The sequence below is a fragment of the Amblyomma maculatum genome, chromosome 5 (assembly GCF_055883805.1).
Source record: "Amblyomma maculatum isolate TAMU_Amacu chromosome 5, ASM5588380v1, whole genome shotgun sequence".
Lineage (NCBI taxonomy): Eukaryota > Metazoa > Arthropoda > Arachnida > Ixodida > Ixodidae > Amblyomma > Amblyomma maculatum.
Window position 1 is genome coordinate 5,976,637 of NC_139348.1, and position 72,089 is coordinate 6,048,725.

At 43.1% G+C, this 72,089-nt stretch overlaps 3 protein-coding genes and 1 long non-coding RNA gene across 14 annotated transcripts; 3 read left to right on the forward strand and 1 right to left on the reverse strand.

The window, feature by feature from the left end:
- Window positions 1-4,284: 4,284 nt before the first annotated feature.
- Window positions 4,285-42,173, reverse strand: LOC146187688 (uncharacterized). Of its 11 annotated transcripts, XM_084603488.1 has the most exons (6): window positions 41,878-42,169; window positions 36,286-36,417; window positions 35,707-35,726; window positions 7,398-7,502; window positions 5,493-5,563; window positions 4,289-5,078 (listed from the first exon to the last, which is right to left on the reverse strand). In XM_084603488.1, coding segments are annotated over exons 1-6 (366 nt in total). In that variant the 5' UTR covers window positions 41,914-42,169; the 3' UTR covers window positions 4,289-5,076. The 11 variants fall into 11 exon arrangements, 3 of the variants coding, with proteins under 3 accessions (XP_084459614.1, XP_084459615.1, XP_084459616.1); XR_014707385.1 differs by lacking the exon at window positions 35,707-35,726 and having other exon boundaries at window positions 4,285-5,078; window positions 41,878-42,173; XM_084603489.1 differs by lacking the exon at window positions 5,493-5,563 and having other exon boundaries at window positions 4,292-5,078; window positions 41,878-42,163.
- Window positions 29,234-36,417, forward strand: LOC146187689 (uncharacterized). The gene is made up of 2 exons (XM_084603487.1): window positions 29,234-34,528; window positions 36,316-36,417. The coding sequence occupies exon 1, from the start codon at window positions 29,234-29,236 to the stop codon at window positions 34,235-34,237; it is 5,004 nt and encodes a 1,667-aa protein (XP_084459613.1). The 3' UTR covers window positions 34,238-34,528; window positions 36,316-36,417.
- Window positions 42,174-53,708: 11,535 nt separating the features above from the next.
- Window positions 53,709-59,601, forward strand: LOC146187690 (uncharacterized). The gene is made up of 2 exons (XM_084603491.1): window positions 53,709-54,938; window positions 55,514-59,601. Exons 1-2 carry the CDS (start codon window positions 54,818-54,820, stop codon window positions 55,720-55,722), a joined length of 330 nt encoding a protein of 109 aa, XP_084459617.1. The 5' UTR covers window positions 53,709-54,817; the 3' UTR covers window positions 55,723-59,601.
- A 3,037-nt stretch (window positions 59,602-62,638) lies between these two features.
- LOC146187691 (uncharacterized) lies at window positions 62,639-63,988 on the forward strand. Its single transcript, XR_014707142.1, has 2 exons — window positions 62,639-62,887; window positions 63,900-63,988. It is a non-coding gene; the product is annotated as an uncharacterized LOC146187691 (long non-coding RNA).
- The last annotated feature ends 8,101 nt before the right edge of the window (window positions 63,989-72,089 follow it).

Genomic DNA, 72,089 nt, shown 5'->3' on the forward strand with positions numbered 1-72,089 from the left:
AGAGGTGCTCCGTTCAGTGCACCTACTGGAGGAATAGTCGAGCCTCCTCATTCTGGACTGGAGCTGACCAGCGAGGCCATTTATTAGGACGACTTTCCACCAACAGGGTTATCTGCTTTTACTTCAGGTTTCCATGAAACATAATTAAATAGTGCTCCTTTGTTAAGGCGTGACACTGATCTGCTCCCTTTTTAACAGTGATCGGATGTTCCAAGAGCCTAAATGGAGAAGGTTGCATACACATGCAATTAAATTACTTAGCATTTACTAAACATATTTATTCAGTCATATTTTTTGACCTACTATGTCTAAATATTAAAACATCCTCGCAGCCAGTGGAACTAAATTTTTTAATCAAGAGTTTTATGGGTTGAATTCATGATCAAACCGGACAAAAAGCACAACAGCTGTATACATTCTAGACCAACTTTGGCTATGAGGGACACTGTAGGGGAGGGTTCTGGATCATTTCGATCACCTTTAACTTCAAAAGGCATTGACTGCACAGTACATGGGTGCTATGCTTTCTGCATCAATCCAAACATGGCTGCCACGCCTACGGTCAAACCACGGTACCCTGGTTCAGTGGTTGAGCATCTTAACCACCGAGCCACTGCGGTAGGGTATAAGTAAAAAAATAGGTGAATAAAACTTGACTTTTTTCTTGGCACACACCATAGTTTATTTCATCCATGTCTCTGCTGTAACACCCTAAGTACATGTACTTAACTTAACAATAATGAATCAAAAGCCCAGACATTTGTGTTTGGTGCATGATAGCCACAGCTGCTTATGCGCCATAAAACCCCATATAATTAGACATTGAAACTCTGTGTATGGGCCCGCAACTTTAAACCCAAGCTCTAAGGCCATCTCTAGCCCATGCAGTGCTCAGGGCACTGCTGCCACCCAATCACGTGATCTTGCAACTTTGGGGCCAGGTTGCAAAGCTTAAACAGTTACTGCACACTCCTAAAGCACTGTATGCAATGACTATGGCAAAGGAAGGCGACAGACGGTGGCATGCGGGCACCATCTACAAAGCTATTCGATAGCCCCTTTCGGGCCCTAACAGGAAGAACACTTTCATATAATGCCTCCTTCCTGGTAAGCATGTGAAGCTCTCATTGTTACAATTGTTCTTTTTTTTTTTTTTTTTTTTTTTTTAATTATGGTTATGAGGAGCAGTACCCTCCCCTATTTTTTTTTTTGTGCCACCCCACCGAGAGTGCCATGGCATCCCTGATTTTCTGCAAGAGTAGAGTTGCCTGGAACTTTCTATGATTCTGTTACAAAAATGCTTGCTTTTGCGGCAATGCCCAGTCTACTCCCTTGGCTTTGGTATCTGTGACAGCACCTTTTGCATGACATTGTGGCCCATAAGGCTTGACAGCAGTAGTCAGTAAGTCAGGCGGAGAAGGAAACAACTTTATTCAACGCATTACTAAGTGTCAAGAATGTCCTGGGCCAGGGTCACCAAGGCCAACTGATCATTCATTAAGCCAAGCACAGATTCCTCATGAACTTTTACTAAAGCTTTCGTAGCACACTTGTTGCATGCAGGTTATTTGCATGGTTGGTCAAAAGACCCCATGCCTTGGGGTGTGCAGTCAAGCTGCACAATGGGGAACTTGTGAAGCTGAAAAATTTTCTCAGGGAAGCAGACAAGACCCATTCTCACCTTACATACATTTTGAGCTTTGGGCTCTTTGTGCCTCATAAAAGAGCCAGAAGATTGTGACCTATTATACACATTCTGCTTCATAAAGTGCTTTTAAATGGCACCTTCATTTTTTAACAATGACTTTTCAATAACCAAGAAAAAGCAAAAAAATATGCCAAATTCAAATTTACTGCAAAAGCTATACAGCATGGGGTAAATAAAAAAGACGTGAGGTATGTCTGATGCCGTGGCCTTTGTCTTCAACCATCTGAGGATGTCTCTTGCAGTTGGCAGGTGACATGAACAGGTGACTCCTGTGATGTCACAAGACCGCGTGTCATTGTTGAAGTGGCAAGTGCTGCTAAATTTAGCTTCGCCATTGAGATGGGAGGGTGAGATCAGAATCCAGCCTTCTAGGACTCTTGGGTCCCAGGCTAGACATGCTACCCTAGGTCACACAAGCACATTCATTCAGCTTGGTTAAAGCTGGTCTTTATATTTATGTCACTCCTGGCAGCTTGAACAACATACATCACGGTCCACTTCACACCGTGTCTCTGGCAGGTGGCATGGCTGGCCACTTTTCGGCTGTTTCAGTGACATCATCTGTCTTAAATTTACCTGCCTTTGTGTTTGCTCGCATTAAATGTGCGTGTGACGTCAGCAGCGACATATGTTCTCATGTGGTTTAACCATGTAAACTGTCCTGATCTTCAATTTGCTTCAAGATAGCAGGCCTGGTCCTTTGTGGCAGTTGTCAAATGCCGAGAAGCATGCGCTAAGTGATGCAAGGAACAGCAGGCAAAAAGATACAGGCGTCATCTACATATAACGTCTATCAAGATAAACTATGCCAAACCAGTGTTTTTCATTGCTCTATTAGATTTAGGCACATTAAACTTATAATTTTTTTCAAACATATTTAACAGCAAAAGGTCAGCATTTCTTTTTTTAGAGTACAGATCTAAGTATGATTGTTTTTGCATTAACTAGCCTTACATTGAATACTTGTTCCTGCAAAAAGGCTAAGGTAAACCCCAAGTACCAGGCCACAGCGACCTCTTTTCGATGGGTAAACCAGGGCACCTTTGTGTTGAGCGATGTCAGTGCATGTTATAAAACGCCGGGTGGTTGAAATTTCCGGAGGACTCCACTATGAAGTCTCATAGCCTGAGTTGCTTTGGGATGTTAAACCCATAAGTTAAACTAAACTAGTAAACCCCAAGTGATCTTTCTTTACCAACACAGGAGTAGCATGTTATACTGCTGATAAGAAAGTTAACTATCATTGAAAATAATATGTTCCAAAAAAGAAAAACTGAAATCCAAAATCAAGTCTGTCTAATTAAACTGCCATCCAAGAAAATTCTGCCCCAAGTACAAAATTCAGAAATGTGTACCCTATCAAAATGCAATATGTGAGTGCATACAGCTGCAGGTATAGTAATCTACTGGCAGTAAATTTACTGCCAATGGGTTCTTAAAGAGACATGCATGTGAGCACATACTGCTAGCCGACAGAAAAGCATACTTCTGAGCTGTATATTATTTTCTTAGTCACTGCATAAAGTTTCGACTAAACATGTGCTTGCCTTTTGACCTTGTGGCCAGCAGGCACCATTACAACACTTTGAACTTGCACAGATTACAGCAACATGTTTTTGTTGGCATCAAGGAATTTTTCAAATTCGCGTGACTTTTAGAATAAAAACAACCAAAGTAATGTATATATGTCTTTGTGTGCATTCTTGCGACAAGGTACCCTAGTCACTTAACTATATGTCAGAGTTTTTACTATATCAAAGTTTACTATAGCAGGATTCTACTTATATGGACTCTTGTGAAATTGCTGCATCTACTGTCCAGCAACCAAACATTTATACACACAGCACAGCCATCCTGCTTTAAGTAGACCCCTTTACAGTAAAGTCACTGGGACCAGCAAAAATCTTTACTATATCAGTTGTTGGTGATGACATGGTTCTGAAGATGCTGCCTGGTAGTTAAATGGGCACTTACTAAACACGTCTTGTTGCTTAATAAAAAAAAACACTGAAATACCTTCCATCTCTCCCTTATCTCTTCATGCAACTTTTTTCAGTTATAAAAATTTTTTACATCTTGTGGAAGTACTTTTTAAGCATGAGGACAGTGTAGCTACAAATACAACCAAGTATGGCTTAATGTGAAAACCAAAGCTTTACATGAACACGGTGTCACTTTTTGCTGTTCCTGTCCTTTAAAAGGCAATAAATGATAAATGCGCGTGGCAGTCAAGTGCTGCAAGAACGCACATGCTGCACCTCTTCTTCTTACCTCCGCTGCCTCATGCTTTGTGCTGCACTGTGCTGTGAATGTTCGCCCAATTCCTCCCCTTCCCTTTTTCTTGCCGCACTTTTACTATCCTTTGCTTTCTGAACGGACCGCACCGCCTCTTTTTCATGTTTGTAGACAGCTTTACTTTTTTTTTTCTACGCCCTGCGTGCTTTCCCTCATGGCTTCAAAGCTTCCGTAAAGTAGGCTTCTCCTGAATCTGCTTAGCCTGGTGGTAAAGCCACTTAAAAAAAAAGACATTTTTTTTTTTTGTTTTCAAATAAAAAATATATATTTGCCACGCGATTCTAGGTAGTGCGCGGGAGCGAGAGTCGTCGCCGCGACCAGGTGCACGTTACTATAACGGATGTCTGCCAAAAATGTCTTTACTATAAAGGGGGAGAAATGTACAGTCGTGAGCAAAAGTGGTATACAACACTCAGCCAGTGGCGAAGCGCGCGAAAACTGCATGCCAATTACTTTATCTAGCAACAGCTATCTGTGATCGGAACAATAGTGGCAGTGCCCCATTTTATCCACATGCATGTGTCACTGTCGCTGTCTCTTGCGCTGTCGTATAGGTGGCATTTTTACGCAGTTTTCCCGAGCTCTGTCACTGGCTGAGTATTGTATACCACTTTCGCTCACGACTGTACAGTTGTCTATGGAAGATAAACAGGGACTTCGGTTTCACTTTACTATATCAGAGTTTACTATGCGGGGTTCTACTTATATGGACTCTTGTGAAAATATCTACTGTCCAGTAACCAAACACACAGCACAGTCATCCTGAAAATAACAGCTTGAGGGGCTAGTTAATTGGTGCTGCATAATACCCAGAAATGTGGCGCAACAAACACAAACACATGCATGTTTTTGTGTTTATTGCGCCACATTTCTGGGTATTATACAGTCGTCCTGCTTTATTTTTCACGTTTTCGAGCGATAGCACAAGTGCACTGGTCCACGGTCAATGGATGCGTAAGAATACTCTTGCCAGTTGAATTCGGGGCCTTTTTTAGCTACAGAGTTGGCACCTGTGAATCAAGTCCCAACATCAATATATGCTGGTGTCATCCTGACATCCCAACAACGTTCCATTCTGGAAAGTGTGAAAGAGTATTTACAGCTCTGTGAGAAAACTTGACCTCGGTTTTTATTTTTATATTTTTACAATTAACAGATTACGTGAGCGTAAGCATGTGCCAGAAGGCAGAACATGAAGTCCCGGCGGCCCATGACATGAACTAAAATGAACATCTGCTCTGGTGGCTTCTCTGCAGTACATAGGTGTCAAGGGGCGCAGCGCACGCGCGCGCGCGCACACACACACACACACACACACACACACACACACACACACACACACACACACACACACACACACACACACACACACACACACACACACACACACACACACACACACACACACACACACACACAAGCCTACAAGCAGGCTGCGCCTAAGGGCAAAATAAGGCAAATCAGCTGAGAGCAACATTGATACACTTACATATGAAGGCCGGTTCTCGGGTAAGCAACATAAAAAAAATGCTGTAACATTCAGACACGACGGCGGCTTTTCTGCAGTGCAAAGAGCAAAGCAAACTCATCACGACCTAATTGCCGATATAGATCAGTATTCAGGTAATAAATATGTCAAATCCTTAATTCTGAACGGGTCAACCTTCTTTTTTATATTTTTATTCTGTAGAGAAGTTCAGCAACTGCCTTGAAAGTGCAGCTGGTAATGTGAAAGGCTTTTGAATGGACTGTTCAAAATTCACAAGTAATTTACCGAACTGCCTGCTATATCAGCGAAACCACAATGTTAAACTACATTTTTCCACAGTATTGAAAATAAACACGCGCCTAATATTTCTTTGGTCATAAATATGACCATTCATTGGCTTCCTTAACTCAAACGTATTTAATTGTGACGAACAGCGCGGGCTCGTTTCACTATCTTTGTTTGGTACGTGTCATATATCGTACGTACTAACATGTTATTTTGTAGATAGCCTGTAAGATATTGTTTATCTGCTCACTAAACACGTTTGTAGGTACCGGCTTTCCTGGCTCTAAATAAACAGACTAAAATGAAAAACGTTTAATTTCAGTCGGAATAGTTTTTCCAATTTGGCACTCCAAATTGGTTAGAATGAACTGTCAATTTTGAAAGAGGCTGAAATTGTATACATGCAGTAGGTATATCAAATTATCTGGGTGATGCATCTATCGTATATATAGGACTATATATAGGAAAGATGCATCACCCAGATAATATAAATTTATTTATATATCATTTATAGTTATAATAAATTATATGTGTGTGTGTGTGTGTGTGTGTGTGTGTGTGTGTGTGTGTGTGTGTGTGTGTGTGTGTGTGTGTGTGTGTGTGTGTGTGTGTGTGTGTGTGTGTGTGTGTGTGTGTGTGTGTGTGTGTGTGTGTGTGTGTGTGTGTGTGTGTGTGTGTGTGTGTGTGTGTGTGTGTGTGTGTGTGTGTGTGTGTGAATTGGACCTCACAACCTACAAGGATTTCTTGGTATATAAGCTACAAAATCCTCAAGATCAACAAATATACAAAAGGATATTCCAGGGTCAGCCACCATAGTGGCTTTTGCAGATGTCTTTGCGATAAGACTGTTTCGTACAATGTCAACCTTGGCTCTAACTTTGCTATGTAAATTCCACGGCAATTAAAAAAGCAACCACTATTTTTAAAATAACAATTAATATGGGAAGAGAAGACGTGAATTAATTATTCAGATAATCATTGACCATATTAATACATGCAGTGCAATTAATTTCCCTTAATTCATACCAATATTGTATACATTACAGAAAATAAACAACTGATTGCAATTATACACTATATCTGAAATTATTACGCACAGTGATCAATTACGACACATGGAAAGTAACCAAACAACACCAAGAAAATTACTTTTAAGCTCCTTCCAATTATTGTCATAACACAAATATGCTTGAACTGCAATGAATCAGTGCGATTTTCTTTATATTTTGTTTAATACCACTTCAAGACATATTTGTTGTTCGAAGTTGACAGTTTGCGCACGTTTATTCTCAAGAAGTCAACAGCTACTAAACGCATACTCCATGTATTCACAGGAGGGAAGAGCAGTACTTTTAAATCCTCGATGTAACAAGCGTCGATATATCGAAATCCTCGGTGTAATGAAGCATTTTTAATTTGCTTGTCACAAATTAACTTCGTGTTCATAGAAGTTGCACCATATACATTTAGTTTCACTATAAGGAAGCAAATATTGCCGCACTTTCTATGAAGCGAAATTGCGTTGCTAGCTCAAGAAGAACGCGAGAAATTGTGCCGCGAGTTGGAAGGGTTAAGCGGTGCGCGTACAGATGCGCATACCGGCGAGCGTACATCACCTACTGGTTAAAGCGCCTGCGCCACCTGGGGTAGTACGGGCGAGGTTTGCGAACGTAGTGTTGGCCGAATCCACTAGGCGACGCGACCAACTCCGCAGTTGTAAAGCCCCTGGAATTACGCAGTGGGACTATCAGCAAGACCAGACGGGACAAGGAGCAACTTTCGCAGCATGTCTCCCCCGCCCCTGCACACACAGACACACACAAAAAGAACCCAAAAAAAAAAGCGTGCAAAAAACGTCTTTCTCCTATTTGACAACGGCAACAGGCAATGAATGCGGCGCGCCTTTAGCGCTGAAAGGGAGCCGAGCTGCAATTATCGCAGTTATTTACTCCGAAGGGTGGTAAAATTTTGGAAGGGTCGGCATATAAATGATCACAGCCGCATGACAGCTTCATTTCCCAAATATAACTGAACTGAAAGATCTGATGGAGACGTAGGCGCCGGCTCATCGCCGATTGTTCACGAGCGTGCACTTTAATGTCGTATATAGGTATATCACCCAGGGTCAGTGGCATAGCCAGAAAGTTTTTTCGAGGGAGGCTGACGTTGCTGCTCAGCCTCCTCCGTATCGAGATGCCTTTCACAAATTTGTCACCTCTCAACTGAGCCATAAATTCTGCATGCCGGGATGCAAAATTGCACGGAAGAATGGTGGTACCCTCCGGGGCTTCCATTCCATCGAGTATGCTGAGCATTTATTGTTTCAGACGAAGATTATTCAATTTATCGAATGCAGAACTGAAAATTCATCGTAGCCAGTTTTCCAGCCATACAATTAAGGTTAGTTCTAATACGTAGTGTTCCTAACGGACCCGCAGATGAAATGGTTGTCTGCACTCTCTCCAGTGTGCTTATATAACTTTGATTATAATGCAGTATCTGCATACTATACTGTTACGAACAGACGAGGACTCCCAGCAGACCACTTCGACAGAAGCCTCATAAGCCCTCCTCTTGGCTACGCCCCTGATATCACTAGTGGCGTAAATCGCGGCTGCAGCCGCGGTCCGTGACCGTCCTTTCGATTTGTTCGGGTAGTGGGACACAGCGTATATGCGAATGGCTCAGCAGAATTAGATGTCAGAAAGCATATATATGTGTTGCAATCGCAATCTTCCTAGAATAGCCATGCAACGATCTACGTGTGTTAGTGTTTGAATTAAAGCCTATATGTTATTTGCAGTCAGTATATAGGGACTAGCATTATAATTTAAGGTATAGTCTTGCGCGGACGCCTCAAAGCTATTTTTTGGTGCCCTTTTCAATTGTGCAGAGATTTGGCGAATGCGCGAGACAGGCATTGACAGTGTGGCTGGCATAGGTATATTATAGGCATGCGCACAGGGAAAAAAAAAAGAAAAAGAAAAATAAGGGGGGGGGGGGGGGGGGTAATCTCAGCGGGGCGCCAAGTCAATTAGTTTATGGTCATGCAGGTTTTCTTTTTTTTGTTTATGATACTGGCGGCTGAGTACCCGTGATGCAATTGCATTACAAGAACTTCTCACTTGCCACGTTTGCATAAGCCGAGGACTCAAAGAACTCGTTGTGAGAACGCGTCGTCGGTAGGCGCGAAGCTTGTTAAATTTTTAAGCCCACACTATTCCTTTTTACGCTTCAATGGCATCACGTCAAACAAATGTTTGGTAAACAAATCCTCATCATAATTTGCACTGCTATTTGGCCGTAGGTACTTTGGTGAGAGGGGGAGGCGCTGCGCGATGATCGTCGCACACTATAATGAACCCCGAGCACGCCTACGGCTCCGGATGTACACGAACAAAGACAACGCCTCGTGAGCACAAAATGTCCTGTGGACACCTTGAGATCTTAATTGATCACCAGAAAAGACATCGATAATATCTTCAACAAATATGTTAAGTCGTCTGGAAGCTGTCACGGCAAAAAAAAAAAAATCATTGTGAGGACGCGTGTGTGATTGATATGTTCGATTATCGGAGGTTTTCCTAGTGGACATAGAATCGCGCATGCAGTGAGTGCTTCGCTGCGGTAGTTTATGTGCAGGGCTTAATGTCAGGGGGGTCTCGGGGGGGGGGGGGGGGGGGGGGGTCTGACACTCCTAGTAAAATTTAAGAGGGGTCCGAGACCCCCCGAGCTTGAATGTATAAGGACCTTATGAATGAATACAAAGCAGGCAATTATTTTTATCCTTGTCAGTGGTATAATCGGAAGATTTCTTCTCTGGCGTTTCGACAGTTCCACAGTGAGTATTATGAGCCTCTAACACGTTTTCGAGAACGAGAAATGGAGAAAAATAATAATGCTTTCTCCCCTTCGAATAAAACGATTTGCAAGCAGGCAAACAGCCGCTTTCTCTCTTTCCCTCTTGATTTCCCTTTCCACCAGTGCTCGGATCGCCCTTCGATGGAGCCAAACTTTAAGCAGTGTCTATGTGTTGAGCACTATATATAGGGGCGGTGTATCTTGGCGAGGTATGTCTTAATTATAGCCTTCGAGTAGACAGGTTATCAATGGAAAAGGTTTTCGTATGCGCATACAATCCTTCTATATCTCCACAAGTCGTCTTGTAACTGTGTGCGCATTATAGTAAGCTAGATGGCTGCGAGATGTACAGAAACGTCTAGTAGACGGGTGGGTGCCATGTAGCCGCTTTCGATTCCCCGAAACTTTGAAAAAATGGGCGGGAATGTATGGGTTCGTACACGAGCGAAATCTCTGTTAAGCATGGTTTAGCAAGATGTACACGGTTTGAACTGAACCTCCCAAGCTTCATGTTAAGAGCATCGTGATAGCGCCTGTAACAACGCAAATCCATTGCGCGAATTTTCAGAGCTTTAGCTCTAATTCTGCCACTCGTGAAGGTCATCTGACGCCGGGATTTGCCTCAGTGTGGCGCATGGAGCCAGCGGCGCCTAGTGTTCCTACAGGAACACTAGCGGCGCTCGCAATCTTTTATTTCTCACATCTGCTGCTGCTTCCTCACACACCTGCCAAACTTTATTCGTACCGGATATCTCCAGAAATATACGTTGCCTGACAGAATGACCGCAGCCTCCATCTACCCTTTCCGGCCACCGCTGCCAATTGGGCTCGCCTCCTAGGACCTCCCCCTTCAAAATGCTCTGTGGTATCCTTGATCGAGGTTCGCAGACAGCCATGAATGTGATAAACCGCAGCAAACCGTGTCAGGTTATGCTTAATCGAGCTTCCATTCTGTAAACTATGTTTGCTCTGGTTAATTATCCCAGCCATTTTAAAATCTTTTTTTTTTTTTGCTCGTTTAAGCAGATTTTGGGGGATAAGGCGCCAATCTATATCACTTTTCGATGGACACCTACACAAAGTGCTACGCGACTATTAATTCATTCCGCGATTTTCAAAATATTGTTTGGGGCTCAAGAATTCGTTTGCAGCATCTAATATGCAATGACATCGCCGTTATTATTTATGTATTTGATACCTCGACAAATTATAAACAGAGGACGCACAGCACGTCAGCCCCCTTCGAACAAAATTTCTCGCTGCGCCACTGGCGCGGACGGTCTCCTTCCCGCAAAGAGTGAGCGTGGATTCTCTTCTGGGCGCTCTTCCTTGATGCCGACGAAAAACAGTTATTTCCGATATCCGTCCAGGAAGCGCAAGCGTAGGCATGGTGTTGCACGGGCGTATCTTAGCTGGATCAGTTCTGCTTCCTTGTCATCACTGTTAAGCGTGGCCTCCACGGGGCGCACGAGGGGCTTTAGCACAAGCGAGGCGCCTACGCGCCGAGTGCCGCGCCCTGACAACACTGGAAAAAGTACGCATCTCCATGGAGCGTCTCTGGCTACAGTGGCTAGCTGGCGTACTCGCTCCTGTGTTGTTGCAAGACTTCGTAGGCTGAAAATGACCGAAACAGTTCGACTGCTACTTTAAGTTTGTCCCGGAGCGACTTCCATCGCCTCGATGCTGTTTGTGTGATAGCAACACGAGGATTTTTAAGCACATTTCACTTATTCAATGCTTGCCGTAAACAATGCGCTGACCTGCGCGCGGTGCTCCAGGAAGCAATAGAGGCAGCACCTCAGACGCCACCTCTCCGCACATAGCTTCTCTAACTTATTTATTTTTATGCTGTTTGTGGCTGGCGAGCCACAGCTGAAGCCCTTCAGCCACAGCGAGTGCCGTCGCTACACTCCGGCGATGAACCTTTCGTTGTCGATCGACTGACTGTATGCATAACTCTACGCAGCGCAGCACCAATGTAAAAAAAAAAAAAAAAAAAAAAAAAGACAGAGTTAGATCACAGAGACAGCGCGAAAGGCATCCTCTGATTGGTGCACGTCAACTAATGACCGGCGAGCCACCTCTGCGCCAGCGCGAGCGCGCAGCAAGCGCCGCGGAAATATCTGACATGGGACATATATCTATCTAATCGGCGCGTCACGCATGCGCAGACAGACTCAAGCGAACGTTCGTGCGGGGCCTTTATGTCCGCCGTTGACTTAAAACAAGGCGTTTGCGGGCAGAAGAGAACTATTTATAGCGTCAAGACGGGAAATATTTGCTACCGCTTGTCGGCCCAATCCAAAGGCGTCTTCCATTTCAACGGGGGTCGGACACGCCGAAGTGTCCACGCGGAGAATTTCCCGCGTGGCTTCGGTGGACAATCGAAAAAAAAAAAAAAAAAAGGAACCTACCGCACAAGACACGCAGACGCGTATGCCGTGCGCGCGCTTCGAAGATATATGAATTGTCAAGTGACTCCATCAGCCAGTAGGCGGGAAGCGAACGGGAAACGAATGTTATACTCTGAAAATTTGCAGTGAACCTACTCTGGTCAGTGCTTAAAGTCAGGGAGGCCTCGGGGGGTAGAGACCCCCTTACCAGCATTTTAGCACTAGAACCTTACCAGCACTAGGACCAGCTGAGACCCCACTTTCCGTGCTCGATTGTATAAGGGCTGCACGAAAACAAAGCAGGCTGCAATTTTTTACTTTTGTCAGTGGTTTTCACATTCCTTCGCTAATTGTTAACCCAAGAAGAGGAAGAGCGAAGCAGGCTACCAGCTGCTTTCTTTCTCACTCTCTTTATTTCCCTTTCCATCTGTGCTCGAATCGCTTCGTGACCTCTTTACGGTGATAAGACTGCTGGAATGGCCTGCAACGACATGCATGAGGGCGGTGCAAGCCATTTGAAGGGCGAGAACTTCAAAGCCTACCGGTGCAGAAGTAGATTACCTGCACAGCGCGGTGCGTCATGTCACCAGTTTTACTTCTGAAAACACTACACGCAAAAGGGTAGAGTACCGCTCTTCGTGGCGTGCCTCTCGTGCACATGAGGATTGGGTTTGATCTCGTATCGCCCACTCTGATATGTACTTGGCGATTTTGCAAGAATTCTTTGGAGTAGTTAAAGTTGCGGACTCCGCAGTGCGTGCTATGAAGGTTGTCCAAGATTTCTGAGTGCTGACATGCGGTGCCAACACTTTTTCTTTCTTCAAGTCGACAGTCGAAAGAACAGGTAATTGGTGCGTGGCAGATGCTACTGGTTTTCCAAGGCTCTTGTTGAAGTAAACGCATATTGAAATTCCTAATAAAACTAAATAATTACTTTTACGCACGGAACACAAACGCGTACTTCGAAAGATCGCCTCACATTAATTGCACCCATAACTGTCGTATCCTACCTCTAGGTCTCAGCTTTTATTCCCAGACCTTTCGTTTTTCGGCAAAAGGAGAGGCTTTGTCCTGATTTGACTGGAAAAGAGACCGACGACTTTCCTGCAGTATAGGCAGACGAAGAAGGGCAGCCGTCAGAAGTAGCAAGCTTGAACCCTTCTTTTGCACCTTTGCAGCAGTTTAAAGAATACGTGCGAGCTCCCAAGAGACAAAAAAAAAAAAAAAAAAACACCTCGCTGTCCTTGTTTTCGTATTTTGTAAATAATGTACAAAGCTCCCCCTGTCCTTTTTTTATATTGCTCCCCTCTGTACTTCCCCTCGCTGTACTGTCAATGTCCCCTTTTCTTTCCTTCCGGGCACAGCTCGGGTGCTTCAGATTTTAGATAGCAGTTGCCGCGGCCGGCAGCACACTTCCATCCTTTTTGATCATTCAATAAACCACTACCACCACCACCACCACCACCACTAAAAATGAAAGTTAAAAATATGAAGTTCCCGCAAACCCACCGGGTTGCAGTTTACAGTGGTTCGCCAGTGGTCATCACTATTTAAGAGTACGCTGTACTGTACGAGTTGTAAGAACACATCTCCCCCACCAGCGAAAAACAATTAGGACCAACGAGTGAGAAAGGGCACCCCGTTCGTCTTTTCTTTCGTTGATAATTTGTCTGTTTTGCCTGGTCCTCTAGAGAGAGAGCGGACGAGAACCGGCGTATTCAGTATATTGTGGCCGATGGCAGGTCCTCTAGATGATCATCACACTTGACATATGATTTCTCTTCAAGAAAATCCCACCGTATTACTAGACCCATTCCCTTTCGAGCAGGCATATCTAAAATGTGCTTAAAACAAAATATGCATACAACATAATAAAAAATATATAAAAGCGGATGCTACTGTTATTGTTGTTCGTTCTGGTTGTTATTTACGCCCTTTCTGCTATGAAGGTTACATTAAAGGAACAAGGAAATTATAAAACCAAACTTAGTAATATAAAATAGATTATTCTACAAATATATGCGCTGTCCAATTTACTAAGCAGAGGGTAAAATCTCGCACAATATATTCAACTACACTAATGACCACTGAATGAAATTTGGGCATGGAAATTAAACGTTTAAAATGCCTTTTTAATGGATATGAAATATAGAACAAAGAATAAGTCTAAAAAAGCAGTTCCACGCGAACGATGTACACTTAGGTTAAGAAAGTTCGAGTAAGGCGTATTTCAATCGCACTGATCGTGCTCATGAACTATGGTCAGTCAGAGACTTTTTATTTTTTTTTTTTTATTCATACGGTTAACCCTCTATATGAGGGTCATTACAGGGAGGGAAACACATACAATTCTCTTCGCTAAAATACACTCTATAGAACAGAATTACAAATTTGCACTGTAATGCTCCAAGAACGACTTAACACCTATCTCAAATTTTTCTACTTCTGTTTGGTATAGAACTTCGCTTGGCAGTTCCAGATTTCTACTGCATAGGGAAAAAAGGAGTAGCGATATACATCACTACGTGTAATAATAGGATGCTATACCTTACTGTTATTTTTTTCGTGGGCAACGCCTCAGAGGACGTGTAACATAGTGTTGTTTATTAACTTTTACTTTATCATTCATTATCAGAAAAAAAAAAAGTTTCAATTTCTGCTTTGTTCTTCTCATTTCTAGTGATTCTAACTGACACTGGTTTAACATTTCTGTGACTGAGTCAGTGCGCCGGTATTCAGAACATATAAAACGTGCTGAAATCCTTTGCAATCTTTCCAGTTTTCATTTTAAACCCTTTTGAAGTGGACGTCACACTGCACTTGCGCACTCTATGATTGGCCGCACGAATGTCTTGTACGTAATCAATTTAATTTCTCTAGTCGCATTCGGCAACTTCCTCCGCTGGAAACAAAGCTTCTGATAGGCTTTTAAATAGATATTTTCAATATGGGTGCGCCAACACAGATTATGTGTTAGTGTCACTCCCAAGTATCTAAAACGCTTTACCTCATCTAAAGAATTTTCACCGATATTATATTGAAACGGCATAACATTCTGCTTCCTTGTTACATGCATTTGAGTAGACTTTTGGTAATTTATTTATGCCCCATTTCAGGCAGCACGAGTTTGACTGAAGGCACCTATTTAAATTCATCTGATCTTCCGGGGAAGCCACAGGAGAGTAAATTAAACAGTCATCAGCAAAAAGTTTCATTTTGACAGGTGATTGAATGATAGGAGAAATATGATTTATATATAACAAAAACAAAAGCGGACCTAAAACGGAGCCCTGTGGCACCCCCGACAGAACTTCACGCTTATCTAATAGTGTGCTTTCTACCTTGACAACTTGACAGTGGTTACCTAGATACGCCTGAATCCATAGTACTATATTTTCACTGATTCCTTATCTGCGCAGTTTAAAAAGAAGTTTATGATGCGGAACTTTATCGAAAGCCTTCGCGAAATCCACACAGACCACATCTACCTGCTGACTTTCGTCTATAACCTTGCAAAAATCGTTCACTGCTTCAATCAACTGCATCGAAAGGCCAGTCCGAAAACCATGCTGGAACGGACACAAAAGGTCGTTCATTTACAAAAAATGAAGGATGCGTTCAAAAACCTTGCAACATACGGAAGTGAGTGAAACCGGTCTAAAGTTCTTTACAAGAAGTCGATTACCGTAGCCTTTAAAAACCGGAGCTACTATAGCGCTGCGCCAGTCATTAGGTAAAGAATGATCACTTTTCAAATAAAATTTGCAAGTAATAGGACAATCACTCATCACACCGTTTAAGGAATTTCATCGGTATTTCATTAGGGCCGCACGATTTCTGGGAGCGTTACTTTAGTTTATGCAATGAAAAAGGTCTACTACAAAAGTGGCTGCGATCACAACTGGCTCATTTACAGCATGCTACATATCGTCAAATTCAGACTTTAATGCGAATAGTAGGAAAGGGTGAAAGTGTATGTGTGTGTGTGTGGGGGGGGGGGGGGCGTTGGCCCCTCAGTATGTACACAATTTGTTTAGAGAGCGCCCCCCCCCCCCCCCACACACACACACACACACACTTCCCCGATCCAGTTCTGGAGTTATTGCGTGACCGCTGAGTGATGCTCCACGCGGCATGTCTGCAAGGTGAGGTCTAAACGGCGTATGACGCCGTTTTTTACTGCAATGAAAGCAGTTTTAACTGTGCCAAATGGGCCACTTACGCAAACTTCACCTTCCTTCTTTGTACAGAACGCCTCGGCCAAGTCACGTACCACCTGGTTACGGCTCCTCTTCAAAACAATATCTGCCAATAAATGCAGGCATGCGTTATCGCGTGTAGCGTCTGGGCATGCGCCATAGTGGAGGGGTAAATCTGACCCAGTACCCGATTTCATCCAAAGCTGGTTTTCTTTTCGGCGATCATTAAAACAAAGGCCTGTCTGTCCGATGTAAACCCTGTCACAGGTGAGATGGACCTCACAGACAACACCCATCAGGCATCTGACGAAACGAATGGCATGATATGCTTGATGCAGTCCGCCTTACTCCTCCCTTCGGACATAATCTTAAGGCACAATGAGGCCAACTTGCCTACGGTGTGCCGGCGTTTCAGTCCCGTGCAAGTTGGCCTCATTGTGCCCTCTGCGTTCTGTATAAAGAAGAAAAATAAGTTTGCGTAAGTGACCCATCAATCAGATATTGTATCAGAATGAAGGCAATATTTTTACACTGCGCTTAGTGTGCGACTTGACAGGTTGAAGTTATATAAAGTTTTTTTTTTTTTTTTTCCAAATAAGATCAGTCGCGAGTCTGCGCTTGTGGGGTAACTTCTTGTCCTTGCATATTTGTCCGCAGTACCCCCCCCCCCCCCCCCCACCCCCACACACACATTTTTTTTTTTAATTTATCATGATTGACCGACTCGCCCAACGACGCTCCCTCTCTTAATAATAAACCACTACCACCACCAACTGATTCTTTAAATCCACACTATACTTACTAGAGGTGCATACCTTTCTCAAGAAAGAATTTCGTTAATTTCTGATGCCATCGTTCGGAAGCTATATAATGAGAATTATCCTTAGTAAATACCTGGTGCCATCCAACTCTAAAAAAGCTGAGAAGTCGATGTAAGACTGATTACAGAGACAGAGCAAGCAGATTACGTGCTTCCAGGTCCCCCATATTCGCGGAAACAGTTAATTCAAGAAGATCAAGTAGAATTCAAATACCGCACACTCTCTTATGTTACCGGTCGGTTTTATAAGCTTATAAAATTGTGAGAAATTTAGGCAATGATTTTTTTTTTTTTTTCAGCGGGAAATCATTCTAGCAGTCCTTGCAAGCGTAATTCCTATGAATAAAGTTCACTCGACTTACGGCTAAACTGTAAAACCTAATAGTAAAAAATAAATAAATAAATAAATAAATAAATAAATAAATAAACGATGGATGTACAAATGAAATGTCTCGACAGCACGCAGAAAAAAGAAAAAGAAAAAGGAGTATCAATTTCAGACATAACCGCGAAGTAGTTTGGCGCAACAAAAGTTTTGCCACCCCCCTCCCTTAGCTGGCTGCAGCTTTTTCTTTTTTTACGCTGTACGCGCTTTAATTGTAGCTCTGCGTTAGTCCCAGTTCTTTTCTCAACCAGCAGGCCATCCTCTCTCTAGCTTTTTTTTTTTTTTTTTTGTATTTTATCTCCTTATTCTCATCTGTGTACCCTTTAGTTCACGTTTGCGGCACTTTTTCTAAAGGTCGACAGCTCTCGACCCCCCCCCCCCCCGCTCCCCCCATTTCTTGTTCCCTTGTTTCCTTTCTACATGGCGACAAGTTTCTTTTCCGGTCCCCTTCCACTTGTTCAGCCTCCCTGTTTTCAAGAACCGTGAACGTTTGGGCGAGTTGGTCAGACGTACTTGACATCAAGGGCGCGGCAGACAGAGACGAGGACAGTGCCTCGCCTCTGTCTGCCGCGCCTTTGATGTCAAGTATCCCTGTTTTCGCCGCCACATAAATGCGCCGCGGCCGTTTTAGCCATATACATCCCTTCTGCTTCACGCCGCGTCGTTCGCTGTTCGCGTACGTCGTCAAGTGTGGTTTTAATTTCCCAAAGCATCTATTTATCGTTCAGAGCAGACAACGCGCTGCAGTCGGCGCTGTTTGTACGTGAACGAACAAGAGTTTTTTTTTTTTTTTTTTTTTTTTTTTCTGTTAGGCTGGCTTTGGAAAGGGCATTCGCAGTTTAAAAGAATTATAGTAAGTATGGTTGAAAGCTTTCCCGTCACGGCAAGAAAAAGAAAACACACAATAAACCGGCGACGACGACAAATCGCAGGATTTCAAGGAGGAACGCGACGATGGGGAGCCGACCGCGCTTGCTCCGACTCTGGGCTGTGCCGAGCGGGGAGGCGGCAGACAACCTAGAAAGTATTTCCAGGGACCGCAGTTGGGGCAAGGGCAGTACCAAGCCGAAACAGCACAAGAAGTCAGTCGCCTGGGGAGCTCGTTTCCCCGACTGAACTTCCCGGAATTCAAGGTCACACACCTGCCTTGACTTTAGCTCTGGGGAACTTCTGCCCCTATGCACACCATTAAGACAACTCGGCGGCGCGCCTTTGCCTTCCGCCAAAAAGGGAAGGATATTCCTTGTCACCGCTGCTGGCGCCAGGCAGGAAGACATGAATGGGTCGCTACCTTCCATTCCGGCGAGGTGGCTGACCGCAGTGAATGGAACCCTCGCCTTCGCTGCCGCCGCCGCGGCGCCTCCGATGACCGCCGATCGCCGGCAGCCCCTTGGCGGGAACCACGGTGTTCATTGTAGGCTTGCGTTAGCCACATTTTAAGATATACCTTGTCGTAAGTCAGTCGGTAAACGAGATGCCCTAGAAATGCGCTGTAGTTTTCTTGCCGAGAAATCGTCAAGGCATTCCACACGTCCATATTGACTCGACCGCACCGGGGAAGACAAGAGGCGCCGGCGTGGTGGCGGCTTCCGATGACGGTGCCTGCAAATGCAGATATTCCCTTACTTCTGTGATGTCGAATGAGACAATCATGCCCCGGGAATGGTTCCAGTGAGTCACCCGAGCGGCGGCGGTGATGGCTGGCAAGCGAAGACGCCGGCCGCTTGCGCCTGGACGAAGCCGGGGAACATATCTCCTTTCTGAGAAGAGAGTCAGACCCTTTGTTTCCCACAGCAGTGTTAGCCGCGATGTGCACAAACCTTCGGCCTGGACACTCAGTGGTTTGACCAAATTGGAAATTTTCCAACTAAAACAATCGATCGAAATTCAGCTGTGTTTTCACCACCCATTAAGCTACACCATTCAACCTCAATTGGTGCTTACAATTGGAAATAAATGGCCGTCCATCAAAACCAAAAGACCTCAAATGATACACCAACTAGGACCAAATGGTTTGAACTGCGTAGACGGAAGGAAAGAAGAAGACCATGCAAGCATGATCTTGCATGGTTTAGCCAGGTTGTAAACGGTTTGAATTAGGAGGGCGCTCAAGCTTCGCCTTCACACGCGGCGCGCCACTGCGAAATCTTTGCACTGTCCTCCAAGGAGAGAATGCCGCAATGCCGCAATGCCACGCGCAATGCCAAGCGCAGTGTGTACGAGAGCAGACGCGCGCGTGCGCACGCGTGTGTGTGTGTTTAATGATTGGTTTACAGGAAACTAAAGGCTAATCGCGGCGGCCGCTCACGCGCAGTCGTTTGTGGACAGTTTCGCCTCCACCGGAACGCAGCCGCCGGTGCAGTATCTCACTTAGTTGGGTAACTTGGCTCCGGTTAAGCTCATTAGGGCTCAGAGTGGTGAAATCAGTTGTAAACGTGTACTGCGACTAGGGAGCTTAAAGGATTTCCAGTTGGAGCTTTATTCACAAGAGAGCATGAACCAACATTTCTAGAAAGGAATTGAGATTAACAGGACTAGAAGCTTTTACAGAAATCAAGCGAGAGAAACATATGGAAACAAGTAAACATGGCGAAATTAATTATGATTAAGCTCCTAGCACCTTTCTTTACAAGAACCCAACTAGTATATCAGATGTATAAGTGCAAATCTCAGTCAAGGATATCATCCACACTTGGCATTTCAATCGGGAATGCTCCCTTAATACCCTTAAACAAAATCGAACCAATGGGTAGTTTCAAGTGGTTTTCTGGGTTCTAAAAAACTGAAGCTAGTCCAAATCGGTCCAATAAGCGGTCGAATCGGCCATACAACTGTAAGCTTATTATGGTGGAACCAGAGAGTTAATTAAGGTAGAACCCATTTGAATGCCTAGCTTGAGCTAGGCAACCCAAACGGACTACAACGCCCAATTGGACCCCCCCCCCCCCTTTTTTTTTTACTCCATCATTACTAAACAAAAACAGCCCACGACTGCAAAGCGCGAAGATTCCTCCTTTGCGTGCATTCATGTGGCTGCATGGTAACATGTGGCGGGGGTGGAGCCAATGAAGACGCTAGTGGCCAATTGGTGGTGGTGGTAATGGTTTATTGAATAATCAAAAAGGAAAAAAAAGAGTGTTGCCGGTCGCGGCAACTGCGATCTAAAATCTGAAACATCCGAGATGGGGCCGGCGGGAAAGAAAAGGGGATAGGCCGGAAGGGGCGAGAGGAAGTACAGAGGGCAGTTATGGCAAGAAAGGACAGGGTTGTCAAGCGGTTGGGATCCCTAGCCAGCTACATAATTCCTCCGTACCACTGATAAATCGCAAACTGGCGGGTTTGAGAACGCTTAAAATTTTTGACTTCGTTTCCTTGTTAACTATTTGCTCGTAAGCCCTTTCTCAACCATTGCAAATATGCAACATCTAAAAGCTGTTGAGCGTCGTCCGCCTACCTCATCGCCCAACGGTGAAGCCTTCGGCCCCTTTCCCGAACATATCAGGGCAAGGAAGGTGATGCTCTATGTAATTCATGTACGTTTTGATTATCAATACGCCTTAATTATTCTGCCAGAGCGATAAAATGTCGGGGTACAAAAGCTGAGGCCCAGAGGCAAGGGCACCACACTTACGGGTATGAGTAAGACGATCTTTCACCGCCTGTGTTTGTTATTAAAAGTCATCTTTTGGTTTTATTTCAAATGTCTTTACTTCAACGAGAGCCTCGGTAAACCAATTGGGAGCGCCTGCCATGCACCAAACCACTTTTCATAGTTTAAAAAATCTGAAAGCAAGTAAACAATCTTTTGAACGCTTAGAACTTGCTGAATGTTTGCAATATTGAGAGAATAATCTGATTACTATTGTACGAGTATGAGAGACGACAATATTTAGACTCAAGTTTCGCATTACGAGTACACGCGAAATAGCCATTCACATAGCCTTTTCATTCCGCGAACTCTTTTGTAATGAAATATTTTTGGATGCTGTTGTTTTGAGATGGTTTTGAGGGGAAAACAAATCAAGGTATGCCTCTTTTCACATTGCCTCTCTTCTACACTTACAACAGAATACAATCTAGCCTTCAACTTCACTGACCGGAATGATGCACAAGAACGGTTGCTTCAGCTTTGAAATTAAATGTCGTGGATAATTTTTACCGGCATGTCTCAATTCAGGGTTACGGCGACGGCAATGGGGCTGCTTTTCGATCGAATGGACTTCAACATATACGAACACCGTCACCGCTACCGCGAACCGGCAGTGCGCAAGCCAGATATCTGCGCATATCGCGCTACGCGGCAAATTCAGAGAGTGCAGTAAGTAAGACTGTAAATATAAAACATGTAATAATAAGGTTAAATTAACACTTAAAATACTATCGTTATGAAATTATGAAATAGGCAGCAAAAAAAAAAAAAAGCTCGAGTTTTTGCTCAAGGTTATCCATTGAGATCCACTTAATACCCGGAGAGATGCTGCGTACTCCTCGCAACAAAAATTCTTGCGCCGAAAAACTAATTAGGGCAGCAGAGGACCAAACCACGTACTGTTTTCATAGGTCGTCGGTCTCATTTAGGCTCACATTCAAATCGTGATCTGAGTCGTGAGTCCGGACTCACGTTCAATTGTGAGTTTATTCATGTTCAAATCTGAGTCTATGCGAGTCTGGATTCACATTCAGTTCATGACTCGTGGTTAGTCCGACTTAGTAAGTTCCTATGAAATCAATGAATGCTTGGTCAGGTGTTGAACAATAATGATTGTGAGCGATTGGGAAATCGGCACGAGTTGCTCATTGTATCTCAGTGGACACGAGTTGCCTGTATACTTGCAATACTGAATAAGCTTTTGGACGTGCAGATAATACTGAGCAGTTTCGGGTTTTTCCTCGTAAATAATTATTTTGGCTATGACAGTTCATCTGGTTAATTTTTTTTTTTTTTTTTTTTTTTTTTTTTTTTTTTTTTTTTTTTTTTTGTCGTCGGCGTGCTCTTTTGCGGTGGCTCTATATAGACTTCATTTTGTTTAATTCAGAACGCGTTTCACGAGTGATTTCATCGGTTAGCTGATCATTGGTCGAGAACGATCCGAACGAACCAGGCAAGCTATGCACAGCTGGTAATTATGCTAATGACGTTAGAGCCCATTGTGTCGCCGTATTTTTTTTACACTTTTTCAGTGCTTCAGCACTATCTACTCACATTCTCGCAAAAGCCCGATGTTGAATGATTATAATAACTGGTTCACAGGTAGGGAAAGGCGCAGTATCTGTCACCCTTGTTTCTGTGGACACCTGACCCGCGCCGTAAGGGAAGGGAGGAAGGTGGGAGTTAAAGTGGAAAGAGAGAAAGAGGAGCCGTAGTGGAGGGCTACGGTGTAATTTCGACTATCTGGGGATCTTTAACGTGCGCTGACATCGCACAGCACACGGACGCATCTTCGCTTCGCCTCCATCGAAACGCAGCCGCCGCGGTTGGGACGGGTACTCCGACACAGTAGCCAGCCGGGCATCTTATCATTGTACCACCCCGGCGGGGCCCGATGTTGACGCCGATTCGACTTTTCCCGAGGGACTTCAGGTGTCCACACAAACAAGTGTGACTGTGCCTTTCCTTTCCCTCCGGCACAGTAGTCTTACTACTGCACCACTGAATTCGCCCCGCAGCGGTGGTGCAGTGGTAAGACGCCCGATTACTGTGCCGAAGTTAGAGCACTGCACGGCCTGATTTTGCGGCCCGTGCCCATAGTTTGAAGCCCGAGCCTAGCCCGGGCCCGGCCAACGCCTCCTAAGTTATAGGAGGCGTTGGCCCGGGCCCGAGCTGACGTAAAGCAGGCTCGAACCGGGCCCGCGCCATAAAGATTCGATCCGGCCTAGGCCCGGCACTCAGTCTGCGCGGACACCTTAAAAATGCAGTCGAGGCGAAAAAAGAAAACGCTTAAAGCTTGTTTATTCCATCATAAATGACCTATTCCTGATTGACATGCCAACGTTATATAACAGAGCGCACATCCCTAATAACGTGGAACGAAAATTCCAAGCACATCGAATGGAAAGGATTTTCAAGAGTGCATGAAGTATTCGTTTTTTTATCGAAAGTGCGCGAGACTACACGACCAAGAACTTGGCTGCTAGGATTGGATGTAGTGGCTATCGCACGAGGAACTGTTCACCTACCTTCTGTATGCGTCTTCCACGTGTGCTAGCCACTATGTCAGAAGCGAGATTGTAATAAACTTACCAATAATATCGTATATGCTAAGAGTCATGAGTAATTCTCTCTGTTGTTTCAATTGCTGGATTAGCGATGGCAGGTATGTCGTTCACTTTTTTTTTTTTTCTTTGGTGATGACTGTATTTCATGTGTAATGCATTTTTTGTAATTTACTACTATGAGTGTACTTTTGATCTGAGCAAAGCTCCTGTCTTAGCCCTGCATAGAACTGATAGTACTGTTAAATTAAATAATGCTGCTTAAATGGTACATATAGTAAAAATTAAGATGTGAGAAAAATGTCACAAAATATTCTTCTGAGCTGAAGAGGTCATTTTAAAGTACTGGCAGAAGCAAATGCCTGGACAAGAAATTTCTAACACCACTCAAGAGCTATGGATTACAAAGATTTTAAATATGGCTCTGTATTATCAATTAGCTCTTGAGGGAAGTTATTTGCTTAATCACACACAAAGAGACTGCCCCTGGCAACTACGCCACAAGAACCTGTCTCATAAAGGGCAGGAAAAAAAAAAATCCACAGGATCTTGTGCGACAATATTGTATTGAATAACTCATCGCCGCTCTCCGCATCTTTATGGAGGCGGAAAAAGACGCCTGTTTATTTTGCATAAATATGTGTTTGAACAACCGAAGATTCCTAATGAAATACGTTCTTATTCAATTACGTTTCTCGTAGCGTAGAGATTTTTTGAAAAAAAGACGGCTGCCTGCCGACATGCAATTAAAGGCGCTTCTCCAGTGATACGACGAAGTGTGCTTACTGATGGCTGAAAAATCCCAAGCTAGCCGAGTTGTTTTGCCCACATTTTCTTTTTCTTTTTTTTTTGTTTTTCGCTTGTGTTGAGTGCCGAGTGGCGTGCGCACCTAAGTTACTTCGGCAAACCACTAAGTGCAGCTGATTAAACTCGGTCTATAAATTAGCTTTCTCTCATTCGACATTAAAAAATGTACTATTAGTGGTTTATTCGTAAACCACTTTCATGACTTTAGCGGCGGGATTTCTTCATTCCCGAAGAAGCACTGCACAGCCAGCCAAAGCCCGCCCAAGCCACCCCTTCAAGCCCTTACCCGGCCCAAGCCCGCAAATTCAGGCCCGAGCCCGGCCCGGGCCCGGAAAAACGGCAAATTTCAGGCCTGAGCCCGTGCAGTGCTCTAATCGGGATCGAACCCGGGTACTCCGGGCCGAAGTACGCGGGTTCGAACCCGACCACGGCGGCTGCGTTTCGATGGAGGCGAAACGAAGAGGCGTCCGTGTGCTGTGCGATGTCAGCGCACGTTAAAGATCCCCAGGTGGTCCAAATTACTCCGTAGCCTTCCACTACGGCTACTCTTTCTCTTCTTTTGATTGGTTCACAGGAAGCGAAAGGCGCAGTATCTGTTACACTTTTTCTGTGGACACCTGAACCGCGCCGTAAGGGAAGGGAGGAAGGTGGGAGTGAAAGCGGAGAGAGAGAAAGAGGAGCCGTAGTGGAGGGCTACGGAGTAATTTCGACCACCTGGGGATATTTAACGTGCGCTGACATCGCACAGCACACGGACGCCACTTCGTTTCGCCTCCATCGAAACGCAGCCGCCGAGGTCGGGTTCGAACCCGGGAACTCCGGCACAGTAGTCGGGCGTCTTACCACTGCGCCAACCCGGCGGGGCTCTATTTTCCACTTTCAATACCTCCGCCATTCCCTTAGGGTGCGGTTCTGGTGTCCACAGAAATAAGCGTGACAGATACTGCGCCTTTCCCTTCTTGTGAGCAAATTATAACTCCGGTGAACTCTGATGCGTTCACGGGAACGCTGGTTGTGTTCGACAAGGGGCGCGCGATGTACCTGTGCAGCAAGAACGCTAAAGCTTTCGCATTTCTCCACTGCAGATTCTGCAGTGCTCTCGGAAATTTTAGTGTTGCAGCACATAGTCTTGTTTGGAAGCATGACCGCCTGATTAAAAAAAAAAAAAGAAAAAAAAACAAAAAACAAAAAAAACTAGTCTCTCAGATGTCTAAGAGGAGAATGGCGAAAGCCTACCCTTCCTCTCCTATCCTTTGCCTCTTATCGGCGTTCATTGCAGTGCTACATATAACTGCCGAGTGTGTTTAGACGGTGCACGATCGCTTCTGTCGCGTGGCGTTCCTTGGCGCGCATTTAAGTGAGGGATTGCAGATGGCAGGAACGCTAGACAAGAACACATCTCGCGGAATCGCTGCGCAGTTCGGACCTGGGCATACAAGACCGGATCCTCAAGCGAGCCTATGAGGTCGCAACAGGCTTGACCTGCTGGCCAGACGTTGACAAATCTCGCGCACGGGATTTCGCTTCATGAGCCTAGAAAGGTTTTTGCCTTAATAACGTATAATAATTTAGACACAACACACACAATCTGTCAAAACGCCCTGCTGCTGCACGATATTCCATGATCAACTCAATTAAACCGTCTGTATTTTTTCTTGCGTGCCCCGAATTCCTACGTGTAATAAAGGTTTTCTCTCTCTCGTAAATTATGCATTGGCTATGCCCGAGGTTTCGTCGGCCGGGCGGTGAGCACCTCGTTTCCCGCGGCGCGAGGGAGGGCCTGCTCTCGTTCCATGATATAACTCGCCATTTTAGCCTGGAAAGGCGCATCTTCCCTCCACCGCACAATTCATTAAGCAAGGCCCAGGAGATAATCTGGCGCCAGCTACAAACCCGCTCCTTTCCCTGCCCCAAAGTTTATTCACATATATTCAAAGAGCAGGTTGACCCTGAATGCAAAGAGTGTGGCGTCGACGCTACTTTAGACCACATTACATGGGGGTGCGCGGCCTATCCGCCACCCGCCGATTTGCTGCCAGCTCCATCTCTGGAGGAGTGGGAGGCCGTGCTGCGCTGCTCGGACCCGGCCATCCAGGCTCGGGTCACTGAGTGGGCCGAAGAGATCACCGACAGGACGCAACTGGCGGCCATCTGGCGCGGCCAGCAAGCAAACTAAACCACTTAAAGCCGATGAAATAAATGTTTTCCCATCCATCCATCCATGCATTGGCTTATACGAAAGGAAGTTTGCTTGAAAGTTAAACTATGACGTGAAGCGCGGGTCTACCTATAGCGTAGTGAAGCTTTCGCTTCAAATGAAATGCATGCGCGACGGGCCGCATGAGCGTAGGTCTAGTCCTCAGCTGAGGCATATCAAGATGAAAGCTGTCCCACAATGCCTTCATCCAATGTATTCGTGCCTTTTCTTAAAGTGCTCTTCAGCCTTTTAAAGATCATTGTGAACTGGTTGCCTGAAATATTAACATCTCAACGTAATCATATATTGAGCGTGCCTGGGTAACAAGACAAAGAACATGAAGTTAGCGCAGAAAACTAGGACTATGGAAGAAGACTCAACATGAGCGCTTCCTGGGCCCTCGTTTTTTGCGCTAACTTCATCGTGAGTCAGATTCAACTAACCCAACTTTACACCTATATTACAAACCAAGTGTCTAAAGATATATACATCCGACGTATCCATTCAATTCTCTGTGCAGGTACGTCCGCATTCCGTTTGCTACGCGTGCATGAAGCTCAGCTTTCGTGACGCTCTAGGAGGTGCTAAGAAGGTCTCGGCAATTCTTACGTCGTATTCCCACAATGACGCAGATCATTGTATTCACTCAAAGTTGTGTGCGGCGAGCACCGCTTGTCACGCGCACAGGTTGCAGGCGGCAGGCGACGCGACGTACTCCAGCAATACGCATGTATGTCCATTCACGATCGGACAGTTCTCGTTTCTACAATTAAATTATTAAATTGCCACCTCGATTTGCTCGTAACCTAACCGAGCTACTCCTAGCATCTGCGCTGTCTTCGATCCTGCACCGACCTCCGACGTCCTAATACACCTTAAAAAAACGAAGCACGGGCTCGCACAAAAAGTGCTCTCCTAATTCGTCCCGCGTGCTGAAGACATGGACATCAAGGGTGTCAAAACAGAACATCCGGCCGTGCACTTGCAGAGCACGCCGCGAAACAAAATTTTGTTCGTTCGTGTGCTCCGTTTTATTTTGGGGGCACTGGTAGGTTTACGCTATGCGTATGATCCGCTTCCGTACGAACAGCGATGTTCTTTAGGCGTTTAGGAAAGGACTGGCCAATTAAGTGCTCATCTGCATGTAGCTTCGTTTCTGGTTAAATGTCTCGTGCATGGAATTTACACTCATGTATATGTTCGAGGTTATAGCGTGAGCGGAAGATATGCGGTGTCGGGTTTCGGTAGCCGAGATAATCAAATAGCCAAGGAGTAAATTTGCAGTTTAACGCTGCTGTGCAATATACAACCGAAAGGCGTGCTGTTTTTCACGCACGATGCCAATTGCCCAATTTCGGGCAGTGTGCACACACGGCAAAAACAGGGGCTAAAGCTAGCCACCAGGGGACTCACGCTTGTCCAATTGTGCCAAGTTCCATTTTTTCCTGTAATTACTATCGAAACAAACCGTCACTTACGCACCCATTGAGAATCCCTTCAGAGTTTCGGGGCATTTTTTGCAGGATGTCGCGATTTTATGTGAAAGATATGTACAGACTTTTATTTAGCGTTGCCGTCTGCCTGATCCTATGACACTGCGATGCAATTTCTGCCGACACTTTGTCAGCGCCCCAGGTGCGGGTGACCGCTCTGATCAGTGGACGGCCTGCTCTCGTTCCGCAGTTCGATTCCCCCCCCCCCCCCCCCCCCCCCCCTTTCCATTCCTTGACCGCCACATGCCATTTCCTTGCCTGCTCTCACTGATATATAAAGGGGACAAATTGTCAAAGCTGGCAAACAATTACCGCACTTGCAAAAAAAAAAAAAAAAAGAAAAAAAAGAAAAAAGAAAGAAAAAAGAAAGAAAAAGACAATTTTGGGGGCTACAATGCACAGCTACAGCTTCGCATTGTAGGCTGGGCTTTGAAGGTAGAGCAGGCCAAGTGCGTGTCGCTGCCCTGCTCACGCCCCTTCCCCACCCTCACCTGGCTACCCAAGTGTCATAAGTTTACCAACCAACCAGCGCGCTGTGCGGAAGCAATCGCGGAGCCTTGCCAACCAATCGGCGCGCGGCGCGCAACTGCTGAAGTCTCGAAACATGCATGGGCCGTTCTAATCCCTCTCCCAGCGAGGCTGAAGTGCGAAAGTTCTAGTCGAGAGAGAAAGCAGCAAGGAGGCACTCAGGCAGGCGGGTGTCTGGATCAGGTCTCTGCTCAAATCCACGCTCAGACTTTGCCTAGGATTCTCATCCATCGGCTGCATCGTCCTTGGCCTGTTCAAGACGCCCCAACAAGCATTTTCTCCTGCGATAAGTTTTTCTAGAATTCGATATAACGCTAGGCGTTTGTGCCGATTGTCCTAATTTGCACGTTAATTTGCGTGTACAGTTGCTTTTCGTTTTTTATTATTTTTTTTTTTAGTTTGTTAATCTTCGCTGTGTTGCGATTCAAGTCAGTTCGCATTTTTGTTAATCCTCGCTTTCTGTTAACTGTTGCGATTGACGTCAGTCGTGTGTTGAATTGCGTGTTTTAAACAGGTTTTAAACTTCTCTACCTCTGTTAATCTGCGCTGCACAGATCAACATGAATCGGGTTTTGGTGGCCGGTGATTCAATGGTGAAATATGTTAATCAGTATTTTCCATCGCGTCCTGGTCTGGCTGTTGATGTGAGTGCACACAGAGGGATAAAGATAGAAAATTTGCTCTCGGCGGTAGCTACTCAGCTATTCGACATCGACGTTCTCATTATTCATGTTGGCACGAACAACACTCTTGAGAGTGTTAGCATGTGCATTGAGAAGTACCGTCGGTTGGCTAGCGGCATTGTCAAGAGCAAATCTTCGATGCAAGTAGCTTTCTCCGCCGTTCTCCCACGAGGGCAGAACGAGTATAGGGTTGCTGAAAGCGAAACTCAGCTGCACCGCACGAACGAGCGGTACAGGCAGGTAAACGCTGCATTACAGGAGCTATGCCGCGAGCGGGGTTTCCGCTTCCTGGGCGGCTTGGTTGGATGCTGGAGCAGCTACCTGAGCCGCGATGGTGTGCACCCGAGCCGGCAAGGAAACCAGGTGCTGGCGGAGTATCTCTACCAGGAGGCCTGCAGCCTGGCTGCTGTTGCTGAGAGGCGGTCCATTCAACAGAGGTACCAGGAGAGTCGGGTATCCACAAGTTGGACTGGCTGGGCCAAGCCAGCCAGGGAGGCCATGATTTGTGAGGCAGACTTTCCTCCTCTATATTCATCTATTTGTACTTTAGGAGTAGTAAGCAAGCAACCTGCAACTCCTGCTCCTGTCCAGGGAACAAACAATACTCCTTTGCAACGGGGCGGCACTGACCAGCTTCCAGCTACCCTTTGGGGAGCTGGCTTTGTGCTTGTTGGAGGTGTTCGTGTCCGGCAAAAAGGTTGTAAAGTTTGGACTACCTGGGACAGCCTGCCTTCCTCTGTGTCCCATGGCTCAGGTGTACCCGGATGGGGAAAGGCTGAGAAGAGGCTTGAAGGCTGTGTGCCTTTTACCAAGCCTATGACTCTCAGCCAAGGTGCAAGCACCACCTGTGCCAAGGTGAATGGTGGAGCCTCACAGGTGTCGCACAAAAGCAGCCCTGCTGTGTGCTCTTCCATAGAGGAAGGTACAGTCAGTGCTCCTAAAGCAACTGTACCAAAGGCTGTCTGCAACCATGGCAACAGTGAGTGGGTACTTGTATCAAAGAAGAAGCGGAAGGCTGCGGCACTGTTTCGGCAAGGAAAAGGTTCAAGCTCTGCCACAGGCAGAGACACCAGAGTACTTGCCAAAACAGGTGCCAAGCCCTTGCAGCGTGCCACACCTTATTCTGCAGTAGTGAGGACAGTGCAGGCACACTTTTACAGAAATGCCTGTGCGCCTCCTTCTACTGCAGCATGCTGTGTGGACGGTGAAGGGCAAGCTAGTGACCTGCTGCGCAGCATTGCCTGTGACAGCTGTGTGGCCAGCCACCACCAAAAAAATTGTGAGCTGGCAGACTTTGCAGCTGTTTTGTGCGGTGTTGTCGTAGAGGTTACTGGCTGCAAAAGCCGTGCACGATCACCATCTAAAGAAGGCCAGAGTGCATGCAAATGTGTCGTGAATACTAGCCTAATCAAAGCAAAGTCCGGTGCTGCTAAGCGGCGACGGCGTCGTTTGGCTGCTTCAGTACCTTATGGAGAAGTTGGCAATTTCAATGACCAGGCTCACTCTAAGGTGCAAAAGTCTGCGCATGAGGGTGGCACAGTGAGCAGTGCACAGCCCAGTGCTGCCAAGCGACGCAGACGCTGTCTGGTAGCATCTGCTTTGTGCAGAAAATCTAACTTATGTGATATGCCAGACAGTCAAGCTATCCAAAAAATAGAATCTCTTAAACAGGAAAGGGAGAGAGCAACTGGTGGCCTTGGTGACACTTGGCTAATTGATACCCCATCTGAGCATCTCCTGCCTTTAGCACCAGGCTGCCATAGTGAGCTTTGTGAAGATGTAACCCTTGCCCATGTTCATGCAACTAAGGCTTCTAACACAATATCTGGAGGGGGAGGGAGCAAAATTTGCCTGAATGGCACATTTGATAGTTTTGTTTCTTTTAAGGAATGTTTTGATGAGTGGTGTAAGGAGGGGAAGCATGTCGTTCATGTCGCTAGGTCAAACAAAAACCCCTTAGAGTCAGGATCTAAAGATTATGAATTTTTGAGAATTACTTATCGCTGTATTCATAGCGGTAATGCTAGGATACGCAGTACTGGAAAACGTCCAAACCAGTCTTACAACAGCATTGGTTGTGAAATGCTTGTTTCACTGGCTCTTCACAAGTCTCCATCTCTGCACTACAAAATAATTCAGCTGAAAACTGTGCACAATCACGACCTTAGTCATTACAATTTATACACAAACCAAAGACTTCTGAACAGTAATGAAAAAAATCAACTATGTGATCTGGTGAAATGTAACGTTGCTTCGAAAGAGTTCAAGAAACTTGTTCAACAAAAGACGGGTAAAACTTTAACTACGAAAGATGTAAACAATTTAAAACAAATTTACTCTGTACCAGTTCGAAATAAGGAGACTCACGGGCAAATGCTAGTTCAGCAGGTAGAAACTTTAATTGAAAGAAATCCAAACTGGGTCATTCATTACGAAAAAGACAATCAACATGAGTTGCAGTTTATCTTGTTCCAAACAAGTGAGATGCGTGAGATGCTGGAAAAATATCCTGATGTTATATTTGTAGATGGGACATATAAAGTTAATATTGAAGGTTATGTTTTGTACTCTGTTCTCATCGAAGATGGCCGTGGGCGTGGGCGGTGCGTCTGCTACGCATTCGTACAAAATGAAACCGCTGAAATTATAAGGGCCATGTTTGAAAAATTTATACAATTTAATCCATTTGTTGTATCAGGATGTAAGGTGGTAATGATAGATAAAGACATGAACGAAATGCGTATCCTCAGTTCTCTTCTTCCGAACAGCACAATTTTACTGTGCACATGGCACGTGCTGAATTGCCTCCATAGAAATATTAATGATAAAGCAAGAGGGCAACGAAAATTACTCCTTCCACTTGTAAAAGCATTAGTCTATTCTCAAACTCATCAAGAGTACTCTGACATGTTAGATCAATTGCGTAATGTAGCTCCTGCTGGATTCTTTTCCTATTATATGCAGCAGTGGGACTCGTGTAGAGAGATGTGGGTGCATGCTTACAGGAAAAGCCTTGTAACCCTAGGAAATAATACAAATAACCGAATTGAAAGCCACAATCAAAAGCTTAAAAGTTTCCTTCGTCCTGGTATGCATTTAGTGGAGGCTGTAGGAGGATTGATAGAGTATGTTGACAATGACGCCGCCTCTCTACAGTTTGCAAAGCTGAAGGAAATGAAGATTAATGTAAATGTAAATTGTATAGATGAATTTCAATTAGAACTGTCCCGTTGCTGCACATCAGAAGCTAAAGATAAACTGCTCGAACAATATGAAAAATTTAAGACTGCTAATTATCAAGTCAGTTCACTTCTCAACTCATTTAATGTGGCTTTAGGAAGTAAAGACTATTGTGTCAGTCAAAATCTGGACAGCTGTACATGTACTTTTTTCAACCAGTACGGCTTGCCTTGTTCGCATATAATGGCAGTCCGCTCATTTGCACAGGAAAGAGTACTCGATACAGCATGCATTCCTAGCAGATGGCAAAAGGAGCATTTTTTAAGTGAAAGCCCTACAGCTACGCCCACAAAGCCAGTAGTAACAAGTAGCATTCAGGTATCTTCACCTCTTAAGCTAAACACACCGCAAAAGATATTCTGCTGGGTGTACAAGGAGCTTGAGATTATGGCCAAGAGTGTCGCAAATATTGCATCCATGGGAAGTGAAAAAGAGGCGCGAGAAAATGTTTTGGCTATTAAGGCATTTGGAAGACAGCTCACAGCAGCATATGCACAGCAAAGTCAGGCTGGGCAAAATTTACAAGGTTTAACAATTCAAACAAGCCCAGCAGTTCAACAAACGAGCACCTTAAATACAGGAAGTAGCTTTGGGAATATTAAGCTTGTAATACCTGTAGTTAAGGCCAGAAGAGGTCGTCCAAAAAAAGTGAAAGCTACTAAGCGATTGTTTTCAGTACAGCAAAACAGGACAAGCCCACTAGTTCACCAACCAAGTCCCATAAATACAGGAAATAGTTATGGAAGCACTAATAAGCCTGTAGTACCTGCAGTTAAGGCCAGCACAGTGCGTCCCATTAAAGTGAATGGCACTGAGGTGAGCTCGACAAAGCAAAATACAATAGACCTTGCTTCTGTTAAAGCCGAGACGTTGCAAATTTATAAGCTCTATTCATTATGTGACAGAGATCTAGAGGCTATTGCTAGACATAGTTCACTGTCAGACAGTGTCATTAATGTTGCCCAGTACTTGATTCGTCAAAAATTTTCTTATATGGGAGGGTTTCAAGATGTTCTATTGGGACAAAGGCTACGTTTTTCTCAAGTGAAGGGCCCATTTGTTCAGATCTTGCATACTCGCAACCCAGATCACTGGCTTACTGTCACTAATGCATGTGCGCCCCCAAATACAGTATATGTGTATGATTCCATTGATGAAGATATACCCCCTGATGCCGTTAAACAGATATGTCACATATTAAAAATGCCATTTTCAACATTAACGATCAGCATCAAACCCGCTCAAAATCAGGGTACCACTTTGGACTGTGGCTTGTTTGCAATTGCTAATATGTATTACATAGCATCTGACAGAGATCCATCAGTAATGAATCTTAATCAGGGTATGCTACGGAGCCATTTACTAGAGTGTATAAAGAAAGGCACCATAGATGACTTCCCAGAAACTATTTCTTTAACTGTTCATGTGCGGCCAAGAATATTTGTGTATAACTTACACTGTGTCTGCAGGCAGCCACTGAATGGCCCAACGACTGGAAATATTAAATGTGGTCTATGCCTTAAATCTTTTCACAGGGACTGCATTCAAAAATTAAAAGGAAATTTAGATGGCAAGGTATTCTTCTGCTCACAGTCATGTTCAGCTAGCGCTAAGGAAAAACTCCAAATTATGAACTCATGAATTGCTGGATTACTCTTTTTAGCCCAAATGTTTCTCTCTTTCTCCTTTGTTTAAGTTCACAGCTAAGCAAATTACCCCCCCCCCCCCCCTCCCCACTTCCAAATAAAAAAAGAAAATTTGCTGCCGAGTTTATGCTTGCTCTGCTATCTCTTCGTTGCTTTTTTGGTTTTGCTGCTTGTTTCTGTTATTTCTTTCCAGGTTAACATGGCACTCCTTCCGCAAAGCTTGCTGCCTTTTTACCTGAAGTGGAAGTTTTCAAGGTCAAGTACACCACCTTCCCATCCTACCACGGTAATCTCACACTTGGCAATGTCCCGCTAATTATCACACCTTTGGTATCTGCAACAGTGCGCTTTGTACTGATGTATGCTGGCTATCAGCCTTGACAGCAATAAGCAGTATAAGAGGTGTTGCACTGTTGGCAATAATTCAAAATAGGATTTTCAAACTGGAAGATCACTTCATTCAGCATAACATTGTCAGCTGTGATGGGCAACAGTTAAATATAGCTGAGACAGGTTAGCTGCCAGGAACTAATATTAAACAGTTATCCTTTTACCCATTACTGGTCAGGTCTTTATTTCTTGAGAGATTTATAGTGTACTGGAAATAATATTCATATCAGTTTTAGTTTTTCGCAAATGCCATTCTCTTCATCACAACACCAACAGGAATTACGAGCCAAACTCGGGTGCATGCCAAGCCTGCAAGTACTTGTTGCACACCTGTCACAAGCTCAGTCCCTCACTGCTCCCTACCGGGTGCCTTAAAAAAGAGACCACGGGATAGCTGTGCCATTGTGCAACACACATTTGTTTGTGTGGCTAGAACTGTCTGCATCCACTCAGTTTCACTTCTGTCGAGTGTGGCCCGAAAGTCCTCGCACTGCAACACAGGAATGGCATTTTCACAAATTAAAAAATTTGTATGTATATTATTTGCACTGGGCCACAACAGAGAGTTTAGCAGTAATAGTTAAAAGGCTAGCTAATTAATATTTGTCAACCAGCCAGCCAGAGCGCAGCTATCCTCCTTCTTTCTCCTTTTTTTGCTTAGCCCATTTTTTTTTTTTTTTTCCCGGTGGCACACAACATCCCCAAAAAAATATTTCTACCTGTGCCACTGCCAGTTAGCTAGTTAACACAGCTTAGCAGTAGTCTAATGCAGACCACAGCTGACAATGCTATGCTGAAGAAATTGCTCTTCTAACTAAAGAATGTATTTTTGACATTCACTGACAGTTGTAGCTGAAACAGTGAATAAAATATGATGCATGTTGCAAGACAAAAAATATATATATGTATATATTAGGACAAAAAACTTATATACCTTGTAGGCTTTACGTAGGCTCACAATTAGCACAGGCATGATGCAGTGAGCATATTCTTAATGTTCTACTAAGCTCTATGTAGGTATGTATTATAGTTCCTTAGACCACCTCAAATTTGCAACAGCGAAAGATTTTGTACCTGTCCTCTGAATGCTCCTCCTGCAGGCAGATTAAAGGGACAGTGAGATGTTAACTAAGGTCAGGAAAAGCACATAAGCAACTGGCACATTATCACTCTGCATCAAGGAGAGAAAAGCCTCAAGCTCACCCCAGTGCACTAGATTGGGAAGATACTCAAGAAGACCTTTATGAGTTATCTTTATGGTGTTGTTAACGGCTGATGGGTATGAGTACTTCTAAAAGCATGCACATAACCTTTTCAACTCTTAAAGCACCTGTTGCAGACAAATTGCTCATGCTGGTAAGTATCTCAAGACTGTCTTTTAATAACAAAAGACTGAACTAGAGGAGGACTGGCACTGCTCTGTCTTTGAGTTCCTGTCCTTTGTATTTGCACTGCTTATGCTAAAGTATCACATAGTAATAACTAGCTCGACTTTCTGTTGAACTTGATGGTGCAACTAGCTCCCACTCTCTCCAGCAATGTTTACATTGACATTGTGCTGTTGTCTTGAAAGTTTGTAAGTATATTAAAAAATATATACAAAGCATTCATGCAAAGGCCCTAAAGTTGAGTACTGTAGGGCTCAACTTCAACCTGATTTCCTCTTTGCGTCATTTGTCGCAGTTCCTCATGCTTGGACACACATGCCTCATGCCTGGACAGCACTTCTTTCAAGTTCAAGTTTGCCATCTTACTGCCCTGTCCACTTCCTCGGCAGTCTTCCTCCTGAAAGTGGAGGCCCATTTAACTGCTGTCAATGATACTGTAATGCACATGACATGTAAAAGGCTGTACAGCACAAGGTTGTCACTTACCACAGTACCTTAAAATAATTCGGAGCCCTCTGCTACCGCACCTTTCAATGCAATAAGGCTAAAAGTCCCATTTTCTAGAAAACTCCAGCATCTGAATTGAGCTAAAAATCACGGGCATGGCTGGCAGCGGACATGGTCGGACACTGATCAATTGCAGGGTTCTGCGACATCATGCGACCATGTGATATGGCCGATTTGACAGAAGCTTCAGGCTTGTCATTTCATATAGCAGGACGAAGGCAATCCAACCCTCCAGGAACTTTGCTCGGGAAGCACAGCGCGGGAAGAACGGAGAACGAGGACAACACAGGGCTAGCACTAGTCCTGTGTTGTTTTCGTTTTCCAGTCTTCCTGCGCTATGCTTCCTGAGTTAAGATGATTTACCAACCTACCCAAGCCTATTTCCTTCTGAGGAACTTTGCATTCAGAGTGGGACATCCCGACTCAAGGCCACGCAAACATGTCTGTATGTTTTTGTTAAGCGAGGCTTTATATCTATGCTAGGTAGTCTTTCACATAATATAGTAGCTTATTACTATACAAAGAGTATGTATGAGATAGCAGAAGAGGAAATTAAGAAATTACTGATTAAGGGTGTTGTAAAGTGCATAAGTAGGAATGTAAGTTCGCAAGAGAAGCTGCAAACGGGACCTGTTAATGCTGTCATTATTGTACCCTTCTAGGCAAAATTTAAGTGGATGCCTCATTGTTCTTTTGTCTTCAGTCTTTCATTCCCTCCTCCATCCCTTCCCTCAGAGCATAGTTCAGGTGTCCACAGAAACGTGAGACAGTTACTGTGCCTTTCCCATTCTTCGATTCTTTTTTTTTAATTTTTTTTTGCCAGTGATGAATGCATTGCCTAGATGATGACAATCCTTCTTGTCGAAACGCTGGCTAGCAGACTGAGGCTCCCCATACCCTTAAAAATTTTAATCTGCTCCATCCCAACTTCCTGCCTATTCCCAAAAACTTAAATGAGTGTGTAATTGTTGGGTTCTTTGCTATGAGTACCAAATATCTTGTGTTATGGTCATTCTACTCCTGTAAGTACTTGTGTATCAATGTGACAGTGTTAATGGTCCCGCTCTGCAGAAAATCTGTCAGTACTGTAGACAAAAAATCATAGACATGCATCTGGTACATGTTAAATGGGAGATGGCATAGCCAAGCATTGATCAGCCTGTGGGTTGTATGATGTCTTGAGACCACATGACATAGCCAGGTTGGTAGTAGCTTTACGGAGGGAAGGACAGGAATCAAACCTGGAACTGTTGGATGCCAAGTCAGATGTGCTACCCCTAGGCCTTACAACGATGTTTGTATGTTTTGGTCGAAGCGGGCTTTATATCTGTGCCGAGTGACCTTTCACATGATGCTTACGGCTGCATGCTAATTAATGAGTATGTGTGAGATAGCAGAGGCACAAAATTAAGTGAAATTAAGCAAGTAGCAAAGTGCCTGTGCGCAAACTGCAAACCGAGCCATAGAGAGGAACGATTAGTGACGTTGAGTCACATTTTTACAGGCAGTGTTGATGTCCCCTAAATTCCTTTTTACTTGCTAGCCAATAAATGCCATGTTTGTGTTTTACTGTTTCACATGCCTCTGCGTCATTCGCTGCATTTTCCCACTGTTCTCCAAATTCCTTTTGACTGCAGGTCAATAAATGCAATTTTGTGTTTTTCCTTTTCAACATGCCTCTGTGCCATTCCCTGCATTCCCTGCCTTGGCGGTCTTCAGCCTGGTCATCTATTGCTTTAAACCGGTAACTGCCAAAGGAAGAAAGCTTGCAAAAAGGTATTCATTAAACTGCAAGACTACAAGAAGGAAACTGATGCATGAAAGCAAACGAAGCAAAGATTTGTTTTGCTGAAAAGGAATAAAAGCATTAGCACAGCTCCACGTATGGAAGAAATGACGACATTAACACCAAGCTAGATACACAAAAAGTAAAACCCAGAAAATTGCACATGCATGGGTAGAACACTATGAAGACTCTTAGAAATAATAGCAGCAAAAATTAAACACAGAGATGGCGATAGTTATAAACATTAACAGCAGGGCCGTCATGAAGAAAACTCCGGCTTGAGTTTACACTTCTTACAAAGGACATAGAAGTAGCTGTCCTTAAAGAAACATGGTTACGCTCCAGCACTTAGTTTTCTGAGAACTGCGACACAAAGGATGAAAGAGTGTGGGGCATTACAGTGATCAACGAAACTTCAGAAGGCCTGACATTCTGCCCGAGAGGCTATTCTGCAAGTTCAGTGCAAATAGTGTGGCATAAGGTGATCCCTTGCAAAAAAACTTGCAATTCCCAGAAATTGGCAAGAGTGAAAAACCTTTTGTCAGCACTGCTAGCTGTACTGTTGCAATGATAGTAAAAGTGGCTGCCAAAATAAGCATGACATGCCCTTTATGAAGTGTTCCGCTGAAGTATTTTTTCCATATAGCCTCCACATAATGCACTGAAATCTCCTTTTGGTCAGATCCATCATTGTGCAATGATGTCTTCGTATCCTGCTTGGAAACAGGAACCATATCAGCACTCCCTCCTCGACTTCAATAGATTGGCCAATCTTTTTTCATTCATTTAACAATCCCTCCCTTTTCCTCACAACCAATCCTTTATTATTAAGAAAAAAACAAAAGCACCGGCACATTTAGCTATGCACATTAAAATGAGGATATGAAGCCTGACTAGAGAAAGTATGCAATGCGCAGAACAAACGAGTTGGCTTGGATGGCAAGGGAGGACTTTTACATTCACAAATATTACAGTGCTACAGCAAAGATTCACCTCTGCATGCAATGGAAATTTACTTCTTGGAAGCAGCTTTGTTCAAGTATGCAGGAAACGTTTTTGTAATCTGTGTGCTATTGTTATATGCACACGCAATATGTTTGGTAAAATTGGCACCTCCTATTCTCATAACCATCTGATGTGACCAGATTTGGCACACACATCACAGTAGTGAACCCAGTTGCTGTGATGGAATAAACAGCATTTGCAATGTGCATTGTGGAGAGCATTTTTTTTTTAGACATGGAATTGACAGAAACTAGATGATCTCGATTTTTTACATGCAAATGCTGGATGCTGTGAGCATTACTGCAAGTGGATTTACTGTGATCTACAGAGAGTGTGGTATGAAGAGCGCCATCTCTTTGTCTCAGGTTTGTGCAGGAAATACTGCAATAGCGCACCTAATTTTTCCACCCCGAGCTACAGTGATAAAAAGATCCCACCATGGGAATCGGCAGGGGCACACAAAAGGGGCTTTCAATGTGAACAACAGTCGGTTACGGGTCAAGAATGCAGCGGCAAAATTCTTCAAAGGAAGCCCTTCGACCAATGACATCAACTGAGAGGAACCTTCCAGTAACCGAGTTTTTTCTCTTCTCATGCCAGCAGGTGACAAGGGGTGTTGTTTTGACGATAGTGTTCAGTGCCTTGAACAAATGAAAGGAAGAACTTGCCCAGCCTATGGTGACACTGAAAAAATTGATTCTACTGGCAGGAGGGCCTTCTTACAGGGGTATTTGGCACAGCATTCTTGACATTTAACTAATTATAGTACTGTAATCAGCACGCCAGGCTAGAGTGCTGCAGCAGTATGCAGTGGTGCTAAGAAAGTGTTATCTTGGCTCAGATACTCTGGAACTGGCACAACGCAGTTGCCAAGGCAAAGAGTACGCCTATGCACCTTAGGTCTCACCCCATACCCCACCTGACCCGAGCACCTGATAAAAATACGAGGTGTGACACAAAAAAAACGAGACTGGTCCAATAAATTACTGCACTTTTAGAATCAGTTCTCTGTGACATTATCACCTTCAAAGTAGTCACCTCAGCATTCACACACTTCTGCACTTCTGCCATTGCTGGTAACAGTTCTGGAACGAGGTTTTTGGAAGGCCCTTCAGGAGATTCTCTGTTTTTGCCTGAACCTCTACAAATAAGACAAAATTGGTTCCCTTTAAGCAAGATTTAACTTTAGGAAATAAAAAAAGTCACATGGAGCCAAATCTGGTAAATAAGTAGGATGCTCCATCACAGCAATGTTTTTGCTGGTCAGAAACTGCTTGACAGATATGGTCATGTGAGCGGGTGCATTGTCCTATTGCAACAGCCATCCATCACTCCAAAACTGTGACTTTTCTTTGCTAATTTAAGTATTTTTAGTGCATGAATAGGGGAGGTGTGTGGGATGATGTCAGCAAAGCAGTTGTTGCCAACTCAACTCTTTTTTCAAGCTACACACTTGTCTCGTTTATTTTGTCACACCTCATATTTCCCTTTATTTACGCGACATGGTGGCGTTTCAGCGCTCTAGAAAGGTGTGTTGATGACCATACAAAAGTATGGGGACTCACCTGCAGTGCAGTCTATGTGTGCTGTGTGCACACAGGTGGGCTTGAACACACCTACTTTATCTTATCCACATTTTAACAAATAGCCCAGTTGAAAACAGCCAGTTTTAACAAGTAGCCCAAATCGGCCAATTGAAAGAAACCATAGTCTAGAAAGTCACAAACTACTAAAAAGAGAGAGAAGATGAAAGTTGCAGATTACAGCAACGAAAAAGGCAAGGTTGCAAATAACAAAATCCCATCTTCCCTGTTGATTACCCAAATCATGTCACGTCGTTTCATGGACTACATACTGCGATCCAACATTGCATCAACAGCTTTTTAAAACTGTACTTGGTTTCTCTCACTTATAACCAGTTATAAACATAAATTTCAGGCATCATGGAGTGTTCATGTTTGTAAACAGCCCGAAACACTCAGCGGAGCTCCCGTAAAATGTTGAGTCATCTACTTTGAAGGCAGATTCCTGCGTAATTTTTCAAGTCAAGTCGCAAAAGGGTGCAGCCATTCGCGGTATACTGCAGCAGCTATTCCCATTTCGAGCTGTTCATCAATTCGCTCTCGCCTAGCATCTAATCTGCTGCACATTTCAGTTGGTAGACCGACTGCCGGGGACAGGTGGTGATCCCGGTTTCAAACCCCGGATAATGACGAAATTTTCAAGCACCAAGTTTCTGAAAAAACTGAACGGCTTTGATTTGCAGCCATATGCATACTGAGCCAAACTGTACATACATACTACTGCAAGTACAGAACTGCACACCTGAGAAGACTTGACCGAAGGGGCTGATATAAGAAACTCGCAAGCACACAAACCTCACAAGTACACACACTGCCCCGCTTGTATACAAACGACGTGAACAAACCATACCTCCTAGTTTCGAGGGGCACAAGGAAAGTTTACAGCTATGCGCAAATTTTGCGATGAATGACTGATGCAATAAAGCCATTGTGAATATTTTTTTTATAACCTTCAGTAATACTAAGAGAATCTTACCAATACATTCAATGCGGGAAGCGTTTTCGATGTCATCAGTAGTAATATGGTGTATGGCCCCGCAAGATGACAGCAAATGCAAACATCTCCGCCGCCATTTGTAATGCATCCCGCAGTGAACGTAGCTTGCAGCAGTGCAGCATTTTGTTAACTAAAAAAATAAAAAGAGGGCAACTGCAAATGTTAATATTGTACTTTAAAAATTAAATTGAAGGCTTTAAAGGTGTGCATATATAGTCTGTTTTAGTTTTCGTCGGTTGCGCCATCCACTGTTCATGGCATGGCAGCTATGACACTGAGATGGCAGACGACGCGGCCTCAGGAGACACGAGATAGTATACAATTTCGATGTCTCAGGGAATTGCAGTGAGCAGAACATCCGACCAAACGACGCCGAAGCGTAGCTCTATATTATCCGTAAAGCTTTAGTGTAAGCAGCTCTGGGTTATATGAAATGCGAGTAAGACTGGAGGGTCGCGTCCCCGACGACCTCTGGCGCTGTATGGTTATACACAAACACAACACACACACAAGAGAATTAAACAAGTGTTGTGTTTGTGTATAACCATGCAGCGCCAGAGGTCGTCGGAGTCCTATAGAACTAGCCCGCTCGCAAGTTTAGCGTGTTGCACAATTAGAGGCGCGATGTACCTCTCCCAGCCAAACCGCGGCATCCTTGCAGTTCAAATTTTGCACAGAAATGGTATTTTGTTGCTAGTATATTTTAATACCAAATCTGTTTGGGGTACATGCCTGATTCGATCAAAAGAAGTCAGATGTTCTCATCTTAAGCGGCGGCGACGACGGCAGACGAGCCGCTACCCCAGCGATGGCACTGGTGGCGCTACCTCATGCTGCTTACAACAACTCAAACCTTCTGCCAGAAACGTTCGCCCCCTCTTTTCCTGCTACAGAGTTGTTGTAGCAGCATGAGGTGGCGCCACCAGTACCATTGCTGGGGCAGCGGTCATTGCCGCCGCATAAGATGGGAACAACTGACTTCTTTTAATCGAATCAGGCAAGCACCCCAAACAAATTTCATATTAAAAAATACTAGCGACAAAATGCCCTTTTTGTGCAAAATTTTAACTGCGAGGATTCCACAGTTTAGCTGGGAGAAGCATTCTACATCGCGCCTCTAATTGTGCAACGCGCTGTATTACTACGGAGGGTCGCGGCAGTGCGCGCGGTGTACGTATACGTGCGCGCCGAATCATTAGAGCACATACACACAGTGACACATATACTACAGGAAGAACAGGATGCTTGGGCATAATAGCGGGTGGAATATATCACGAAATGAGCCGTGGTTATTATGCAAAATAATAATAAAGAGCTAAAATCTTTCGTTAATTCATGCTGGTTGAACCACACCCGGCACATCTGCCCCATTCAGCACTGGAAAATATTTACTTACTGCCTCGTTCCAATTTGATTTCCCAGATACACTTTTTTTTTTTAGAAAAAAAAAAAACTGCAGAATGATGTAGGGATGTTTTCAGTATGCAAACGGACAAACAGGGGGCTTCTCTGCATGTCGACTTATGTTACTGTAAAGCCCACCCCTTATGATTTTTTTTTTTTTTATGTGCTTGATATATCCTCTTCACTGGCTGTCGTGCTGCATGTATATTACGTGTGCAAAATCCGGCAAAGCAGTGGTAGTGATCGGTTAATGTGATATATGATAAAAACGATCAACAGTGAAAATTCCTAACTGGAAATTTTGTGACTATATTCTGCAATTTAGTGCAAAGGACGAGATTGCTGCACATATTGGTTATTTTAATGTAAAGTGCTTGCCCGATTAGTGAACCGCATGCAAAGGTGATGACAAGACCTCCGCTCATACACACATGCTTCATCTATGTCAAACAATGAACAAGAAGCAAATCAGCAGTGGAGCGCATCAATCTGCTAAAATTGTCAAAGAATTCTTCAACTATAGGTAGCAACATTAGAATAACAAAACTGGTATGTCAGTTGTATTAATGCTTGTGTTACATAAGTAATAGCTGATCTTTTCAATGTTATAATATGCTGTTATAAGTTGACAAATAATATTGTTATGCTGTATTATAAACATGAATTTAACATTACAAAGAAAAATTGCTTTGATATATAGTGTACTCCACATTATACGGTTTCAATAATAACTATAAAACAACATAATAAAAATATACTTCAAGCAGTACAGGTTGCAGAATTTTGCCGCTTTCTTTATTACCGCAAATACATTTTTAAATAAAAGTATAATTTGCACCTAAATCTCTTAAATTCTGCCTGAAACAGAGCGCATGCACAAATATATATATAATTTTGTTATAAAGGTTTGCTTACTATACCACCCCTCTTTTTTCTGTTTACATGAACAATCAAGGAGAAGGCTTCTGTACTCATTTTCACCAAATCTTATATGAACCACCTGGTCTGATGACATACGTTTAACATCACAAGTAAAGGCTCTTAATGATGGCATGGTATGTTGTATGCTTGGCTCTATGCATATGGTATCCATATGGACGATGCATCGAGTTGCATGTTGTTTAGTGTTGTGCAGTTCATATGTCACTATGACTGTTGTTGCACTCTAGCTGCAAATTTTCTAGCTGTTTGACTGGAAATGTCAATTTTCCATCAGGAAGTAAAAACATTCCTGATCAACAGGTTTTCCAGTGCAATATATAATTCAGCTCGAAAAATATGTCATTCTGGAAGAAATATATATGGTTTCCAGCTGGAAAGAAGTGATCTTCAGTTCAACAGTCCAGCTGTAAATGGGGCTCTTTTTTATTATTTTTTCACTAGGCAATTCAAATCAATTGAAAGCAATTCATGTTTATGCTCAACATTTCATTTACAGACTCTCTGACAGAAAGCTGTAGAGACAGCTTAAGGACGAGGTCAAGGAAGCAACAGAATTGTTCAAAGAAGTTTCTAGCAAAGACATTCAGCTTTGCATGCATATAAATGAAAAATGAACCAAAGTACTGACAATATGCAACATTACTATATGTACAATAATATAGAAAAATGCACAAAAAAGTCCCATTTTTAGGTTGAATGAATTAGGTATCATATTGCACAATAAAATAGAAAAACAGGTCACTCTAGAAACATATTGAACACAAAACTTTATGTGTGACTGTCATATGACAGGGATTGGAAAGAGAGTAAAGAGTGAAGAAGGTAATTAGTTTGGTAATGTATCATCCCTTTTTCATAGGCACATGTTAAAAATATTGAAACATAGTGCTTCCCCTGATTGGGTCATTAAAAATTGACATTTTTCATAAGCAAAGTCGAATTGATAAAAAAGATTGTAATGATATTCACAGTTTGATGCTGAATGCATGATAACCTCTGTTGAAGGATGCAAATACAATACATTGTTTATGCAACTACGTAGCACCAAACATTAGAATGATGTTACAAGTTGTAACATTCAAAAGAAACATTATATTATTAATAACTGCCAAATATTATAATAATGTTATATAATGTTTTATGTTGCATATTGCAAACATTACTTTAATGTTACAAACAAATGTTATTCTAATATTGTCTGCTAAATATTAAATAATATTTGGATCATAAATATATAAAGCAACATAGAATATACATTTTGAACACTAAGTCCCAGCACTTTTGGCTTTTTTCTTCCAGTAACCATGTTTTTTCAATAACATATTTCTTTTCAACTAGAGCTTTGAAATTATGCCTGCCGTAGAATGAAAGCAGCCCTAATATTTTGTTAGAGAGTTTTGATTATTATTCATTCGTCACTATGACTCCTTGCACACCCATCGGCTATGGATATAAAAGCATGACTCTAAATGACTTGTTCAGAGGTGAGTGTAGAAGTTGTGCTGTTATATGTAGTTGTGCTGTATTGTGGTCTTTGCAAAGCGCGCAAGCTGTGTACCATCGTGAGCGGGCCTACATGCTCGGCAAGGTTACTCTACACTTTCACGAATGTTACATTTATGTTGCATACAAGTTAGATTTATATTAATTAAATGTTTATCAACACATTATACCAGCCTAATATGTCCCCTATTGCTAAAATATTTCAAATAAAGACACTGATAACATCAAAATAATGTTCAAATGAAACAAAAATGTTACATTGCTCCAATATTTTGGTGCTCCCTGGGAAATAACTTTCTTTTCTAGACGCAGAAGTGTACTTTGTGTCTATTATTAGTAGTTGCCCCCCATATATCAGCGTGCAATAGTTAAGGTGGGAACAGAATATGACATGGCAAAGTTCTATAGGGGTCAAAAAGAGATATACCAGGTCTGAAAGATGGTGCGAATCAAAAATATATATCTTGGAGGCATAGTATTCTATAGGGAACATGGGACAATGACTTTCTTTCTTGACCTGGCTGCAAAATGGGAGCTAAGAGGTCATATAATGCAGGCCTTGAAAGCACTGATTCAGGTTGAATGAACCCTTTAATAGTAAAGTCACGATCGGACCAGCAATATATATTGCTGGTCCGATCATGACTTTATATTGACTATATAAGGGTCTTTACTAAATCAGTATAATTGTGATGATATATATGGCGCAGATGTGCTGTCTATTATAAATGGCTTAATAAATATATATGTGTTGCTGCTTTATAAAAATAAAACACTCTAAAATACCTTCCATCTCTCTCAAATCTTTATGCGCAATTTTCTTTCTTTTTTTTTTTCGGCTATAAGATTTTTTTTTACATCTCGTGGAAGCATACCTCAGCATGCATACACAACAATCGAATACAACTGAGTTTGATTTCATGTGAAAACCAAAGCCTTGCAAGAACACAGCATCACTTTCCGCTGTTTGTCATCGAAGAGGCAATCAACGAGAAATGCACGCGACAGCCAAGTGAAGCAAAGGCGTTCCGCATTCATGCACTAATTCTTGCCACCGCATGCCTCGCACTGCACAATAATTGTTGTGAACGTCAGGCCGTTTCGTTCCTTCCGTACTTCTCGCTGCCCATTTGCTCTCCGAATGAACCGCGCCACCTTCTTTCCACATTCCTTTGTTTTCTTCGTTTTGTTTTTTTCCTACACACCGCATGCTTTCCCTCACAGCTCCGAGGCCTACGTAAAGTTAGCTTCTTAGCACAGCTGAAAGTCTAGTGGTAAAGCCAGTTTAAGAAAACTTTGCCTCGCGATTTTGTATCGCGCGTGCGGCGATGTCATTTCATGGGAAGTACGTCGCCGCTGCCAGATACTATATATAACCGATTCTTGTCAAAAATGTCTTTACTATAAAAGTTCAAATATTTACAGTCGTCTACTGAACATGAATTGGGACTTGAGTTTTACAATTAACTCCGAGTTTGCTACAGCGAGGTTACTGTTATCACTTCAGTTCAATTGGTCATTTGGTCGGGTCGGATGCGAATTTTTTTTTTGTTTCAAGGTGAAATTAGAAAGCAAGAGCTAGGCCTGTTTATCTTAAATTGCTTGAAACATACCAGTCCCATTAATATTTTAAATAGTATATTTTCCAAGTGCTGTACTGGAAGCTAGCTTCATTTTCGGCTGCAAATATAAATGAAGTAATTGCAGTACGCAAACTGGTAGATTACTGCTTCATATCTTAACCATAAAATGAATAAATGAGCATTATATATTTTCCACTTGGCCACAACAGCTTGCACAATTGGTACTGTTCACGCCATGGACATTTCCGCCAGGGACATAAGAAAAGCAGCTGCTGTGGAAGAATAGAACCTCAGATAATATACTAGCCGGTATTTGAATACAAATAATCTCATATTTAAGGAAAAAAAAATGTGCTGTATGAGCTGTATAACTGTCCCCGGCTATTAATCTAATTACTTTCTTTTGAAGCATTAGTACCTTATTAATGTTAGTGCTTTATGTGATGGTCCAGACCAAATGGCAATAGTTAAGATAAGATTGAAATATTGTGTTGTAGATTATCAACTTTAGATTTGGAGAAAACTCTCAGTGACCTGCAAAGGATGCCAACAGACTGTGACACTTTCTTTGCAATATATGTAATCTGTTCTGTTCCTTTCATATGTGCATCAAAAATAACAGCAAATGATTTAAAGCTGTCGATAATTTCTATTGTATTATTAAGTTTTAAGGTAAGTAAAATGAGTGCTGATAAAGTTCCTTTAAAGTTTAAAGGTCAAAAGAAAACTGTTTTAAATTTCTTACTATCGACAATTAACAAGTTCATTTGATATTAACCATCTGTTTAATGACTGAAGAACAATGTTCCCTCTTTTTAATAGGTTACCTGTGGATGAGTCAGTAAGAAAAAGCTTGTATCATCAGCTTACAGAACATTGAAAGCAAGTTTATATAACCATATCATTAATATAAGCACTAAAAAGAAACGGACCCAGAGGGCTACCCTGGGAAGCTCCACATTGTATAGTTTTTAAACCAGACAGGTTACCATCAGTACAGACAGCCTGTTTACGCCGACTATATGAGAGAAACAGATTAAGAAGAGAGCCGCGGATGCCATACCTTTTAAGTTTATGAAGTAATATGTTATGACTGAGGAGTTCATGCATTTTACCAAAGTCTACAAACATGCCTAGCGTTGTGTTCTTACATTCAAAACCCTGTAAAATAATTTCATTTTGCAGCAGCTGAGCAGATTCAGTGGACCATCGTTTGCAAAAGCCGAACTGATTGTCATTAATAGTAAAGAGTGTTTATCGAAGAGTTCTCAGTTTTTTTAACTATAACTTTCTCTAGAGCTTTTGAAAAAAAACAAAAACGGTCGAATGAAAATTGGTCGGCAGTTATATATTTCATTCTTATCTCCTCCCTTAAAGATTACTGAAACCTTGGAAGACAGGAATGAACGGCTCAGAAATGACGAAGACACAATTCATCATTCCTTTCCTTGAAGGAATAACCAAACAAATGAGTGCTCACCAAGCATATCGTTGTTTGTTGCCATATGTGCCCCTATCCATTTTTGTGTGCTGTCATCCTCTCATGCAAAACAAAACTGTTCAATCAGCTAAATTAGTGAGCTTCATTTCTTGTCATATGGAACAAATAATTTGTTCTCAAATTGCTTCACATCAACACATTCTGGCAGTTGACCTGTAGCTGCCTGGCTGTGCCAAGCAGCCACTACCTGACACAGAAAGCTTGATGCAAGAACCCTCCTGCACTGGACATAATTATATGCTGCATCAAGTGGTGAACAAAGCTCAGTGTTTCTAAATGCAAGTTACCAATTAGTACTATCGATATTATCATATACATTCTGTCAGAATCAGTAAAACTGTACGCTCTAGAACATGCATGGCACAGTGAAGTGAAACTGCAATTCCATCTTGCCTCCCATATATGACTTTGCTTTTTTTCATTTGATGTGCGTATGTCTATATATAGTTCAATCCACATGGTAAGTATAAGTATTTAAATAGCACCTCAACAGCTCAGTGACTGGGCGCTCGACTGCTCTATCCAAGAATATGGGATCGAATCATGGCTGTGGAAACTGCTTTTTGGCAGCAAGAAAAGCAAGGTGCCCATGTGCTCTGCGATGTCAGTGCACAGGTGGTAAAAATTTACAAAGCCCTCCACTACAGCATGTGGCATAGCCCGAGTCCCTCTGGGATGTTAAAGCTCATAAACCGACTCAAACCTATTACTAAGAGCAATTTTAGTACGCTCAAATCAATGTGCTTGATATGTCCGCCATCTTAAATGTATGTCAAATTCAGCTGCCTGTGAAACAGCGTGTATTAATATGACTACAATGCAGATGTTTTAAAACACTAAATATCTCAGAGTTTCTTTTAGGCAATGAAAATGTACAACACAGCATGCCTCTCCAGGGCATGCAAGTTTCAAGTTACATATCATTAGCATAACCACATTCACTATACAGGATAAAGGCCTCTAGTTTCTCTCCAACTAACCCTCTCCAATGTAAACTATGCTTTATCCCTACAGGCTGTCTACTTCCTAAGCCCACCTGGCTATCTGGGTCCCCTTGGTAATATATATTTTCCTAGAATTCATTCCTTTACAACTAACTGCTGAATACCTTGCCTTTGACTTCCCGCTTGTTCACTAATCCACTAGGCTCTCTTCCTACCTTTGCTTGTGGTGTTCTCTTCCTTGTCCCTGTCCTGTGTGCACTGGTAATTTTCCAACATTCAATTTCAAGTCTTTTTGTCATCCTCCAAGTTTCTATCTTATCAGTGGTCACAAGCAAGGTATCATGCTTGCCTTTTGAGACATATAGATTACCTGCTAGTGCTGATTTCAGTGGGAATATACTTGTCAGATGCACTACACTAGCATTACAATAAATGTGCAACTCACAATAGTCCACATTATTATTTTAGACACATCAAAAGATTATCACAAGCAGAGCTTAAAGTCAGGGGGGTGTCGCGGCGTCCAAGAACCCTCACCAGTTTTTACGAGAGGTCTGAGACTTGAATATATTGGGTGTCCAGCACTGCACGAATATGAAGCAGGTGCAACCTTTTATTCTTCTCAGTGGCAATCAGAGAATGCTTATGATTGTTAGAAAATTTTGCAGCAAGTTGTTTTAAGAATTATTGCTTTGTTTTAGTAAGAATCAGAATTTCTAAAATCTGCAATGAAGAAAACAAAGGTCAGTCCCTCTACACAGAGGCTGGAACTAGTTAAGTTATTCTACACACATACCATCTCTTCGATTTTGCTGGTTCAGTGCACACTGTGTTTTAGGTGCTGGCTGAGCAAATTGTCAATATGCTTACACAATATTATTCAGATGTTGTACTCGTCACCAGTCAAACAGACCAAGCTGGTAGTTCTTACAATATTTCTTGCTAATTGTCAATGGGTTCACTTGAAGTGTAAAAATTATAGAATATATTTTTCCTACCTAGTTGATTTTACATTTAAAGTGCGATTAAGATTGTGCTTCCTGTGTAAAGTGTTTTAAAGAACATAGCACTCTCGCTGCTCCTATAAAGTTTACTCAAATACATTTATTTGCAAAATTTCTATTTAAACTTATTTACTCTTCTAAAGTTTTCTTCGCAACCAGACAGTCAGAAATTCAGTTCTCGATGTGAACTGTGCTACAAGATAGTGGTTTCAGGAAACAATATTACATATGTTACAAGTGCTAACGCTTTGTTGTTTCACTATAAGCTGCTTTATGTCACATATTGTTTGTCGATCATGCTTGCAGAGCACAGGGATTAATTTTTTCGGGTGCATGTCATAAAATGATCACGAAAACCTCCTTCGTATATAATATGATCGTATATAATATGCTCGAATTTCTAGAGTACCCTCTCTGACAGAGCCAGACTTTAAGCACTGAAAGTAATTCATTCATTTCAAAATTACTTTTGCTAAAGTGAATAACTGCTGTTTCTATACATCATATCATGCACTCCCGGTACGATGCTAAGAAAGCAGTAATGACATATGCGGCAAGCCTGTCCCACAGTGATGGATGAACAAAAAAATACAGAATTGAGTAGAACTGTGTGTCCAAGGGTCACAACCATTCTCTAAGCAGGTACATGTAAGGCGTCGAGGGTCCATCGAAGCGACAGCGGTGCAAAATGGTTGAAGGTCAAAACTAGTTGAAAGTGCGCAGTAACACTCACTGTTGCATACTGGCTATAGGCACAGTGCCGCTTTGTTACACTTGTCATCATGGGCGAAAAAGGAGTTGGGGGGGGGGGGGGGGGGAAGAGACAGGCGGAAATGTTCATGGTGTGAAAATTACCCAGCGCAAGCTGCCATGGTCCCGCGAACATGGAATCTATAAATCATATCATTCAGTGGCTTAGAACGGTGGAAGCAGCTCGCCGCGAGAGCAAGGCACCGAGTTTGCCTCTTATTACTTCTTTGAGTGCAATGAATGTGGCGAGTGTTTGACCATGATTCTGTTTTTGTTGTTTTGTTGCCATTGTCATATTTTTAATAGCCTGTTATGTAGGAAAAGGAGAGGGAATAGTTTCACTGGATAGAATTTGGCGGTAAGATGAAAGAATGTGCTCTAGTGTCTGGGGAAAAGTTTTGTTCACAAGCTTTACTTAGTTTCTATACGGATGAAATCCAGACAGTAAATGAGAAGGAATTTGCTCTGCAGAGGTAATTGTAATGTTACTACTTTTTGGGAGCAGTAATTAGTAATTTCATTACATTTTTAACACTGCTTGCAAGTAATTGGTAATGTAATTAAACTGCTTTTGAACAGTAATTTTGCCAAGTATGGTGCCAATTTAACCCAGACAAAAAAAAAAGATACCATTATGTCTATTAGGAATGAAGTAGATTAAATAAGACATGCCAGCTGGACTTGTGAATGTAATCATGTAGCTCAAATGGTTTTTCTACTTCTGATTGGCAATCACATTGGAACATTCAATTAGAAGGCCCTGTTGAACATTCAATAAACAAATGTTGCAACTTAAACTGCTGTGTAGTTTGCATAATTTCTACGACCACAGCAGTTGATTAAACGAAGTAACTTTGATCCCTGAAGATCTGCTACTAAGTAGGGTCCAATGTGCGAGGTCCCAAAAAGAAAAGATTGTGTCAACTCTTCCGGTATATATGTAAGGTTCGTATGGTTTATGTGTCATATGCATGCTTGCCTGTCGCCTGCTTGGAGCTGCCATTTCAGGTCAGTGCCGGCAGAATAAGCATTAAGATTGGAAGCCTTAGCTGAACTGCCCAACTGGAATGTTCAATTTAATCAAATTGGAGCTTCGAGTCTGTTCCAAAAGCGTGTTTAGAAACTGATTTCCATGGAAATCATTTTTTTTTTTTTTTTCACACAAGAACAAGCCAAAAGACTGCACTGCACTGACTTGACAAATATCTAAAAGATGGCAACTTTATTGAAATATGGGCGGAGAGGCTCCGCAAGAAGGGCTGAGTTATTTCAGATACAAGGCATATACTGCAGAGTACAAGTGCACCTTCCAAAAACAGGAGTCTGCATTATGTCCCGTTTTTGCTGACCTACCAACATAGCTTGATCAGCCACACTGCTGAGCCACAATGCAAACCCAATTCGCGCTCATACATGTAGTTTTATGTAAGTACCAAAAGCAACCTCAAATATTCACCAGCTGTTCCTGACTGCAGTTCCTTTTTGACAGGCGATTCTATCAAATTGTTTTTCACGAAATTCTAGCACCGAATTGATTGCGGACGAGTAGCCTAGCTGGCCGCAGAACGATTTCGGAGATAACTGCAGTGCCTTAACGTACCGCCTGAGAGCTATGGAATAGAACACTGCAGCAACTGCAGTTCTTTCGTATTTGAAGGCGGAATACGAAGACAACGAGATAAGCAGCCCACGGGGAGACGAATTTCCTTGCGTCGAGTGAAGTGCACAATGCACAGCCGAACCCGAAGCCCAGAACGAAGCTAGAAAAAAAAACTTCCTCTGCAGCTGCATGTCACAATCAAGCGCGTCCAAACTCCGTCATTCTGCGCGCAATGCTGACCAAGGTAGATGTAGTAGATGGGCATGAACGGGCCTTTAAGCAGACCTAAAGCAGCGCCCACCCACACGCTCCTCCACTCCTGGCACTCCTGGCGCTCGCCAGCGCGACCAACGCGCCAAACCGCCAAACGCCGACGCTACCGATCACTACATAAGTAAAAATTATTAAAAAACTGGACAGTAATCATTTCTTTACCAACAATTTAAGTTTTAAATAAGAATTATAAAGGTTTTACTTGCTGTCATGCACATTTTTTTCTTTGCTTAGTTTATGATGACGTAGTGTGACGTATTTTATGCGTGGCAGCAGCAGCCTGGGGCCCGATCCTCGATATTCGCCTTCCCCTGGCGGCGCCATATTGTCTTTCTGATTGGCTCTGAAAAGAGTCACGTGCTTCAAACTTGTGGCGCGAAACCATCAGTTGAGGCAAGCACTTTTAGCGGTTACGTCAAAATGACGTAGCCGTGAAAATTGATTTCAACCGGAGCTATCCTTGTTGCCTGGATGACAAATACGAATGATTTTGGAGTGGAAGCAAAGTTACTGATGGTGGTTTGGAGAACACTTACGCTCGATTAACCAATGTGATGAAAATAATGGCATACTGGGAAGGAGCGGATGCTCAAATTTGATTGGCTGGAGCTATGTCACGTGAAACACGTGATACGCAGGCATATTTAGATTACGTCAAATTGACGCGTCATGACGTAACTGATGTGCCGCCATTACCGAAAATGCTGACGTTTGGCCGCCATAATTTCGCCGAGTGGCGAGGTGCCCGAATTATGCTAATGAGACTATGGCGACAGGCAAGCTGATTTATGCAGCCGTTAGCCTACCGTAGTTTCTTAGCTTGTTATTAAAAGTAAAAGGATAACTTTATATACACCTTGCATGGCTTTTAAACGCAATAGAAAGGCAAATAATGAGCGCGTATGAAATAAAGGACGCTTGAGACAATCTGTAATGGGGGCAGAAGCTTGCGGCCGCGTGACGGCGCTAACTGCTTTCTTATTTCAAACCCTTTCTTCCTATGGTAAGAAATCATTGGTCTGTGCGGTTATGATAACCCAGCAATGGCGGCGGCCATGGAGGGAGGCATGAAGGGAGGTACGCTTTCATTATAGTGAACTAGAATATATATTCTAGTTCACTATAGCTTACATGGAGGAAAGGAAGAACTTGTACGCTTATGAGTGGTCTTCGTGCCGTTCGTCGTCTGCAAGTAGTGATCGAGGATTTGCTGCAGCACAGCAATGCTGTCAAATTGTCTTGAAAGATAGCTCGTCAGTACAGTCAGATCAATCATCTGACGAGGAGTGTAGTGTGGCGGCTTTGCAAGCTCCGAGGCGAGAATTGTCCTGCGCTCGGAATGTTGAACTGTTGAGCTACTGGTGCTTCGGGTGTGATCGCCAGTGGTGAACGCCTCTGATGTTGGATGGCACGAAATGTATTCGTTCGGCCGAGCGACAAGCTCCCGGAATGTGTCGGGCTTCTCGATGGGTGTCGACCAGCAGGGCAACGCAGTCAATCTGCTGGAAATGGTGCAGCACGTCGAGCATCACAGAGGTAAGTGCAATAAGAAAACCTGTAAAGGTGACTGTTCATACAGCGTCATTCGCATTCAAGTTGTACGCAGGCGGGAAATGACTGAAGATTAAAGGAATACTCACAGGACGCATGCGGCGAATCCGATATTTTTAATCAGCACTTTGCGTTGCTTTTAGCTGCATATTTCTACGACGCATTATAATTTTCTTCAACTTCTCTACACTGCACGAACTTAAAAAAAAAAAAAAAAAAAAAAAAAAAAGCTGAGTGTGCTTGTAGTTGTCAAGATTTCTTGGTTAATGGTTTCGACGACCGAGGAAGGAAAAACAAGTGAAATCGCCTGATATAAGTCGTTCCCTTAATTGCAAAAAAAGAAAGAAAAAGTTAGCCACAATACAATTTCCGCCACCAAGCCGTCTTTACCTGTTACGGAAATGGTTCACTTAGGTTTAGGTTTTGCACTGACCATTTCTAGCATTCATAGATTACACTTTACCGCAGCCTAGCTTGTAGCTTTGATGATTTTGAATGTTCCTGTGCCATGCGTGTTTGATATTTTATTTGCATATAATTTAGGCACTAAACATTTGCAGGTGATCGTGTGGACCTTGTGCAGCCGTTGCAGCACTTCCAATCCGAGTCATCATGTGGTCGAGAAGTCCTGGGGCCATATTCAACATCATTAACCTCTCTGCTAGGCTTGTATAATCTGGGAGGCCACGCCTTGTCCCTGGACGGCCACATCAGATGTGAAGTGCTATGCAGATGGACAGCTCTTTTTGAAGATTGTTACAGCTTGTAGTGTGTGCAGATCACATGACATTGACGCCACCTGCAAATGGTAATCGCAGCAGGAACATCAACAAGTACAAGGAAGAGGACGTGCAACATTTATATTAACTCGGACAGGAACAACTTGATCACCTGCACTTGAGATTTTCACTCGCTGTCATGATTTTGATATATGCCACAAGTGATCAATGTGCACATTCTTACTGCTTCATGTTCGATAGCATACTGCTGAAAAGCCGTCCAAGTCTTAATTTTTTCTGTGGTTTTGAGATATAACCATCTCTTTGGTGTACATTTTGTTGATAGCATGTGCAAGAACCAAGTTCAGCTTTGGGGTGGCGCAGTGGTTACGGCGCTCGACTATTGTTCCCAAAGACGCGGGATCGAATCCCGGCCTCGGCGGCCGCTTTTCGATGGAGGTGAAAAGCAAGGCGCCCATGTGCTGTGCGATGTTAGTGCACATTAGTGCGATGTTAGAACCCCAGGTGGTCGAAATTTCCGGAGCCCTCCACTACGACGTCTCTCATAGTCTGAGTCGCTTTGGGACGTTAAACCCCACAAACCAAACCAAACCTTTCCTTGGTGCTATAATTTTTTGTCTACCATCTGTAGACATACGGAGTGTATTCTACAAGTGCTGTGGCCCTTGCTGAGAGCTGTCATTCTTTGTTGTATACTTTGCTTTTTTGTGTTCTGCTTAAACTCAGTGTGCATTTTATTAAGTGCTTCATGTCAATGAAACACAGGAAGGTACAAAAACGTTCTCCTTCTACCTCCAGAAGTGCCATTCTGAGTAGGACATGCGGGCAGCAACAGTTCACAATTCACTTTGGTGTTTGTGGCAAGCAGGCAGCCTGCGATGTACTACTTCAGTGAGAATATTTGACATACGTGCACCCTGGTGGATGTGTCTGCAGTCGTTTACCATAGCAGAGTCCATTTCGTTACACCTATCTTGTGTGCTACTAGGGTGAAATGTGAGGTGCCCACTGTGTTTTTCCACAAACTGCAGAGTGAAGCGAGCTGTGCTTCTTTGTATTTGGTTGCCTTTATGCTTGTTTTCTATTGCTTCCTTCATATGCTGAATGTAGATGAACAGCAATCAACTAGTTTTCCCAAGGATAATTTGTGCATCTATTTGGTGGTCATTGTCTTTCATTGTTGTATGCACGGAAAATGAGGCCCCCGCCAACTTGTCAACCCATTTTGGCAATTTTAGATTCCACTTTTGCAAAATTTGCCAGTTTCATTTTGCACTGCAATTACTGATGCTTTGTAGTGATGTTAATCAAGATCCCAGATAACCTGTTTAACCTCTGCATCATTTGTGTGGCTCGGCGATCAATGAACATTTTTGTATTCTTCAGTTTTTTCACAAAGGCAACTATTGACTTCTCTGTTTTGTAACTAGGTGATATTGATGTGCATGTGCACCCACTGGCAAAAGTTCTTGAAGGTGGCTTCGCAGGGGAAAGAATGCATTCATTTGTGTACGGGATAAATTGCTTGACATTTCATGTTTCACTATATAACTCATAGTCACAATAATGATGCACAAGCGCAGGAGTGAAATAAAAACTTTTTGATAAGATTGTCCTTCATAAATTTTTGACTGCAGCTCTACAAAATGCTTTGCTCCTTTTGTGCATTGCTACATATCTTGTTCCATAAAATACCTCCCTCCATGATAGCGTTGTGTGTAGTCCTTCCATACCTCTATTATGAGGCTGCTATCTGGGCCATTTGCTTCTTGACACATTCTTGCTGCTGCCACATGCCCTCCGGCACTCACATATGTTAAAAGAGGGTTGGTAAAGCTCACATATTCATGCTCTAAGCCACTGGAGACTGGCTTCATCACTCGAGATGTTTATCGAATGATTGCAGCTGTGTATAACTGCTTCATTACTTTTTTTCTGTTAGTTGCTTTTGTAGCCTTCATTGTTCTTTGTGAGCTTTAAATTGAGAATTTTAAGGAAGGGGCACAAATTTTATGCCAATCACTTTCATTTCATTTATATAGAAGCACTTTCAAGGAAACTTGTGTTTCATCATCACTTTTCAACATTTTGTACCATTGTGCTAGTACTGAGTTGTATAACTTTTTGCTCTCATAAGTGACAGCTGCGCTAGTTTCACTTACACCTATCCTATTGTCGCATGTGTTTTCTATGTTATCTAGTATCCCTATGCTTTCCTATTATATCAGCTTCAGCAATCCTCTCTGCATTTAACCCTCAGAATGTGCTGCATATTTTGCACGTCTGCTATGTGTACAGCCTAAATTGAACACCACAATATATTCTTAAGATTGCATTCAAAAGATAACTTCCTGAAGGTACAATCCTATTGAACACAGTAGACGTCATACTATCCATAAGTGAGCCATTCTTTTTCATGATGTATTGAAGAATTTGTGAACAAAGCGATTTCATTTTATCTTGACCACATTCATCTGTTGTTTCTGTGGTACAGCCTCTGCCACAGCTGCATCTATAACTCGGCTGTTGACACTGTGGTCAAATGTCTTGCGAGCCAGCAGAGCCTAATGTAGCGTTGATGTTCAGCTATTGGCTTCTTGCTTTTTTTTTTTTTTTGATGCAGCAACGTTAAAGCCTCTTTTCTGCACAAAACGCGACGTTGTGAGTGGAAAATCTTGGGCACATTTCAGACAGGTGACATGGCCGAGTACTCAGTGTGATGTCTCTGGCTTCACCTTTGAGATGAATGTGTGAGGTGATAAACCTTGCAGGATCTTTGGGTAATAAGACAGGCAACCCTTAGGCCATGGAAACGCATCCGTACAGCTTGGTTAGAGTGGGCTTTATAGGTATCTAGACAAGTGCTCTTCCACATAATTGGATAACTTACAGGTATATGCTACTGATATGTATCATAGATTAAATACTAGATGTGAGCAGTAGCAAAGTCGATTCACACGAATGAGAGTCTGCAGACAGGAGCCATAAAAGCTGTTGTGTCATAGCGGTAAATGCTGAGCTTGCGTGTCCCCACAATTGTTTTTAGAGCATGAAGTTTTCAAGTGCTGTGCTGGTTTGCCTGATAGCCGTCACACTGAGTGACTTGCTGAAATAATGCTTAAGGCTTGTCTTCCTGAGCCAAACATTTCTCCTTTTTGGTAGACTGCATAAAGGGAACATTCTAGGTGTGGCAGGCATTTATGCACAGATAAAATCATTCTTACACACACTATAACTACCTTTGCCCTGTCCATAACAGAATCAGGGAATACTTGCTCTGTCCCAGGTGCCGACTACCATTTAAATGACGTTGAGTTCCATAATCTTTGATACTGGTAATACTGCGGAACGCATAGCATCCCTTGACTGTAGTTGCAGCCTAGTGGTTTGAGCATTTGGGGACCAATCCTCAGTGGTGTTGGGTACTCTTTGGTAAAACAGTGGGTGCTTGCTTTGCTGGTGCTGGGGTTATCTTGGGCCAAACACTTGGAGAATGGGTTTTTGACCCTATCTTGTGTTCCCTTGCTTTGTATAGCTAATTTCTCTTCTTTGGTCTCCAAGGCCGTGCCACCTTTCAGATATGGCGATGAGCTGTACAAGTACAACAATACTGTAATTACTTGAATGCGTGACAGCCTTTCATTTTTTAGGCTGTGTATTGTAGAGTGTGTAGTGCTGTAAATAAATTTTGTATTGTTTTGTATATTGTAATTTTCAGTTTTCTTATAAGCAAGGCTTCATGTCAGGTGCATGTAAAAAAAAATGCCAAAAAGTACCGAAAGCAAATGATACACCAATTGTTAGTCAACGACGAGCTGTTTAAAGCTACAGGGAATGTGTTACGTGAGTAGCAGGTCTCTTAAAGTGTGCATGTTTTACCAAAATAAAGGACAGAAGCTATACTGCAACCTGTTGGAAGAACCATGCATACAAGACGCACTAGCTGCAAATCATACGCTCATTTAAATCACGTTTAGTTTTCCAATGATATGCAATCAGAATGTCGAAAAAGTAAATTTCATGCTTTATTCCCATATTTATGCCCGTATTCAGGTGAGGTTCATTTGAGCATGTTTTTGAGTCAGAGTGTAGAGAGTGGATGTTAGACAGTTGCACGTTGGACATTATGCATTGCTGGAAGAGCACACAGGGGATGGCACAGCCAATACAAATCATACAGTATTATCACCTGGCATTAATGAACCTTTGCCAAAAAATCCAGAACACCACCCTGATGTGCTGCAGGCCACATTGCTGCAGGCCTTGCAATTCATGCCTCTTTTTGTCGAATATTGTTCCTGTGCATGCTTCTGTTTTTCTTTTTTGTTGCTGTTACTTTTTACTTACGGTGTCTTTAAAGTCACGCTTGCTTTCCCCTTTGGCTCCCTTGCTTCACTCAGAGACAGGTTCGGGCTTTGTGTATATAGCATGTGCACTGGTTAATGTGTGCATGAATGCTACATTCAATTGACAATTGCTTCAAGAAAATGGTTTCCGTACTGCATCTAGCTCATTGTAATTAGGCATCATATATCATATTCACTCTTCATGTCTGTTCCTTCACTTCCTGATCGTCAAATAGTATATGTGAAGGCATATCTCTAGCCGACCTCATCACCCTTCTCTCCTCTGAGGAATCATGCTGCACTGAAAGAAAGTGCCGGATGCTATTGCAAGTGCAAAACTGGTAAACAGTAGCAAAGGAACTAGGCTGTACCTGACAAATTTTGTTTCTCTTGTGACATTGTGGTGTGATGTGCACCTGCATCAGACGAGCAGTGTTGCTACTTTTATAAAATGTTTTTATGCAACATGCTCAGAAACCAAGCAGAATAATACCGACAGCTTTTTTTTTTTATTATTATTATTTTAACGAGGCATCTGCCACAACAGAGTGACACACTCTGCATGCGGTGAAATGTGCATACAGCGTGCTATGTCTAATTCAGGGCACATTAAATGCCATCAGCGTGAAAGCTAACCTGTTGCTGCCAGTGGGCATCTGGATACACTTTTCATTGCATTTTCATTGCTGCCAGAAAATCTTATCTGCTTATTTTTGCGGCTGCGTGAAAACGTCCCCGCCTCGATGGCTCAGTAATGATTATAGACGCTCGGCTCTCTGACCCGCAATATGTGCGTAGCCCAGCTACGACGATCGCATTTCGATGGAATTAACACGCTAAAGGTGGTCCGATGTCAGCGCATGCTAAGATCGCCAGATATATGGCCTAATCGAGCTCTCCACTATGCGTGTTTTCACTACGCCGCTCCAGTCGGGCCGATATCTGCACGCTACGCCACAGAAGCCGACACGTATACCCGGCCGTAGCAGACTTGCTAACATGATGGAAACGGTGGGCTGCCGCAGGCAGTTTCCAACGACAGTGATACCCTGAGAAGGCCAGCGTTGTCGTCGGATAGGTGCGTCTCTTCTCTAGAGGCAACTGCAGCCCGAAAATCTGTTGGGCGCTTCCAATTCTCAGTCGTAAACAAATTCTTTAATCCTGATACTCGCCGATTTCTCTGCGCGACTAAGTCCATAAATGAAACACGGACAGCTAGCAACATGCAGGCATCTCAAGTGAGGCATCGCTCACACTTGACGACCGGCTGTTCGTGGGGTTTGCGTCGAGTACCGCCGTTCGCTCAGCCTAGCTGCTGGTGGACGTCCGACAGCGTGTGTACTATGATGCACTGTGGTCGCAACTACCGTTACTATAATAGTACAGTACAGCCGCAATGTATACGTAAGTATCTCACTATCTCCTCAGCCTTGCCCTGCCGCGCGACGCGTGTATGCAGCGTAAACACTGTTCGCACCGACCCTTCAGCTTCTTGGCATCGCAGCGTTGGCATTTTTGTAATCGGCGCCAAGTAGCAGACGACGGCGTTGTTTTTTGTAACTTTTTTCCTTGTTTTTTAAATTTCGTCATCAATTTCTGTTTATACGCGTTTTAGCGCCGCCCCAATATTTACGTCACGTGTACGTCACAACATGGCCGAAAAGGCGAATATCGAGGATCGGGCCCCTGCTAGTGCCACGGGCGTGGCTCTAGCCTCGGCCTATATATATATATATATATATATATATATCTCGAGGCATTGCAGATGAAGCTATGTGATGTTAAGAAGATAGTGAGAGACCGGAAAGCGTGGCGTGACATGGTCCATAGGGTCACGAAGAGTCGGACACGACTGAACGCCTGAACTGAACTGAACTGATATATATATATATATATATATATATATATATATATATATATATATATATATATATATAGGCCTCATTGTCAAAGCCCCATTCGTGAGCTGTTGTACGGAGCGGAGCCGGCATATATACAACAGCTCACGAATGGGGCTTTGACAATGAGGCCTATTTATATATATATATATATATATATATATATATATATATATATATATATATATATAGGCCTCATTGTCAAAGCCCCATTCGTGAGCTGTTGTACGGAGCGGAGCCAGGCAAATACGCGTCGCAAGCCGGCACTGGCCGCCATCGGAGATCTTGTTTCCACTGCGCTGAGGCCGGCCACATATTACGCCACTGCTCATATAGGCGCATCAGCCTGCGCGGCTTCGCCATCCACGATGGTCCACGACCCCGTCTTGGGGAACGAAAGCGCCGGATTACCTTGCACTGTGGGCCTGTGGGTCTTTACAAAAATATATATATTTTTTTGCTGTTTGAAATCCCCGCCAGTCCTTGCCGGCCGGCAGCCGTGCTGTTTTGTTGAAAGTTGCGTATTTCATCGCAGCGTGTGTGTGTGTGTGTGTGGGGCGGGGGGAAGGGGGAGGTGGTAGGTTTCGCTTGGATACCCTCCTATTTAAATACATTAATAAGATTAGTAAAAATATAGTGTTAACTTATTACGGCCAATTCATTTCTGCCTATGAATATTTGTGCCGTAGTTTCGTACCATGTGTTGCTGTGCCGTCATTGCTGGCTGTCGTTCTGCCGCCGCTGCTCGCTACAGCCGTTTTCTTTTTTCTTTCTGTGCGAGTGCACGCAACTATGCTCGAATGCCTTCACCCATGTATGCGCTGCAAGGACAACAATTGCGCATTTGTGCCAGTTCCTAGTGTGAAAGGATTACCCCCTTGGAGCAACAGGGGCTCACGGCGATAACACATCAGGATGGACGACTCCGGCGAAAGCGGCCGCGTTTGAAAGTGAGTACTGCGATCGAGCTTCGTGAAAATCTGCGCAGCGAAAATTGTATATGTAACAGCGCAGTGAACCTACTGACACATTTCAACGCGAGAGCATTAAGGAGCTAGTTACATCGAAAACCAGGCGCAATCGGCGCAGTGGCGTCCGTGAGTGAGTTGGCTCTCCCTCTCCTCTACGCAAACTAGGAAATTGCTGGATGTGCTATCGCGTTCCACTTTTGCAATCTTGTGAAGCTTATAACCAACTTCCTTGTTTTCGTCAACAAAGGCGTTGGGTAAACAGTCATTCTTCAAATGTTTTTTTTTTTTTTTTTATTTATTATGCTTGCCTTCGCAAGTGGCGCATTTTTTAATGCAAGTTGCAGGTTGCGAGGGCACAGTTTGCGCTGCAGTGCATTACAGTGATAAAATGCATAACTGCTCCTGTACAATGCGATAATCGCCCAAGCTCGCGAGCTTGAAAGTTGTGCACCACTACAAAAAAAAAAAAAAAAAAAAAAGCATTTCAGATAGCGAGTGGCCTTTTCTGTGCTTGAAATTAATAAAGCGCGTTATTATCGGCTTATTTTAATTTAGGTGTGGCCTGTATGATACTGCCTTCTGAACTGTTTAGCTTATTTAGCTTTATCCTTGAAGCATTGCAGATGAATCTATGTGATATTCGAAAGATAGCGGGTGACCAGAAAGCTTGGTGTGATGTGCCACGACTGAACGATATAACTGGCGTGAACTAAGGGAAAGGAGGGCAGAACCTCGCTGATATTTGAGACTACTTGTAACAAGTGTTGTAGGGCAGGTACAATATGAGAAATACTCAATTTCCTTGTTATTGGCCTCCAGAAAACCTCGAGTCAAGGATTATGCTGTGAATGAGCTACAGGCTATTTCTCTCACCTCATTGTGTTATTTTGGTCTTAATGTGAACACCAAGACAAAGTTGCCGAGCATTTCAGAAGGTGTACTGAAATTTAGTGTAGGCTTGAAGACTAACCTTTTTTTTTTCTTTTTGCAGAAAGCTGTTTGCTTCCACTTCATCACGGAAGATGGATGTGCACTTCAAGTTTTACGTCATATTGAAGAATTAGACATTTTACAGTAAAATATGTCTGTTGTACTTTAAGCTGCTTTCCTATTTTATTGCCTCGTGGGAGCGAAAAAAGCATGCATGCAGCATATATGCGAATATCCGAGAAAGATCTGGGAACGGACATCCGAAATGGACGTCCATTGGCCAGACAAAATGTCCCTTTGGACGGCCGACGGACGTCCATTGACTGTTCGCGGACGTCCATCGACCATCCAAAACGGATGGTCATTGGCCATCCGATGAATGTCGGTGGTTGCTTGGGGTGCGCTGACATGGATGGGAGAAGGGTGGCTGTTCCTGGACCTGCGGGGCCGGGACTGGTAGGGGGCTAGCCTAGCCACCGAATATTTATCTGTTGTAGGCCGTCATTGCACCCGCCATCGCTATAGGTGGTGGACGACGGCTGTTGCGACATTAGTCTTTCTCTCCCTTTTCTTTTCTACTTCTGTCCGCACGAGGCAGCGGAGGGCTCAGCTACAGAGCCGGTAGCAGCTAGGCCTGTGCATTTTCGTTTCCTTCATCCTAAAGCCACAACAACAACAATTATGTGTGCTACATCGCACAGCACACGGACACCTCTTCGTTTCGCCTCCATCGGAACACAGCCGCCGCGGTCGGGTTCGAATCCGGGCACTGTCTGGCATCTTAGCACCACCCCGACGGGGCTCGTTATGTTTATTTTTTTTTTTTTTTATAGCTATGATAGCTCATACATGGGCTCTTCGGCGCTTGCAGAATTTTCCCAGTTCCAATTGTGCTCTATCTCCATGAAACTTGGCCAAAAGCACAGTGAAAGACCCAGCGGCGCTGGGTTTTGCAAAAAGGTGTGAATACCTTTTACATCGACAAGTATAAAGTGAAAGATGGCAAATATAGACAGCGTAACAAAGAAAATGTAGCAGTCTAAGCTCTACAAAATAGGATGTTTGGGTCAAAACGGCAATAAAGATTTCGTACCTGCCTTTGCGCGCGTTTTGTTGTATGTCGTGAAGTCGCCTGCAGATGCGACTCGGACCCCGAGCAGTTTAACTCGAACCATAGATACATCAGAGATTTGTTTCGAAATTTGAAAGGTGTGCATTTCTTTTTTGTGTGTGTGTGTGTGCAAAACTCAGCCGACTTGCGGCGATGCGTACGAAAAAATATGGCCCGAGTTGTTCCCCGCACAAGATGTAGGGTAAAGCGCTGAAGGCTGAAGTTTTAGCTGTTTTCCGTGAAGTTATTCTGCAGTAAACATGGCGATCATACTCACTGCTGAAAAGAGATGAGCTAGTATGCCAGTCATATTTCAGCCAAGTTTCCTGCCTTGTCGGTAAAACTGTGAATGGATCTAGTTGCTTTTTCATATGTGAACCATGCATGGAGGAAGGAAAGAACTTCCTTCCCCCATGGAACCATGTGAACGACTACCATATGCTGTGCAATGGGAAATCTGAGTTGCCTTGTGACCAGACCGTACACATTTCGGAGAGGCTGTTGTGGAGATACCTAATCTTTCTCATTATTGGGAAGTAGACAATGTTTTCACGCGTTTTATAATTGAATTGCATTTTCTGCGCACGTTTTCTGTTTCGAATACATCGTACTGAACCGAATACCTATACTCCGACTGGCATCACTGCAGTTTTTCCGGTGCCGCTAATCATGATCATACACTTATGGTGATACACTCGTTTGATTAGTTCAAGTTGCAGGCTAGGACTTATACTAGCCTGAACAGCATTCCGTGAACACATGACGGTTTGATACGCCGCTTACTCGGCACTCGGCCTATGCGGCATTCAACTGTTCAACTGCGACCCCCTGTCCCCTACGTCAGTTGAACTGCCATTGAGATCTCAACTGCAGTTGGTGCTGCCGTGTATCGCTAATTGCTGTTGAATTCAACTGACCGTCAGCTGAACTGCCGTTGAGTACATACTACATACCTTAATGGTGTGTCGCACGTTGGACACAGATGTAGACGTTCTCCGCTCCGCCCATCAAGTTAGGTAGCATTTGTGGCATGGAAAATTAAAAGATCAAGACCTACCGCCCGTAGGCCATAGAGGATGCCAGGTTAAGCATAAGGTGCCGTTTACAGTGTTCCTTTCATGGGTGGAAAAAACCTATGTTGGAACATACATCTACAAGTAGTACTACATATCAATTTCTTAGGTAAAGATCCGTCCTCAAACTTAGCGCTGAACCATAAAAAATCTCACCACAAGCCCCTTGCAATGCCCTACTTAATAAAGCTTTGGTTCTGTACAAGCACAACGGTGAATTGACAAGAGAATTAAGGAAGCATATCTCTCTCATATAAGAACCGCAACACATATGCGTGAGCACCCCATCTGTCGTTATCCATCAGCATGAAACCTCGAACCTTTATTCTGAAAGAGTTTCAGGGCTGGCTTCTATTTACGAACATGTGCACCTGGTTGCAGGATCATTCTGTATATTTGTGTTTTCTCGTATAAATTCGTTCAGTTGATAGTCAGCACTCATCCCATCTTGCTTGTCTGCTGTGTTTCGCGCTGTTTTCGAAAAAAAAAAAAAAATCTGTCAAGTTAAGTGCTGCCGAGTGTGTTGGAATGTTTGCAGTGTGCTTCACCTGTTACCTTGAATTCGTCTTCAGGCAGCTGATCAATGCTGTTCCTAACTAAAATTGGGCACTTTTGCCTTTTCCTTATTGCTTTTGATCTCTGTGCCTAGTGGATCGAGAGAGGGGTAGGTCCAGGTCCCGTGAGCGAGATACCCTCTGTGACCTACAGCGCAATCGCGATCTTGATCGAGAACGCAGGTTACGAAGAGGTACGTTTTATTATAGTTGACATTACATGCCTTTATTGTATTCTGCCAAAATGGTGCTTTTGGGCTGGTTCAGTGCTTTTTGTTAGCATTATTTAGCAGCACAAAACTGAGAAATGAGCAGATGACCATGGCACGAACACTAAAGTATTGGTGCATTACTTTGCTGGCCAGTCAGTTATTGCCAGGCCATCTTGCTGAAGTAAAAGTGATTGGGTGTCAGCCAAGGAGAAGGTGGCTATGACTTGCATGAAATGAAGATAGATAGATGGATTTATTGAAAGGAAAAGGCAGAGAGGTTGGCCCGAATGATTCAAATCTGGCCTGCTACTCTGCACTGGGGAAGGGGAAGGAGAGAAGAAAGAAGGTCATGATGGTGACGATGTGGGAGAAGCATGAAATGGAAAGCTGGCTGTTACTAGGTTTGTTAGCTATATTATGCATGCTAAAGTCATATGCTTTTCAAGCAGTTATTTTTTTTGCTGACCATTACAGTTTTGATGAATCAGCATGGTCCAGTAGATGTTGCTCAAATGTATGAGTCTGTCAGGCTCTGGTATCCTCAACCCTGCCTCTTGTTATTGATAAATGCAGTATGCTACTTCTTTGATATTTCTGCCTTTCTCAAGATACTGCATTGATCTTCCTTTTCTGTCTGCACTGCTGCCACCAAACGCAATTATGCGAGCACATGGCTGATGAAGTTGCCTATGGTGTGCTGTGTCAGCAGTGACAGGCTGGTACTGACACCCATTTAAAGTGGATGTCATTGCCATGACTCCTGACATTGCTGTTGGTAGTTGGTTGGCATTTGGTTGGTAGTGACTGGATGTGTTGCAGACCAGTGCACTGCATAGCAGGCCATGCTGCAGTTTTTGATCCAATGGCCAACACTCCATGGCGCTGTACACATTACCAACAAAGCTGCTATGCTGACAGATGTTTTGGTACATTTCACTTCTTTGTCAACCATGTCAATTAGCTTTTACTTACAGCACTGTCTTCTGTGATGATTCTGAAATATTTATATTCGCTTACTTGTCAGAACGACATGGGAGCCGGTCCCATTCCTTGTCTCCAAGACTTCGAAATCGTTCACCACGCCGTCGGCGAAGCAGGTGCTGTGCTTTTACCATTAAGGGTTCCATGGCACTTCATTAATGAACTGCTGTGGGATCATGGTAATTGATCTCGCCCTTTGCTTCCAGTTTATTTGAAGTGGATAATGCTTTGGTCCTATCAATACCAAGTACTATAATAAAAATGCTGCCTAATTTAGGTATATGTTCAGTCCCCTTTGAGTCTGAATTATGAAGAGTTTGTTTACTTGCTGTAGACAGAAGTTTATGCAAAGTCATAAATAGTGAGGCAGGCAGAAAAAGAAATTAACGAGGGTGGTGGCCTCATTTCTCTTTTAAAATTTTGGCAAGAGGATTCGTTGTTGTTGAGCAAGTTGCTTTGTTGGGGAGCGTTGCCACTAAAACAAAGCACGGCCACTGTTATCCACTTGCAGTTCTTTTTGTGTGGAGGAATGAAATTGTGAATTTTGTGGTGTTATTTTTTTACAATGTGAGAGAGACGACTTCAATTTGAACCTGCATTGCATTTTCCTGTGGCATGCTTCATTGCTTAAGAGAACTTCTTGTTGGGCTAGTTCGTAGCTAATCATGGTAAATTTAAAGCCGTCGAAAACCAGATCTGCATGTCTGAAAAACACTGTTCACAAGTGCAAAAAAAAAATGTCATTCTTCTTTTTCTTTTTTTCGATGTAGAAAGCTTTAATCAGTTTGCTGGCTTTCTTTTTACCACTCCTTGCAAGAATCTGCACGTCTAAAAAACGCTGTTCACAAGTGCGTGAAGGACAAGATCTGATATATTTCGGTAAATTGGGGCCCTCTTTATCTTGCTCTACGTTTTGGTCGTGTTCTCTGATGCGCACGCTCATTAACACATTGCCCTATTTGTTTTATGTAGGAACGACCGCAAGAGAAGGGAACTTCATAAACAACCCCTTCGACACACTTCATAAATAGTCGCCCATGCCCGTGCAGTCTTTCCTACATCAAAAAAATCGGGCAATGTGTTAATGAGTGCACCAGGGAACACGAACGAAACGTAGAGCAAGATAAAGAGGGCCCCAATTTACCAAAATATATCAGATCTTGTCCTTCACGCACTTGTGAACAGCGTTTTTTAGACGTGCAGATTCTTGCAAGGAGTGGTAAAAAGAAAGCCAGCGAACTGATTAAAGCTTTCTACATCGAAAAAAAGAAAAAGAAGAATGACATTTTTTTTTGCGTCAGCAAAACATCGATAAATTTGTATAAGGCTGAAGAAACCTTTTTTGAGCATTGCTTATCCTGTACAACATGATGCGTGAATGTGTTTCTTGTGCATGTGCCGGCAGTATTATGTACGTACGTGTTTTATATATATAGTATGTACGCTTGTGTGTATGTGTGCTTGTCGTTTTCGGCACCTTTAAATTTACCATGGCTTATAGGTCTTGCTAAATCTTGCTCTTTTTTTTTTTTCCTTTTTTGTTGGTAGCACTGTTTAGTTTCTATGCAATTCTATTATTTTCTTACATAGCGAGATGAGCAACCAAATGGCACTTAGATAATAGTTCTGCATAAGTTCTTATTTATCAATGTTTCCTTTATGCAATTTATCAGTAACTTTTCTATTTTAGTGCGCCTTTATGCACTATGCAGGAAAGTTGGAGTTACACAGGCACTGAAATCCCTCAGAGGTATAGAAGAGTAATTGCCTGTTGTCTTCACGATATGCATCAATGTCTACATGCTTACATGTAAACATTGTTTGCATATCATTTGGTCCTGAGCTTGCTACCGAAGCACCCACAGCAATGCAGGTAGGACAGGTGTAGTGAAGGTATAGGAGAGCATGGGCCAGCTGTACAAAGACAGCCTCCAATTTGCCTTCTTCTTTTTTTTCTTCTCAAACTTAAATCTTCAGAAACAGGTGAAATTTGGTGAGAAATGCATTTTTGCTGCCAATCATTGATTGTCACTATCCAATCCATTAAAACCCATTGAGTTCACTTGGGAGTTTTATAGACAAGAGTCAATGGAAGAGGCGCTATGCACACTTCATTTCAGAGAAGAGCAGAATTGTTTTGGTGTGTTTTGCTTGGTTAGTGCAAATTCTTAGTTGCAAGGCAAATAAAAGAGGAGGAGGTGAGAAGGAATGCATTGCTCTTATTTGCAGCAGGTGCTTACTGAAAGCTTTGTCACTTGACCAACATTAATTGGACAACTCATGGATATGTTAGGAGCTTCGACAAGTCATCTTGGTGTGTTCTATGCCTCCAGGTCAATGGTGCTGATGAAATTTGATGGTGGGTATTGTTGGCCAAATGGTGTCAAGGAGCTGTTGGCAAGCAGTGAGGTTAAAGCCCATCTTGCATGTACGGAATGTGAAGAACTGACTCAGAACATTTTTAAGGTTACAAGTTATGATTAAAATATGGAGGGAACATATTTGAAGAATTAATGTATCAAGCCACAGACGTCTCATATTCTAAAGATACTTCAGCAGTTGAATGAAGATGTTTTTTTTTTTTTTGTAGCATGTGTGCCTTGGCTCTATTTCACAGGAAACAAAAAAGTCTTAAACTTCGCACAAGGACTTGTTTGGTGCTTAAATTTCTCATAGTGTGGCAAAGAAAGTGGGCATTATATGTATGATTGGCAACAGTGGCAACAGGCAAGCCTTCTTTGCTTTCCATTGCAGATCCCCCAGAAGATGGTCTCGTTCACCAAGGCGAAGGTCTAGGAGCAGGTCAGATATACAGTTAAACCCACTTATAACAATATCGAAGTGCCAATGAAATATCATTGCTATAACCAATAATTGTTATGACCAGGTTATACCAAAAAAAAAAAATCTTCAGGGAATTTAACAACAAGAAAATAGCTACCAATGTTGATTTCTTTGCAGGAAAAATCTGTTAGTCAGCTTTGACTGTTTCACAGCATATTTTAAGTTTATAACGTGCAATAAACAACTGCACTTATGCCGTTAATAATTACTCAGAGTGAAGCAATGGCGAACGCAAATGATGTCAGACTATGCATGTGTTATCACGCAGGCAGGAATATGCATAAGAATGACAAGCGAGAACCAGAGAGGCAAATCTATAACCCAAGGACAACTGAAGCACACAGCAAATAACTAAAGTCATGAAACAGACAAGGCGCCAGCCGGGACCTTTAATGGACATGCCAGAAAGTACACTTGCAAAAGTCACAAGGAGCAAAGAATTATGGAAGCCGCAAATATGAAATTTAACAGGCCTACATGTATTCATCGAATACATTCGTTAAACAATCAAGAACGGACCACATTTGAACACTTAAGGTCAGTTTTCTTCATTTAATTTATAACAAAATATCACAATTATTTTAATAGCGGACATTCACTCAATGAGTGTAAAGCAAAAGTACAATCAAGAACCGACCGATGTAAAAAAATGCTGGAACACTTAAAGACCACTTTTATTCATGTAAGTTGTAACAAAAAAATTACGGTTATATTAAATGCAGACATTCATGGAGAAGCACTCTTTCAGCTCACTGTGTAACCGAAATCGTTCCTCAAAACTTTCAATGCCACTCATTGAGTGAATGTCCGCTATTAAAATGATATTTCATTGGCACTTCGCAATGATATTTCATTGGCACTTCGATATTGTTATAAGTGGGTTTGACTGTATATCTGACCTGCTCCTAGACCTTCACCTTGGTGAACGAGACCATCTTCTGGGGGATCTGCAATGGAAAGCAAAGAAGGCTTGCCTGTTGCCACTGTTGCCAATCATACATATAATGCCCACTTTCTTTGGCACACTATGAGAAATTTAAGCACCAAACAAGTACTTGTGCGAAGTTTAAGACTTTTTTGTTTCCTGTGAAATAGAGCCAAGGCACACATGCTACAAAAAAAAAAAAAACATCTTCATTCAACTGCTGAAGTATCTTTAGAATTTGAGACATCTGTGGCTTGACACACTAATTCTTCAAATATGTTCCCTCCATATTTTAATCATAACTTGTAACCTTAAAAATGTTCCGAGTCAGTTCTTCACATTCCGTACGTGCAAGATGGGCTTTAACCTTACTGCTTGCCAACAGCTCCTTGACACCATTTGGCCAACAATACCCACCATTAAATTTCATCAGCACCATTGACCTGGAGGCATAGAACACACCAAGATGACTTGTCGAAGCTTCTAACATATCCATGAGTTGTCCAATTAATGTTGGTCAAGTGACAAAGTTTCTGAAGTGACTGAATATT

Bases quoted from the DNA above. Each gene is read 5' to 3' on its own strand.
- LOC146187688 (XM_084603488.1), bottom strand. From the start codon at position 41,913: ATGACATCGAAAACGCTTCCCGCATTGAATGTATTG. The intron at 36,418-41,877 runs GTAAGATTCTCT...CTCCACTTTCAG, and splicing joins TTCCCGCATTGAATGTATTG to GAGGAAGACTGCCGAGGAAG. The intron at 35,727-36,285 runs GTTGAAGTTGAG...ATCTGCCTGCAG, and splicing joins TGACGCAAAGAGGAAATCAG to GAGGAGCATTCAGAGGACAG.
- LOC146187690 (XM_084603491.1), top strand. From the start codon at position 54,818: ATGTATTCGTTCGGCCGAGCGACAAGCTCCCGGAATGTGTCGGGCTTC. The intron at 54,939-55,513 runs GTAAGTGCAATA...AAACATTTGCAG, and splicing joins GCACGTCGAGCATCACAGAG to GTGATCGTGTGGACCTTGTG.
- LOC146187689 (XM_084603487.1), top strand. From the start codon at position 29,234: ATGAATCGGGTTTTGGTGGCCGGTGATTCAATGGTGAAATATGTTAAT.